This window comes from Amblyomma mixtum, chromosome 3, assembly GCF_055824585.1.
Source record: "Amblyomma mixtum isolate Tamu chromosome 3, ASM5582458v1, whole genome shotgun sequence".
NCBI classification, from domain to species: domain Eukaryota; kingdom Metazoa; phylum Arthropoda; class Arachnida; order Ixodida; family Ixodidae; genus Amblyomma; species Amblyomma mixtum.
Genome location: NC_143014.1, coordinates 237,491,144 through 237,563,232, shown reverse-complemented (window position 1 = coordinate 237,563,232; position 72,089 = coordinate 237,491,144). Strand labels below are relative to the sequence as shown.

At 46.8% G+C, this 72,089-nt stretch overlaps 1 protein-coding gene across 1 annotated transcript; it reads right to left on the bottom strand.

Annotated features, from left to right (window-relative positions):
• Positions 1–54,173: 54,173 nt before the first annotated feature.
• LOC149354099 (acetylcholinesterase-1-like) lies at positions 54,174–63,343 on the bottom strand. The gene is made up of 2 exons (XM_089577453.1): positions 61,899–63,343; positions 54,174–54,456 (listed from the first exon to the last, which is right to left on the bottom strand). Exons 1-2 carry the CDS (start codon positions 63,341–63,343, stop codon positions 54,174–54,176), a joined length of 1,728 nt encoding a protein of 575 aa, XP_089433579.1.
• Positions 63,344–72,089: the final 8,746 nt, after the last annotated feature.

Here is a 72,089-nt window from a genome sequence, read left to right as displayed (position 1 = left end):
TCGTTCTTCCAAGCAGGTGGGGGTAGCTATCGGCGTACATAATATAATGAATCTAATTAGAGTAGACTCCCCGCACCACTAAAGTATCGCTCGTGCTATCAGCGTACAGTCTGATGCAACTCAAGAACGAAACAGGAAATACAAATCAGAGGACACAGTATGTACACTGCCATTGGCATATTGGATGATGTCGCGGCCCATCGCCTTGCGCCTCCTAGACACCCACCTGCGATGTAACGGTAACAGACGCAAAGCGACTGACTGCGGCATCAAGGCATTACTTCATTCTTAAAACAGCTCGAACAAGACAACCCGCCCAAGCTGGCATGACATTGCCCTGATGGGATTGGCGGGTGAGCGTCCTTTCAGGGGCAGTTCCGTTCTCTAGTTGTAGCCACTTGTAGCGCAAGCTGGCCTGCTTCCTGAGGTCCGCGAGCGGCAATAGCGTCACCTGCGAAGGCGCATGCACCTGTAGCCGCTGATCCGGATAGGGACTAGATGTAGCCGCTGGTGGCGTGTACGATATTGTCTGGCCGCGCCAGAGCCTAGAAATGGCTGCTGACTGATGTTATGCATTTCTAAGGGTTTCCCACAGCAGCCCCTGTATTCTAAGAAGATTATATTCATCTTCTTCATCTTCCTATTGTACCAAATTCAGCTGGTTAACGCGGGTAACCAACTCGCCTTCTCAGACATTCGTGCATGTAGTGTATACATTTTTAAATAGATGGCTCCTCTTCGTTGTTATGCGGGGGATCTTGGACCTGGATTGCTGTCCAGGTCAGCATGCAGTACGGAAAGGAAAGCACTGCCGCGAAATGCCGACGGAAAAATGGGAGGAAATCAGGCGCGCAATTCTAGAGTGCACGTCAGCACTGAAAGCAACTATTGGGGTGCGACCAGTCCCCTACGACGCTGCACACGTAAATTGCCACCCGCCACCTCTATCTTCGACGCTACACGGCTACGGGCCGAGTGAGTGTCGCTGCCCTTGGACGCCTCGTGCCGAGACGTCTGCGAACGCGCTCCTGGCGATTAGCGTTGAAAGGCACAGCACGGCGAAAGACATTTGACTTACGAGCGAAATGCAAGGTACAGGCTCTGTATGTTCTTCCCGAATTCTGAGTTAAAAAGTGCGCACGAAACCCTAGAGTAAAACCCGAACTCCAAGCATCGCAACTATCATCATCAGCGCCCACAGCAGGACAAAGGCCTTTGCTATGGATTTACCTAAAAAAAAATCTAAAGCTCAACCTAAAAAAAATTGTAATCTCATCTGCTCTCTCTACTGTCTACCACCACAGGCTGTGTTTTTATTCCAGTGGAACCTATTCAGTTATTCTGACAGTTGATTATCTCTTTCTTGCCTAGCATGCTACCCACCACTGCGGCTCAATTTTTTCGGCCTCAAGCTGCTCCACCCAGGTATGCGGGACCAAATCTTCGCCGCAGAGGCTGCAGTGCGATTGACCCGAAATGCAAAAGCATTTTCGTACTATGCGCTATCGGTGCACGTCAGAAAAGTCCAGCTGTACAAAGTGAATCCGGAGCCCTATACCACAGCGTCCCTCGTAGCCCCACGTTCAGTTCTAGGGCGTCAGACGCAAACCTACCACCAGCCGTGGCGGTGGCTCTGTGGTTATGGTGTTCGGCTGCTGACCCTAAGGACGTGGTTTTGATCCCAGCCACGGTATTCGCTATTCGATGAAGGCGAAATCTGCGTGATATCAGTGCAGGTTGAAAAAAACCCAGGTGGCAGAAAGTATCCAGAGCCCTCTACTACGGCGTCCCTTATAGTCTGAGCCGCTTTTGAAGATGGAATCCCATAAAACCAAACCAACTCACCCAACAAGAAAGCCTACCCACCCCTCCAACGTCCATTTCTTCGGCAGTGACCGATAGGATATTATAAACCCGAGTTAGTTCTCTTATCAACACTGGTATCTTTCGGTTCCTTGTTGTTACCCCCGCCGTTTTTCTTTTCTTAGCTCACTGCACTGTACTCTCTTTTATTTTAAGCCTTTTCGTTATTCTTTAGGTGTGAGTCGGACTGACGAATACTGGTAGGATACCATTCTTTTGTACTTTTATTTTTGAGGGGTATTGGAGAATTTTTTTGCATAACATGAGAGCGCATGCCGCAACACCCCGGCTTAATCTCACTAGCTATTTCGAAGCCAGGCCATATTGTAAGCACGAATGTCACCAGCTAACGCTATACAAAACAGAAAGGAGTAAAAGGTGAGTAAGTTGTTCTCTAGCACTCTCCTTTATTAACTAAACACGGAAACGGCGAATGCCCCTCAAATGAGGCCCTCCAGTCAATAGAGTCGACCGGTGTCGTGGCGTCCTGGTTCATCCTTTTAATCCGTAGATAATTTCCTTGAACCTGCTAGCCCCAGAGTGGTTACGATAGCAGCTGCAAGGTGATTGAGCATGACGTCATGATATTCGGTTGACGCCATGGGCTGGAAGGCCTCCTTTGAGAGTCGTCAGTCGGCATGAGACAGCACTCCAGGACTCTTTCTAGATTCAATCGACACTCCGCCTTTCCTCTTTTGTTCTTGTATTCGGTTATTAGAGGGAGCGGGGATTAGAGGGAGCGGGGATTCGACCCCAATTCCTCCGGCAAACAAGGCGCGCCGTGTTTTGCGCCACGGGCGCATTCTTTTATTTCTCAGTGGATTTTTTTGCCAGAGGTTAATTGGCAAAGGCAATTAAGCGACTTAGAATGCTGTATGGAGCTTCCATTCAGGCAGAAGCAAAGGCACACTGAAGCGAAGTAAGCAAAGTCTGCAAAATTTAAGCAAAAGTTAAGCAAAAGTAAGCAAAATTTTGAAGTAAGCAAATTCTGTAGACCAATGCAGCTCGTTGTGTTTCTCGTGTATGTTGGCGTGGGCCTCGGCATCTTGGTCAAATATCGCGAGTTATCAACCGGGATATGAGTCACATTCATTGCTCTGCCGGCTTGGCTGGCAGCTTTCGCGTATATTTAATTTATTTAATTAAGCCATCATTGCTTAATTGCTATTTACATCACAAGTTCCGACGCAGGCTGCAAGAGCTTCTGAGTACGAAAAGAAGTGTAAGTGCCAGAGCCGGGCCTTAAAGTTCATATGTTACCCTCCACATCATAACCAGCACTGTGAAATATTCGCTATGTCTTTTTTGAATATCAACGGTTCGCTAAGCTGTATTTAAAGGTGCACTGAAGAGGAATCTGAACTTGACTTTTTGGCGCGGGAACTCGTTCTACACGTTCCGAGCTTTTTAGAAACTGCGATTTACTGCCCTGTGTGGCCGATTTCCCCAATTAAATCGAATTAACGTCCGGCTCCCGCCTTTTTTTTTTAATTCTGCCTCGTACGGTGGGCGGAGTCGACCAACGCGTGGAGCGCCTTTCACCCAGTCCCGTGGCGGCTTGCCGCTCTGCCGTCGGCGGAGTAATACGTAGTAGTCCGTAGTAGCAAATAGTCCGCGCGTATTTTTATTTCTTCGGGCTTATTTTGCGGCTATATTATCTGCGAATGAAACTATTCATTCATGGAAACCTAAAAAACAAAATAAAGCGAAAGCAAAGCCTCCACGGGACTGGGTGAAAGGCGCTCCACGCGTTGGTCGACTCCGCCCACCGTACAAGGGAGAATTAAAAAAAAAGGCGGGAGCCGGACGTTAATTCGATTTAATTGGGGAAATCGGCCACACAGGGCAATAAGTCACTGTTTCTAAGAATGCTAGGAACGTGTGGATTGAGTTCCCGCGGCAACAAGACATGTTCAGAATCCTCTTCAGTGCACCTTTAAGGCATTCTTGCACGGCCAACACCCTGTTCCACAATGAATAATTCACAGCGGGGAATGGAAACGCACGGCCACATTGTTTTTGTATGTTTGGGCACATGTGAAAGGTCATAATTCATCATAAACAGAAACCTGCATCAGCGCAAACCCGTCTTCATGAATATTTAGCCTTTGGTTGTAGTGCAGGTGGCAGGCAGAGACATCAGAAACTACCGTCGTTTTCTTAGCGATTTTGCTTAACGCGCTGTGTTTATTTTTCTATAATAATTTTCTTAGGCGCCTACGCAGTGCTCAGTGCGACGTGGCGCCGAAATGTATCGCGAAAGAACCGGCATCTTCATTTCTTGCCCGAGGATAAAGCAATGGAAACAGTGCTTCCTCTCCTCGATGCTAATACACGAGGCTGATAGCGCATGGGAATATAAGATTTAACTGCGCTATATCAGTGAACGGTAATCACCCGAAAACTGACGTCTTGCGCCAATCTGTCCTCATGTAACAGCCTCCTACGGTCTATATTTTGCAGGTGAGAATCACGATGTATGGCTTCTGAATTTTCACCACTGAATGGGCTCATTCTCGTCCTCAGTTTAACTATTTATGTTTCAATAAGGGTTAAAGAAGACCAACTCGTACAAGTGAAACTCTTATTAGCCGCGCCTAAGAGCACCCCCTCCTCCCCCCCCCCCCCCCCCTACACAAAACGTCCACAGCTAAGGCCGGTAAGTGCCACTCACTCAAGGCTGTAAAGAAGGCACTAGCGGCTTTACAATTTCTTTGTTTTTTTTCTGTTCCAATGAAGAAACTAAACAAATCTGTCCGATGATATCAACGCAACTTTTCGGCTAATAAATTTAGCACAACAGAAGGCGTCCACAAGGGAGACACACTAAACGCTACGGACTGTGGAACTCACACAACTCAAGAAGTAAAACTTGTAATGCTACATGCACCAAGTAGCTTAGCAACAGGTTTTACGTGAGCCAGCGCTGCTTTCGCAGGAAAACTGCATGCGTTCTATTGCTCTCTTTGATGTGCAAACTGTACAAACGAAGTGCAAAGGTCCATATACAAAAACTCGTTGTATTTCATCGCAACTTTCGAGGTTGTAATGACTGCTTGAACTGTAGTTATCTGTCCGACGCGGCATCTTTCGCAACCTGCCTGGTTGTGCGGTGAAATGACAAGGCCAGGCAGCGGATGGCCGCTTCAGCCGCATGCCGCAGTAAAGGGCACATGGTACGCGCGCCGCGGAGTCGCTTAGTCTCATGGGAGTGGCTGTGAGCGCTTTTAGGCCGTGTAGTTTTGCATCTACGAGCCCCGCCTCGAGCCGCTACCTTAGGAGGATTTTATTTTTGAAAACTGCAAAAATTCAACGCCTGTTACTTGCGGCGAGGCGCAAGTATTTAATTACAATACGGTATCTAACTTAGTTGATACCGTATCTTAGTTGAAATCTTAGTTGAAATCAAGAGGAAGAAATGGGCTTGGGCAGGGCATGTAATGCGAAGGCAAGATAATCGCTGGTCCTTAAGGGTAACGGAGTGGATTTCAAGAGAAAGCAAACGTAGCAGGGGACGGCAGAAAGTTAGGTGGACGGATGAGATTAAGACGTTGGCGGGGATACAGTGAGGGCAACTGACAAAGGACAGGGTTAATTGGAGAGACATGGAAGAGGCCTTTGCCCTGCAGTGGGTGTAGTCAGGCTGATGATGATGATGATGTTGGTGATCTAACTGCAATAATTTTAAAAAGCTGTGCGTAGGTGTTCGATAGCCGGCTTAACTGACTATGAGGTATCATCTGTGTGTAGGCGCTCACCTTTGCCCAAAATACTGTACGGAATAAAGTAGCTTCTACCTCGAAAAGTGCAATTTGAAACTTTAGTTTGAATGACTTAGGCGGAGTGATGGCCTCAAGGTACTTGACGTTGGACTTGTGTCCCGCCGGGGTGGGTTCATGGTTAGGCGCTCGGCTGCTGAGCCCGAGGACGCGGCTGCGATCCCGGCAACAGCGACCATGTTTAGATGGAGACGAAACGCAATGCGCCCATGTACTGCGCTTCTCAGTGCATGTTAAAAACCGCAGGTGGCCTACATTAATCCGGAGCCCACTTCTCCCGCTTGAATTTCCGCAGCGTAACCTGCGGTGGGACGTTAAACTTCATACAGGGGATATTCACCTGGCATCACGGGCGTCATTTTGTTGTCCAGCACGTAGTTTAAGCAGTGCAGGCCGAAGCAGGAGGCGATAATGTCATGAGACATGCCAAGGCCTTTCACAATGCTCCACAAAGACAAAAATGGCGGCCGCTGCGACGTCAGTGAATAGTTCCTATACCAACATGCCATTCGACTCGTATGAGGGAGCACTGCCCTATCGAAAAATACAAAGCTAAATATTGCTATCGCAACATATTTTTAAGCAACAGCCGTTCAGCGCCTGATCCCGGGTTTCGCGTCATCGTCGCAGTGGTACTAGAGGTAGTAGTCGGCATAACCGGTGGGTGCGTTGCCATTGCCATGGGAACTACTGGAAGAGTGGTTACCGTGGAACAAGGAGGAAATGAAGAGAATTGAGAAATGCGTCACCGGTGGGTGGTTAGCACCGAAACCATCCGAAGGGAGGTTGAAGTGGAGGGAGGAGGGTGGGGCGAGAGCGTATGAAGGCGCAACCCGGCGGTTGGCTGCCACGGGAGCCGCCTGCAGCGCAGTTATTTTGGAAGCAGGAGGGTATATATGGCGAGAGCGTAGGAAGGCGTAACAGGAAGGGGGCTAGCACGGAAACCATCCGAAAGGTGTGTACTGGGGAAGGAAAAGTGTCGCGAGAACGGAGCAATTCCCAGTAGGAGGATGGTTACTATGGATGGAGCAGGGTATGTAGGAAGGCGCAACCGGCGGGTGATTGCCACAGGAACCACCCGGAGGGTAGTTACTTTGGAAGGAGGAGGAGAGTTTCAGTGGAAAGGAGAGGGTATTGGGAGAGAGAAAGGAGGCGTAACTACCGGAAGGTGGTTGCCGTGGAAGGAGGTTGGTATGGCGAGAGCCTAGAAATGCGCAAACGGAAGGCTGTTGCTATGTTGTGAAGGTTGTTGCTACCGAAAAGACATCTGTTTCATGTGCATGCGACACGGCGATGATGTTTGTGTCTTGCCACCGTCATGTATGATCAGTAGTGTTGGTTGTCTTCCTTTACTTTTGTTGTTTTTCTGGATAGGAAAGCATTTAAAGAACGTTTTCTTCGAATAAAAATCAGTTGCAAGTCAGCGCTGGTGTTGTGTCTTTCTTCGTTCGACTCCTTTTCCAGCGCTGTTTTTACTATGAATCAATACCAACTCGCCCAAATCGCAGCCTTAATTAACTTTTAATATGACTATACCTGTTTTGTTGGTTCATCTTATATGTTTTGATCTAGTGCACGTAAGTTTTCATACCGCTCTTAAATAATAAACTATGTTAACCAACGCTCCTCAATGACACCTACGGATCTCCTTCTTCGATCCGGTGGAGCCATAACTCTGACCGGAGCTTTCACTGCAATACACAAAAGACGGCTGGCGGTTTAGCATTGCTAGGCACGAAATATTGTTCGAAAGCAGTATTTTGCCGGTGAACGCCACTGCCACGTATCTGAAAGCGCAATTGAGGTGTCCACTGACCTAGGGAATCAGTTATGCGTGTCAGCTTTTTCATCGTCAATGCTGATTCGCCCGTTGCACGCTCACGGCCTATGTTCCAGTGTTCTGTAGCAATGCTGTGAACGCCGACGCATATTGCTTTTGCCACAACGTTCCAAGAGAAAGCAAGCGTAGCAAAGGCGGCAGAAAGTTAGTTGGGGGAATGAGATTAAGTAGTTTCCGCGCATATGGTGGCCGCAACTGTAAATGGATAGGGTTAATTGGAGAGACATGGGAGGGGCCTTTGCCCTGCAGTGGGCGCAGTCAGGCTGATGATGATGATGTTCACGCCGATGCATGCAGTACACATCTCTCTGTCACAGCCGGCACATAGTTTGATAGCGGTATTAGTTGAATAAGAAGACGACGTGCAATGCACAGTGCGAGAGGTTGTTGCAGTTTAACACTAGGCGTGTTCGGCTGTCTACATGACAGGAAAAAAAAATGTGGCGCTAGTCTAGTACTTTCACGCAGTGGCTTGCGATGCTGATGTATTCGCGATGCCGGGGGTTCGAATCTAAGTCGCGGACATTTATTTGATTTATTTTTATTTATTTCTTTCACTTGGCGCAAAACCCAGAAACACCGCAAGCATACAAGCATCGCAAGCTCTTTCTCGGTGTTTACCCATCGCAATAGTGCTTTCGCATTGACAGTCGAGCTCGATGGTATGCAAGATAAGACAACACCGATGTCGCCGTACGTAGTACGTTAGGCGCGTCGTAGTTCGGGGACGCGGCGCTGGCGGTTGGCGTGGGAACCGCCGGCCGCTGGATGAATCTGCGCCTTTCCCACCTCATGCCGTCATCGCGACGCGCCCGGCTTCCGGCGACGCAGACGTTGGATGGCTCGTCTTGCCGACTGTCGCGCTGTAGTAGTGTGGCGGCTTTGTCCGGTGGCTGAATATGCGCCGTTCTCGCCGCCACACTACTATAGCGCGGCGGTCTGCAAGACGAGCCACCCAAGGTCTGCGTCGCCGGAAGCCGGGCGCGTCGTGATGCGGGAATGCGGCCATGGTGGTTGGCGTGCGAGGGGGACATGAGGGGACATGAGATGCAAGGAGAGAAGACACGAATGCTAGTTGCGGGTGCCATGCTGGCCTGCGCGCGCGCGCGGGTATTTTCAGTTGTCCGTGCTGTATTCGTGCCGCAATGAACTGTTTGATTACCAAGGTGTCCCACACCAAAATACGCTATCCTAAAGAAAACAGTGAGAAAATTTCTTTGACACGAAAGGCGGACAGGTCGGCTGGTGGACATGAGAGCCTGTAGCCTGCTACTAAACACTGGAGGGAAGCGGAAAGGAAAGGAAAAGAAAGGGAGATGTAGGCAGATGGAATACGTCATGATTATATAATAGAAAGAGTTGCAAGCGTGTCCTAGTTATATAACCACACTCAAAGTGGCTTGCACTTGTCCCTCGAGAAGATTTAAACGCTTGAAGACTGTGGAAGCAAAAGCTACTGATCTTGGCGAATAGCGATATGATGAAGGAGGTGGAGGACGGAGGGGCGTTGTGGAGGAAGGGAGGCAGGAGGGATTAAATGACTGCAGTGTACGGCTCCGGGTTAATTTCGACCATTGCGCTTCCTTACCCAACTGACATCGCACAGCAAACTGCATAACGTTACTGCATATGGCCTCAATCGAAATGTGACTGCCGGAGCTTGGATTTGATCCTGTGACCTCGTGAATCAGCCGCCCAGTTCGATAACCACTGAGCCGCTACGGTGCTTCTCAATATACCAGGTGTTTCAGGGAATGTGATCACTAATCTTTAAAAATAGGGTTTTGAGGTAAAGGGAAGATATTTGTTTCTTAGTAATAGCGATGTTGGCGACGTCAAATAGCCGGCGAATCATGTTAGCTACTAAAGTGATTAACTAAATCCTAATAGTCTACTTTTTAACTATTACCGACAAACACCTGATTGCAAATAGAAATTTGTAGCCGGTCATTAGTAACAGCCATATCACTTTTTAGAATTTCGAAAAGGCTATTATCCTCGGCGCTGTGGCTCGACAAAATTTGGCTATTTCGATGAGTTACGTGCACCGGAGGGTTGCTTTGCCTGCATGCTTTTCGAAAGCGGGTGCATTTTGTCACAATGTGGCCAAATTTGGTCGAGCCACAGCGGCAAGAGTTATAGCATTTTAGAAATTCTAACAACTGATATGGCTATTACTAACGGCCGGCTACAAATCTCTCATTGCAAACAGGTGCCTATCGGTAGCGGTTAAAAAGATAACTATTAGAATGTCGTTGCTCACTTTACTATTTAACGTCACTCGCCTGTTTTTCGACGTCCGCCAACACTGGTATTAATAAGCCCCAAAAATCTCCCCTTTACATTGAAATCCATATCTTTAAAAATTTGTGACCTCCTTCCCTGAAACACCTGGTATATCTTCAGCATATCGATAATTATGTTGTCTTCAGCATATCGCACGCTCTAGTGGTACGCGGTATAAGCGCACCTACGTGCATGAAATTCTAGAACAGTAACGAACATATGCTCTGACTACGCCAGCAAGACATTTGCTTTTTTGACGGGTCCGCGGTAGTTCTTTGCTGTATATTCACGAAAACGTCAAATAAGAACACAAACTATTCTTTGACATAATGACACGATAAATACAAAGAGAAGAAACGAAGGACCACTGTGGTAGTCTACCCTGCATAAACAAAACATTTCAACATGGGCCGCCGCAGATCAAGCGGAAGTGTTTTTGGAGTCTAGTCTTTCAAAAGGCAACCTCCCTCGAAGCAAAAATAGAAACATCATATGGCTGTCGAGTTAATCAAAAGCCTACAGAGGTTGTACCGGTCATTTCAGAGGCATTCTATGCAAAATAAAAAATGGCTGTTTCATTGCGTCATGGCTAAAACAACAACAGCGGTGCGTTAGTGCGATTGAGAAAACTAATTATTATTGGCCTTCATGATACGCAAACTGAGAAATATCAAGTACTTGGCTCTGTTTCTAAGAGACACTTTACAGCTGAATTTCCGTGTTTGATAGCGATACCTTATTGTTTTCTTGACATCGAAGAAGTACTATCGGCGAAAAAAGTCTCCAGCATGTATTTGTGGCAATCGAAGAAAAAAGTTATATTATTACGCGGTACGCCCCACTTGTGTAGGTGGTAGTGAGACTACCGTGCTCTAATATGGGGCGGTGAAACGAGGTGACCGTCGGCAGAAGTGGTACCTATGCGCCAAGATCGGTCGTTGTGCGTCCTGGACACGTTTGTTCTAAATATTGTTACGTGACGACATGACAGATGGTTATGGCATGGTTTAACGGCAGACGGCCTGGCACAAGCGCCCGCGCCACTGCCCACTTGTCGTCTTATAGTGGGTGACACGAGCCGGGGCCACCGAGCGATCGTACCCATCGCGCGAACTAGAAGAACGTCAGTGACGATGGGCGTGGCAGAAGGGATGAAAAGAGGAGCTACGAAGATGAAGAGCTTGCCGCCATGGTGCATGAGAAGACGATCGGATGAGCCCTGGCCCACGGAGCTTTCGCGCCACAGGTCACCTAGAGCCGACGGCCGAGGTTCAGGGACGCACCAAAGGGCATGGGCAGGGGGCTATGCGCTCACGTGTTTCGGACCGGTGGGGTCGTAGGGTCTCGTAATGGCATCATCACTTCGTCGTAGCCTGTGGTGGGGGCGAGGGACGGGGCTGGAGCGAATGGCGAGATCGGTTATGGTCAGGCGGGCTGGAGTAAGGCCGGGTCGTGCGGACCAGGAACACACTGTCGACGACCATGCCAGACGCAGGACGCAGAAGCTCCAGGACAGGATGGCGATTATACCCCGCACTTAACACCAAATGTTATGTGGTGGCAAGTCGATGAATACATGACAGATGGCTAAGGCATGATTTAATGGCGGACGGCGTGGCACGAGCGCTCCCGCCCGCGCCACTAACTATTATGTCGTATTCTAATCCGTGACAATTTTACAGAACCTATGGATCACCAGCCAATACTGCACCTGCGCAGCCCCGATTTGAACCATTTTGATAACTTTGCAGTACCCCCACCGACAGACGGACAGACAGACAGACAGACAGACAGACAGACAGACAGACAGACAGACAGACAGACAGACAGACAGAGACAGACAGACAGAGACAGACAGATAGAGACAGACAGAGACAGACAGACAGAGACAGACAGACAGAGACATACAGAGACAGACAGACAGAGACAGACAGACAGACAGACAGACAGACAGACAGACAGACAGACAGACAGACAGACAGACAGACAGACAGACAGACAGACAGACAGACAGACAGACAGACAGACAGACAGACAGAGACAGACAGACAGAGACAGACAGATAGAGACAGACAGAGACAGACAGACAGAGACAGACAGACAGAGACATACAGAGACAGACAGACAGAGACAGACAGACAGAGACAGACAGACAGACAGACAGACAGACAGACAGACAGAGACAGACAGACAGACAGACAGACAGACACAGACAGACAGACACAGACAGACAGACAGACAGAGACAGACAGACAGACACAGACAGACAGACAGACACAGACAGACAGACAGACAGACACAGACAGACAGACACAGACAGACAGACACAGACAGACAGACAGACAGACACAGACAGACAGAGACAGACAGACAGACAGACGGACGGACGGACGGACGGACGGACGGACGGACGGACGGACGGACGGACGGACGGACGGACAGACAGACATGGTTATCGGTAGTAGCTCGGGTAAATTTCGGAGGAGTGCCGCGCAAGCTGCAGCCGATAGGAGGACCCTAGGGTAAGTTCGGAGGAGCGACGCGTGACCTCTGCGAGAAGTTGCTCGGGGAGAGAAACATGGGTCGCACAATCCCTACGGGTGGCTCTGATAAGAACCTCCACTTGCCAGTGCAGTGGCACATCTCTTAACCGCTGCGCCACGTAGTGGTATAAGGACTCACCGCCATTTGTGAATGTTAAGAACAGAATGACCAATTCTGCATATATAGGTATTAACCCACGGGGCTACCGGAGCTCCGAGTGGTGTGCGGTTGTTTGGTGGCCAAGGCGAATTAAGTAACAGAAACCACAAACACACCAACAGAAACAGCAGTAGCGCAGAATGCTTTCGCATTCATAGCCCGTAAGCAGACTTTAGTTCTTTGACCAGTGCATACGTGACGAGCAATCCTGGGTAGGGGCAAGGTTGTTTTCTGCGCCAAGTTGCGTCGCCCGTGGGACAAGCAAATAATAAATTCCCGTGCGCATATTGCATGACAGCAGTGAGAGAGGGTACCTTGCCACCCAAGGCTCTGCTTGAAGCCTCAACATTCGGCTGAAGGCAACTTTGAACGGATCGTCATGAGGAGAGTTCGTGAACTTTACATAGTAAACATCTGACGGCAATTTCCTCGCTGGCGTCCCAGAACCCTCCTCGCAGCGCCGCCCCTCCTCCTCCTCCTATTGTTATCCCTTCTCCTCTTTTTTTCTTTCAGGGCTGTTGCGCTCTTCGGTCTATTCCTCCGGCGAGTCTGCCTCCGCACACCGCCGCCGCGAATCTGCGCGTCTTCTGTACCACGCGGTCTGTGTTCTTTAATATTTTTCATGTTTTATAGTTTAATTTCTTTATTATTTTGTTTCTTTTCATATTTGCACTTTTTTATTTGTTTTATTTCACTCACGAAACCCGTGCGTTCACTAGATGTGCCTTTTCTGTAATATTTTTCGTGTTTTATGATGTAATTTCTTATATTTTTGTTCCTTTTCATACTCGCAATTTTTCATTTGTTTTATTTCACTCACGAAACCCGCGCGTTCACTAGATCTGCCTTTATTCTTGCTGAAACCCTGTTCGTGGCGGAATGGCACCGACTACCCTTGAAGTGCCAAACGCCCTGGTTCGATTCCCAGTCTCAATAAAGTTTTTTTTTTCTTCGCCGGAACTCGAACACACTGGCTAGCATTCCCTGCTCACGACAGTATGAGGCATTAAAGGCTTTCGCCTTAATAAAGCGATTCTGCTCGTATTTTCTTTCACAGCTGTTCTGCTCCTGGCGAGCTTCTAGAGCGGCCGGCTCGCGATTTTCGCGTTGCCCTTCGAGCCATTTGTGTGGCCGGCACGTTCCTCGCGCAAAGAAGTCGACTGCGCATGTACTTAAAATGGCGTTAAAGGGCGATTCACACGACGGTTCGTTCGCCCGCGGCCCGCGCACTACCTGGTCTTCTTCCGTGATATTCTCTCGTATTACCGCTCCGTCCCTCACCATAGCGCAGGCTGCACATTGGCGACAACTACAAACCCGGACTGCTCAATACCCAATACTGCTGCATGCCCGATGCCCAGACCAATTCTCGTCATCGTGCAACTTTTGCGGCAAACCAGGCGCCCCTACGATTTACATCATTTGCAATAAACGTTTCCATCACCACCTACGTGTTCATGCGTCAGCACATTGAGAGGCGCGCTGACCAGGCCGCGGTCCAGAAGACGCGCAGATTCGCGGCGGCGGTGCGCGGACGCCGACTCGCCGGAGGAATACACCGAAGAGAGCAACAGCCGTGAAGGAAAAAAAGAGGAGAAGGGAGAAAAAGGGGAGGAGGAGGGGCGGCGCTGCGAGGAGGGTTCTGGGACGCCAGCGAGGAAATTGCCCATCTGACGACGCAGTGAAGAGTGAGGCAAAGTGTGAAATCTGGGAATAATCGCAGGTTACCTAAAGCTCAACCTAGCCGCCCGAAACTCTGTCTATTAATCAATTCCCGCCAATAAGGCGTTTTATTTATTTATTTGTTCAAAGCCTCTGGGAAGGGGGCATTAAATGAGGTGTGGACATGACAGGTACAGAATGGCGGTCTCGATAGGGTTCTTGAAATTGATGGGGTTGATATGATGTAGGGCGTCTTGCGGTAGATCATTCCAGTCCCGAGATGACAGAAGATGACCGAAGGTGTGCCGTAGTTATTGCAGTCAGGGCATAGACAGTCTTGCGGCGGATAATTCGGCTACAGAAGGCACTAAACTGAAACTCATTTTTGGGCTAGCTGGAATACATGTTACTATAAAAGCATACTGCGCAAACATTGCGGCCATTTTCTACATTTTCATAATCACCATAGCGGTCAAAAGCAAAGCAGACATTGCTGCCAGTGTGCTGATATCGGTCTGAGGAATGACGGCAATACAGTTGGCGATGACTTTCCATTTTTGCATGGAGCAAGGAAGCAAGAAATAATGTACATACCATGGCGGAATAACCCAGACACTCCGTATTGGGACCCGCAGACACTGCACTACGTAGTGTGTGGCCACTGGACAGTACATTTGCCTTGGACTTCCTGTGCACCTCATGCAATGTGCACCAGTTTTGTGCAGAAGAGATCAGACTTCCTCGCGCTGCAGCGCTTTAGAAAGCGTCTTTTTTTCATTTTATAAACTGAATAGGCGCAGCTTTCTCTACGGCTACGAACTCGCCCCTAGCTCTAACTAACAGCCAGCCTGTGCATGGTATAAGTATTGACACGCACCTCGAGGGAGTTGCTTGTTCCTAAAAAGATATTGTTTATAAACAACCCCAGTTCCAGAAATTTGGAACTATTCGTTGAAATACCCGGTGTAACCACTATATGCTCCACAATTCTCCGTCGCTATGTTGCGGGATGCAGGGCAACGGGTACTTAAAGAGCGAAAAAAAACTGGCGCGAATTAAATCTTTCAGTCAGTGATACTTTTCGAAACAACATAAGTAATTTTAAGATATTTTATAGAAAGATAAACCCTATCTTGAATCTTTTTTTTCTCCTACCAACGTATCAAGTAGTCGTGATTTTCGTAACATGATTACTTCTCAGAACGCGTGTCAGTTCGGATGCACTTGTATTTCACGCAGAAGTGGCACTTGGTCATTATGTTCTGCCAGGTCACACTTGTATGTTAGCTGCATCGGATACCGATCAGCTTACTCTCCGTTGCTTACGAAGTATTTACTAAGGTAATCGCTAATAGGGCTAAGACAACCTTACAATTTAATCAACCAAATGTTCAGGCAGGCTTTCGTAAAGGCATGTCCATAGACCCAAATAGGTGAAAGAGAAATGTGCAGAATATAACAGACCCACATATATAGCCTTCATAGATTACGAGAAAGCATTATACTCAGTAGAAACCTCAGCAGTCAAGCAGGCAGTTGGAAATCAGGATGTAGATGAGCCTTATGTAAATATACTGGAAGATATCTGTAATGGCTGCCCCGCCACCATAGTCCCCGATAAAGCCAGCAATAAAATTTCGATAAGAAATGGCGTCAGGTTGGGAGACACGATCTCGCCCATGATATTCACCGCCTGCTTACAAGGGGTATTCGGAAACTTAGATTTTGAACATTTGGGGATAACAATTAATGGAGAATACCTCAATAATCTGCGATTCGCTGATGACATTGCCTTGCTAAGTCACTCAGGGAATGAACTTCAAAGCATGATCAATGAATTTGACAGGCAGAGCAGAATGGTTGGTCTAAAGGTTAATATGCAGAAAACCAAAGTCATGTTCAACAGTCTCTCAAGGCAAGAACAGTTCACAATTGCTAGCGGTAAGTGGTAAGTGGTAAGGGAATACGTCTAATTAGGGAAGGTAGTGACCGCAGATCCGGACCGCGAGAGGGAAACAAGAAGAAGAATAAGAGTTAAAGGGGGTAGGCGGGAACGCATTTCGCCTGTTCTCGCAGATCTTGAATGGAAAATTTACCAATATTTCTCAAGAAAAAAGTATACCGTAGCTGTATCTTACCTGTATTCACCTAGGGGCAGAAACTTGGAGGCTAACGAAAAGGGTTTAACTTAAATTTAGAACAACGGAGAGAGCTGTCGATAGGAAAATAATATCAAGGGAAAGGAAAAGGGCAGAGTGGGTCTGATAACAAACGCGGGTTAATGACATCCTAGTCGAAATCAAGAATAAATGGGCTTCGGCAGGGCATATAATGCGAAGGTGAGAAACTGTGATGGTCGTTAAGGGCACCGGACTGGATACCAAGAGAAGCAAGCGTAGCAGGGAGCGGTAGAAAGTTAGGTGGGCGGCTGAGATAAAGGAGTTTGCGGAGATAAGATGACCGCAGCTGGCACAGGACAGGGTTAAATGGATAGGTACAGGAGAGGCCTTCGTCCTGCAGTGGACAGAGTCAGGCTGATGATGATGACGAGTTAGTTGTATTGCTTGTCTACTGTACGCATTTGCGGTATGCTACCGAACGAAATGAGAAATCAAATGAGGGGGAGTTCCGCAAATAGCAGGATTTGTGGCGCCATCTGCTGTCACACCTCTCCGAGAGGAGTTTCAACGTCGGATCTATAGATGGCTCTACTGATTTTCGACTTCCGAAATTATCGGTTTTCGAAATGGCGTATTGTCTTTTCGGAAGCATGTCTAAATGACTTGAAATTATTGTTGTTTTTTGGGGAAGTTTTCTGCATGACTGTCAGATGGAAGTTTTAAATTGATGCTTTAACTTAGTTGTATAAGGTAAAAATGCCAACGCACCGACCGAGCTGTGCTCAGCAAAGAATAACCAAAAGGGTGTGAGAGAGGATTGTACATTGCATGGCCGGGTCAGTTCACAAATACGTGAACATTTCTATCCCCTGCCCTGGATGACGCCGGAGAAGTTAGTCGATAATATGCACATACGAAGAAGGACAGCAGCAGGAGTAGTTAGACTGCTTGCAGCCCGGTACATCTACGAGTGCAGAGGTTGAAGAGTCAGAACGAGAACTTAAGGGCATGCAGGGCAGTATCACTATGAGCATTAAAGTTCAATTAACACCACAATTTTGTGATGTACAAATCGGCAAGCACGCTGACGTGTGACCAGTTGATCACTTGTAATCAGACACAAATACAAGTGCAGGAACACATCATACAGACGCTATTTATCAGCAGTAGAAAGCCACTATATTTGCCCCCACAGGGGTGGAACCAGCGCAGCTGTTCGATGCTTCTCAATGCCGCTTGCTAGGCAACAGCCAAGTGGAGCTGGCAAGATAACAACCACACCGGGGAGAACCCTGAGATGCCATATGAAGACATTCAATCTCGCGCATTACCGAACCACATGGGGATGACGGATGTACTCTTGCATCGGCACGGGGCCAGTAGTGGTTCCAGATGACGTTAGTCAGCCTGATGAGGAGAGTGAGTGAACGGATACGCAACAAGGACAGCGCATTCCCCTGTGTTACGAAAGGAAGGCACAGTAAAATGTTCAGCAGAAATTTAATGAAGTCTTAGTTCCACAAAACATTCGAAAATGGCAACCAAGTTTCGAGAGCTTCCATGGAGCACTCAGTCGACAAATACGATTTACTTTTTCTGCTGCAAACTCTTCGGAGAAGCAAAAGCTTCAGCTACCTGCTTTTCGCCGGGTTCAACTCGCAGTCGAAGTTGGACTCTAGGGGAGAGAAACACTACTCGTTAGAGTCACACATGTCCTGTTACGAGCGACGGAGAATAATGGACGTCAACCTCAAGCATCACCTAACAATGGACGCGGCCTTGCAAAGAGCGGAGGAAAACGCTGGAGGGACACAACTGCCCCGTCTTCTGGACGTAGTCTTATGTTTGACGAAGATGAAACTTCCTTTCCATGAGCAAAGACAAGACATGGAGTCGTAGGAGAGGTAATTTTCTTGAAACTGCTGCAATGTCTGTCGGATTAGAAAGCGACTTTGAAGCAACATTTCGGTTAACACTGCCATCCCACCCGTCTGAAGCTTGGCCTCCTACCTGTCGTCGCAAGCGCAGTATGAGTCTATAACTCTTGGGTATACACGCGACGAGTGAAATTGTGAAAAAAAATCGAGTAGGCTCACTATTTTCACATTTTCCTCGACAGCACTCTAGACGTTTCGCACGTGAACCAAATGTGCCAAGTAATGAAACAAGTGTGCATAAATGACAGCGAAGTCAAAGTAAAAGATGGTTTGGGGAATGGGGTTTAACGTCCCAAAGCGACTCAGACTATGAGAGACACCGTAGTGAAGGGCTCCGGATAATTTCGACCACCTGGGGATTTCTTAACGTGCACTGACATCGCACAGTGCACGGGCCTCTAGAATTTTGCCTCCATCGAAATTCAACCGCCGCGGCCGGGAGTCATCCTTAGTATTTCTTCCCACAGACGGAAAAACTGCTGCTGAGATTACATAACTTGTTCTCAAACAACTCGAAGATTACAGATTGGACGCAAGTTTCTGCCGCAACCAGGAGTACAACAACGCAACAGTAATGGCCGGAGCTCATGGTGGCGTACACGTCAGGATTGTGGAAGAATATTTTCCGATCTGCTATCAGGTTAGGTGCCTTTGTGACCGCTAGAAACTCGGCATCGTGCAAAATTCGGCTTATAATTAGCAAGGATATCATAATTAAATGCTTAATTAGGAATTATAGAGCGCACAGTGCTATTCCGGAATCGAAGCAAGAAAGTCATATTATAAAATAGGGCACCAGTGACGTTGATCTCTCCACCCTCCGCTTTGTGGGTGCAGGATAACGGTAGAGCAAGCACTCGCTCTCACTGCCTTCAACGCGGCTTTCTCTTTTTTTTACAGCATGGTGACGTCAGGAATCGACGCTAAGCATGCTCTGTTTCATTATCAGCCTTGTGGCTGCCCCGCAGGTCAGATATTCATGTTTTTCAATAGGAGAAAATAAAGACATTATGAACCACAATAGAAAAAATAGTTAATGGTCATTGCATTGGCACCCACGCAGCAGGCGAGCAGGAGGGATTTTCTTATGAAGCAGAGAAATGAGCGTCACTGACGCGCTATGTAATATTAGTTTCGGGTCACAGCTGCCCACACAGTCAAAATACTGCATGCCGTAGTACCTACGAAAGTTTTTGTAAAGATGTTGTTGGAATACAACATATTACTGTCGGGCTTCTATTCTGCAATTTTAATAGAGCCTAAAAATATTAATGAAAGCTTGATAAACGTTTTTTAATTATGAGTGATATTTTACTCAATGACACGTTTATAGTGGCTGAAATGTTTTTTATTCTGGCGGCTGGTGTGCAACACCCTTGCTTTGGAAGTTTGATGCCGAAAAAAAAAAAACACCCCTTATACGCGCTACAATCGCGATCTCGGGAAACGAAAAGAGGGGGTCAAGCGCGTAGCAAGGGCCGCTGCGCTGATGCTCAAACTTCCTGCCTCGATTTTAAAGATACTCGCTTTAAATTCGGTAGCTTCTTGGGAACGCCCTTTTTACACTTTTTGCAAGAAGACGTTCACTCTAAACGACTTCTTGACTACACTCCTCGGGCCGGGGGGGGGGGGGGGGGGGGGGGGACAACAAACTTAGAAGCTCTGGTCGCCAGACTTCTTAGCTACACCACTGGTGCGAACACTGAAGAGCATAAAAAGAAACTTAAAATTAAAAAATGTGCTGCTATTTATTTTATTTGTGATTCTAGTCCAGTGCTCAGAAACGGTAATAAATGCTTGGGAAATGCTAAAATCTAAATATTTCGCATCAAGGCACATTGCTGAGAGGGCATCGATTCTAGCGAGGAATTCGAAACCACAGGGAAAAGGGCATTGCCACACGCCATCATCTTGCGCATCTACGTCAAAGTGAGCGTATAAAGCCGAATTCCTTGCCGTAAAGAATTGAAAATACATTATAGAGCCAGCATCTTCAAAGTTACTGTCTGTCGTCCTCAGAGAGGGCAAGTAACTGCTTTTGATGATTAAATTTGCTTTTTCTGCTCATGCCTAGAATATAATGCAAACTGAATCCGAGCAGTGACTCACTGCTCACACCACCTTTGCCGCTTTACACTTTTTTTGCAGCTCGTTCCCTGGGTTGGGCGTCGGTTTCAAGGGATATTGAAACAGGGGAGTGGTTACCCCCTTCCGGAAGATTATGGGTGGTTGCCGTTAAATGAGGCGCGTATGCTGCCCGCCATTCGCCATGCATGGCGTGCATGGCCAGCCACTCGACCAACGACGACGAGAAAGAAGAGTGCACGCTCTTTCCTCTCATGCCGGTATAAAGAAATAGCCTCAGGCAGTTCCTTCTGCAAAATGAGCGAAGCAACGATCTCGCTTCTCTCGTTGCATGACGGGGTTGATTTCATGAGGAGTGAGATGTTGATGCCTGAACGCGAAAGCAATCCATTTCTATCGGAACAGGGAATTTATATGGAAGGTTTTATTTCCCGTACCTGTTTCGTAAATACCCTCCAAATTATGGTTCACATGAAAGTAAAGTCACAATCCTATACAGCGCTAAAGAAATCTTCGTACCTAACAACATTCATACGCAGTCATTTGCGATATCTTTTCAGTGACTAATACACAGCCTCCACTTCAACGAAAGAAAAAATGAGTTACAGAACTTGAGAAAGTTATGTGAGTCATATTTAGTTAAATTTTCAACGAGTCACACTTGTCTGTAGTGTCGTTCTCGCAGCATCGCACGATTAATATCAGCGGCATTGACTGTAGACCGCATTTGCCTCTTAGTGAGTTAGGCAAAGTCACTTCATTCTGCAGGAAAACTCTTCAGACTGCACACGGAAGCAGTCAGCCTTCCTGTGCGGCGAAAATTCTTGTCAGGTGTCAGCTTGCTTTAAGGAAATAGCTCAGGGCAGTGCCGGCATCCTCCAGCCAGAGCAGTCTTGCACTCATGGTCTGCGGACATATCTACCGCTCAATCCCCTTAACCCCCAACTCAAGGACACTGGCGAATCAGACCGTGTCGTCATTCATAAAGCAGACCGAAACTCCGTCCTCATGTAAATGTTTTTGTTATGTATGCATTGTAAGAAAGACACATGCTTGAACGCCGCTAGCTATTATTGGGACGTGAAAAGCGCTATTGGCGCTGTCAGGGAGAAGGAAGCCGACCAGAGAATGGCGTCAGACTCACGTTTACGATAAACGGAAGTGCAGCGCTGCGTCAGCTACCTTTAGTAGCGAGTGATAACAGGTGCGGAGAACACGCTGTAACTGATGTCGCATGACCTGGACCGAGTATGTCAACAAGTGCGCATGCTAAGTGCGTCAGCGCTGTTTGGCTCGTGATCGGTTCGTCACTCGATCGCTTGCTACTATGCCAGAAGATGAGTTGCCTGAGGCTTTACTGGCAGGCAGAACTTCGCGAAAGTGTTCGCGAAAGCAAGCGCACGCGACGATTACGTTGCGACAGGAGTTGGGGCCCGTGAAGTGAAGCGAAAGTTTCGACGGGGATAGGATCCTGACAGGCGAGTTCGCGATTCCAAGATGGGACAACGGCGCTAGGGTCAGGAAGTGCGCGCCCGCGTAGACGCAGCCACCAAACCCAGGACACAGGCGAACCGCGATGGCCTACACGGGCGTCTGAGCTTCCATTCAGCGCTGACCTGTTTGGCTTAGCGTGTTTGTTCAGCGACACTCAGCCTCAACTATGCAGCCAAGAGCGGCCTCGTTCATTAGTTGAGTCATAGTCAGCCGGGGTTAAGCGACCATTACGGTTGGATATTGCAGCATCTTTGATAATCTCCTGGTAGTCTCGTTCTACCGCGCTCGCCATTTATCCCGTCAATCCCACAATATGTCACTGACGCAGCTACGTACCTTTTCAGATTTATCCCCCTGAACGCAGCCGTATTGCCCGCGGGCTGTGGCAGCAGCGTCCCGATTGGCGGATTTCATAGTGTGCATTCGCGGCACAGTCGAGGATGCACGTGTGCTCAACCAAGTTGTAAACATTGAAGGGGTCTATGTTTGCAAATGAGAAAACTTCGTCGCGGTGGCTCAGTGGCTGAGCCGCTCGTCCACCGAGCCGGAGTATCCGGGTTCGAACCCGACCGCAGCGGCCGCGTTTCGATGGAGGCAGAACGCAAAAGGCGCCCGTGTGCTGTGCGATGTCAGTGCACGTTAAAGATCCCCTGGTGGTCGAAATTATTCCGGAGGCCTCCACTACGGCACCTCTTTCTCGTCTTCTTTCACTCCCACCTTCCTCCATTCCATTATGGCACGGCTCAGGTGTCCACCGCGATATGTGCAACGAATACTGCGCCATTTTCTTTCCTCAAAAAACCAGCCAATCAACCAAAACCAATCGAAAAGATATCAAAGCCTTCATTACACGAAAACAAAACAATAATTTATTAAAGCTGCCCCCTTTTTGATTGGAGTTTGGTTAGCCAAAAACTTGTCTGGCTAAACTTTGTTATTTGTATGCTTCTTTTTACTTAATGGTAGTAAGTAACAGCATTTTCTGAAACCGTCGGCCCGAAATACCCGCGTGATGCGGCCGTGCATTAAGCGAAGAAAATGAAGAAAGCCTCTCTACGTGTGCACGCGACCACGTTGTCGTGTTGTATTTTATGCACGTGCCTTTTATCAATGGATAAGATATGGTGAAGCATAGGCGCGTCGACTCGAGGACCCTCCAGGTATCGTTAAGAGAGTAAAGTTTCAGTAGCGCATGTTGAGAACTATTGTTGTGTTGCCTCTCCAAAAGAAAGGAATGCGTCAGCTAATGCCGTTCACGCTGCCGGAGCTGATGGCCCCATTGACCCGCATGTGACAGAGCGCGTGACCAGTATCGTACTTGTAAAGTAAACAACAAATGTTCTGTAATAAAACTTAAAAGGACACCGACCAAAAGAAAACAAAAACAACGTATTGGTAAAACGCAACAGTGGAAATCTATCATTCAGTGTTTATAGGAAGCCCATCCACACCGGAAGATACCTTAACCTCAAAACTGTTCACCCCACCACCCAAAAGAAATCTCTTGTCACATCCTTGTTCAAACAAGCAGAACGCATATGCAGTTTTCGTGAAGACCGGCCAGTGGACATTGATACTGTACGGCAAAACTCGCGCGCAACGATTACCTGGCTACTTTTGTGACATGCGTAGAGAAACAGCTATCTTGCCTAACACGTGAAGCTCCCGTGTCGTCCCCTTCAAAATGTACCGTTATTCCGTACACACCCGCCTTGGCGGGTGTGTACGCGTCTTGGCGCGCACTCTGAGCACATTCAAAGCTCACGTTGCCCATGTCCCGACAAGAAAACTACGACATGCGCTGGTTAACTCAAAGACGTTCTTCCCATGGAAAAGTACCGTGGCGTTGTTTACAGCGTCCCGTGTTCCGAATGTGCCAGCGTCTACATCGTCGAGACTGCTGATTGTAAAAGGCGCCTAAAATAACATTGTAACGGTGTTGGGAACCAAAAAGTGAACTCAAATGCTCTCGCCGAACACTCCGTATCAACCGGCCACGACATCGACTGGGGTAGCGCACACGTGCTTTGTTTGTTCCGTCGCCTTCACCTCGAATCATTCAAACGACTGACCCATCGCAACACTGGAAATCTAACCCCAGTATACGCACGCTCCTTGCGTCCTCTTTTCAAGCGTATTTAATACCGATGCACTACCTAATTCATCCCATTGTGAACAAGGCTCCCGTCCGGCAGCCGAAACGTCGTTTTTTGGTTTGCTTGTTTTTTTCTTTTGGTCGGCGTCCTTTGAAGTTTTATTATGATTGTCTCCGACCAGACGAGACTTCGTGCAACTATCGACTTCAAATACTTTGTAAGCTCCTTAGCATGGAGGCGAATGACTTCCATTTCTTCTTGCAACCGTCGCAATTTGAAATAGAGGCGACGGAAACTGTTTCTACCACAACGGTGAGCCTGCTGTCTCCACGTCCCTTCTGCAAGCGAGCGTGCAGAAGCGCAACATATATAACGAGTGTTTCAGCGAACACTTTGAAAAATTTAAAAAAAAAGGCTTTTTGAGGTAAAAATATGGCTTTTGTGGCATAGTATTACAGTGCTAGCGAACACCGCAAAACCGGTGAATCGTCTTAAGTGGTGAGCTGGTTCACCAATTTTTAATAACTAATTTTTTTAACTAGCAGAGTTAGGCGCCTAGTTGCAATTTGAGATTTTTAGCCAGTCGTTGGAAATGGCCGTATCAGTTTTTAGAATTTTGAAAATACGATTACCTTTGGCGATGTGGCTCAACAAAATTTGGCTTTTTCGGCTAGTTACGTGCACCAAGCCGCCGCGGTGGCTCAGTGGTTATGGTGCTCGGCTGCTGACCCGAAAGACGCGGGTTCGATCCCGGCCGCGGCGGTCGAATTTCTTTGGAGGAGAAATTCTAGAGGCCCGTGTACTGTGCGATGTCAGTGCACGTTAAAGAACCCCAGGTGGTCGAAATTTCCGGAGCCCTCCACTACGGCGTCTCTCATAGCCTTAGTCGCTTTGGGATGTTAAACCCCATAAACCAACCAACCAGTTACGTGCACCAGAGGAGTTGCTTTGCCTGCATCGTTTCGAAAGCGCATGTATTTTCGCACGATGCAACCAAATTTTGTCGAGCCACTGCACCGATGGTAATGGCGTTTTCAATAATTTAAAAACTGCTACGGGTATTACTAATGACTGTCTACAAATCTCTAGTTTCAACTAGGCACCTTACTTTACCAGTTAAAAAGTTAATTATTTAAAATTAGTTAACCAGTTTACTACTTAAGACGATTCACCAGTTTTATGGTGTCCGGCAACACTGGTAATGCTATGCCGCAAGAGCCATATTTTTACCCCAAAAAGCCTATTTTTCAAAATTTTTGAAGTGCTCGCGGAAACACCCGGTATGCCGTCCATCTGCCAAATAATGCACGCATGAAAATAGACGACTGGCCGGGCGGGCCAACGGCATTGGCACCTCTCTCCCTAATCCTTCCGTTTTCTCACTGCGTTACCGGCTGAGCAAGCGCCGCCGGTCCAATGTTTGACTCACAGCAGCCTCAATACCTGCGCCACACTTTTTTTTTCAGTATCAAGTAAAATTCACTTACATCATAAGCTAAAAATGTATTTTCGAGACCGATACTCCGATGCTTCAGTTTCTGGCAAGCGATACCTAATAGCGATGCAGAAAATGCATTGAAAAATAGTAACCCCGGTACGTGGCAACCCGGTAGGAAGGTTACCACGTGCGATCGTGGCCAGGGGGTGATGACGTTTCAAGGTCACGTGACCGCAATCGATTACTCATCATTTCAACTGCCACCTGCCACGTTGGGAAGTTTGGTCACCATCCTGTGGGCAGGTTCTGATGACGTCACGAGGTTACTGGCCTCTCTCGACCAATCAGGGAATATCGTCACAGAGATGCCGGAAGTTTTTTGTAAGACGACGAACCAAAATGCCATCACATTAATAAAGGAAAAATTAGAGCCGATTAGCGTAGTTAATCAAATGGGTGGTAGGTGCACTAGCACTGCTTGACCCTCCTGTAATTTTATTCTGACGCCATGCCAGATGTGAAGTTGTTAAGATATAAAATGACATTCCTGCCATTACATATTTACGCAAGCCCCGTTTGGGAGCCATACACTGAGCAGAATATTTTCGAATTTGAACGCGTGCAGAACACAGCTCTTAGACTCATTTATAATGCTTATTCTAGAATGAAGCTAGTGTCAGAACTTAGGGAAAAGGCTGGACTGACTACTGTTAAGAATAAAATGGAACACAATGGGATTGTTTTCTTCTGCATATTTTGCGTAGCTATTACAAAGCAAACTTCGGAAGGTACATTATAGCAGACAGTTCCACCCAGTCAAGGACAAAACACTCTAAACATATCAAACCACTGACTTACAGGACAGATTCTTTTCATTATTCTTTTCTCGTGAGGACAATAGGGGACTGGAACAAACTTCCCAGTGAAGTTATAAATTCTGAAGCCAAGGGCTTTGAAGCTGCACAACGGGAATATTCTACGAGTGCATAAAAATGTTTTGTCTGCCAGTCTTGTTTCAAGTCATTATCTAAGTGATCTGTGTACAATGCTCCTCTATTTCTTTTATTTAACTTTTGTCCATCGGACAAGCTCGTAATTACAATTGTTTGTGATTTGCTATTTCGGCCACGCGCCTTTCTTTTTTTTCACATTGCACCACTGCGACTGACGATTTGAGCAGTTTTCAAATATTCTTTTGGGAGTCTGCATTTGTTTATCAGAATTTTTTGTCATACCGCGTGCTGTCAGTTATGTGCAAGGCTTGCTAATGTTCAAAAAGTTCGTACTTGTCTGTTTTTATTGTATTTCACATGCAACAGTTCAGTACTGACGAAATATGTACACTTGCAAAACTGCAACTCCTGCCTTGGCCTGTGCCGGAGGTATAAATAAATAAATAAATAAATAAATAAATAAATAAATAAATAAATAAATAAATAAATAAGCGACGCTAAGTCCACCGGCGTTCTGAGGCCGCTACGCGTTCTCATCGGCTAAGACGGGCGACGCGCCGTCGCCACCGTCTCCTTCGCGCTTCAAGCTAACGGAGAGAGAGAGAGAGAGCAGGCGGCGGCTTGCACGATGCAAATAAGAGCCTTATTCCTGCAGTCTACTCTTATTCGCGGTGTAAACCACTCTAGGTTTTGAGAAAAGGAAAGGCGCAAGTTCACTTTGTCGGCGGATGCCTCAAGCGCGCCACGATCGCCTACTAAAGCACTGAGTTGCTTCGGACTGCTATTGGCAAAATCTGTGATTGCGGCTAGAAGTGTTACGCACTAAAACTAAAGCTAAAAGTGCTGATTATGAAGCAGAGGGTGAGAAAGGACCGACGAAGTGAGGGTGAGGGGAGGGCTCGGGAATTTCACAAAACGAGGATGAGGGTAAGGGAGAGCCAACGATTTATGGGTGGGGGTGAGGGAGGAAAAACGAAAATGATGGCGTTAGCCCACCCATGGTGCTAAGTGATGCCCTATCCACATCGCCCACGCGCAGCGGCTCCGGGTCGGGAAGAAGCGGCTTGAGCTTTCTGGTAACCTTTATCCTCGCCTGACCAATGGCCACGTATGCCTCGGCGGGAGGTTGAGAGAGCAGTTGTGCTGTTGGTACTAACTGTACGTACACGCCTTCCTTGGTGTGAAGTAACAATCAGACGCGGTGCGTCCTATACATGGAAGACGTTTAGCGCCGTCGGTTAGCCCACGCCGTAGTTCTAGCCTCTAAGAAGTGCTGCCGCATGACTCCCGAGTCAACGCCACTCGCCCAGCCGCGGACCTGCTAGGCCGCGCCCGCCAGTCTTAGGGACGGCCCCACCGTGATGCTCTGGTCGTCGGACTGTTGCAGTGTCCACTGAAAAAATTGCGTTTTCTTTTGTTTGTCTCTGTCGTCTATTAATGCGTTTTAGTTGCAAAATCTCCCTTGTATTGACGCCTCTGTTACGTGTTGTGTTGCATGCGTTGCATCATTATGGAGAACACTTTGTACGTGTTGTTACGAGCGATTTGAATTTCCCTGTGTCGTCTCTTTGCTGCATAAAGCTTGTTTCGTTTGTGAGCCTTTCGCTCCACCTTAGTCTGTGGCTTGCGACCGGGGAAAGCTGGACACCAAACGACCACCTGTCCTTGTCACTTGGTGGCTGGTTTCTGGCTGAGCTTGCCCCGCTGAGTCGAGGACATCTCCTGAGAGACCGGAACAGTTAACCTCACACGCTCTAAGAGTGTCTGAGAGCGCACGCGGTAGTGCGCATTGCTTACACTTATACAGAGCACCATGTCGTTGCAGTGCAACACATTGAGGGAAAGAATGCGAAGCATGATTTAATCCTGCATATACTGGGCATATCAGGGAACGCTTCTAGCCCTCCCTGAAAATAAGTAAGTGTAAATAGAATTACAAAAGACTAAAACTGCAACTAGTCCATACAAGAGTGCTACAAATAGAAAGAAAGTATTTTCAGGAACGAGCTGCCAGCGTCGGCGGACATTAGTTATTATCAAAGTCATCATAATTATGTCCTTACTACCTACTATTCACTTAGTAACTTTAAATTCTACATGTATGGAAGTTCGTGACAACGATGAGTTTGAAACCACGGGCAGGACATTAATACTTAAGCTTTTGAAATGAAGAAGAACTCATTATTTAACGGCCTGCAACGCGAAATGGCGTGATTCTTGCCGAAAAAAAAAGAAACTGTACGAGGCACGCAAGAAGTTCAGTTCATTTTCTTCATTTTTTAATCTCTTCTTTCACTTCCTTCTTCTCCCTCGTACTTATCTCTGTTACGTTTCCTTCCTGTTTTATATGCTTACATCTGAGACAAGCGGGTGTTAAACCCCGTCAGGTGTGCCAGATTATGTCACCTCTTCTTCCTTCTCTGTTTGCTCCGTATTTCGGAAAAGCATCAGCAGCAGCACAGTAATAACAATTTTAATAACTAAAAAGCGGACATGAACCCTGACGTTTTAACAAATAAGTGCAGGCTCGGCGTTTCTCTTGGTCAATAAGCGGTAAAATCTCCGCACTGCTTGCTACGTAAATGGGGTAGCTTTTGAAGGAATGATTACAAGAGGTAAAAAGAAATCCATCTCAAGGAATGTTTTGAATAACAGGAAGCGCCAGTATCAAGTCAAATATTTTGCGTCCAAAACTGTCCCGGGTACCCGACAAAACCGGTTTTAATCCGATGGCATAGCTCGAGCGAGCTGACGTCACCAGAGCGGATAATTCCTAATTGCTGGAGGTAAGCGACGGCACCAGAGAGGAAGAGATGTCACTTTCGGTGAAGGCTTCAAGAGCTTCTAATGATATCGCACTGCAAACATATAAAACTTTTTAGGTGCTCCTGTGATTTTTTTTTCCAGTTTGCAAAGCTTCCTTCATTCACAAATCATTTGGCGTCTTCTTGAAAAGCTGCAAATTAAGCTACTATTTTGTACTATAAGATACTGAAACATACATTGATTGCCCACCCGACCGATGGGAATGAGGGACTGTCTTCTCTGCATATCCCTTAATAAGGTGAGGGCGGGAGGAGTATTTAGATCACGTTGTAAGAGCTCCATCAGGCAGGTTTTTCGGAGCTTATAAGGGGTGTTTCATCTAAAATGTTCTGCAATTTTTAAGAATCGGGTTTTCGAGTTATAAGAGCGCTTTTTTTTTGGCAAAGCATTGTCAGCGGTGCAGCACAACAGAGTAAAGATAAGACGAGCTAACTAATGGGTTAGTTGACTAATACTGAATAGTTAAAGGGCAACTACAGCAGTTTTTTGAGAATTCCGCGATATTCAAGGATTCAAATCTATGTAGGCTGTAGGTAAAGCATGCCAAGTGTTTTTGCACTAGCATTTAAAATAATGACGTAATCGACGATTGAATTTTTTGCTTCTCCTCAATGCAACAGAGGAGTGCAGGAAAACTCAGCGTGACGTCACGGAAGGTATGATTTCAAATTAGCGCTGTCGTCAGCCACACCCTGCCCTGACGCGTCAGACGCTGCCAAACAACTCTCGGCAGGGTTCGCCTTCTGTGGCGTTGGTTTTGTCTCCTTCAGAGCAGGCGTTTGTGCGTTGGAAATGTACCGATACCTTCGATGACGTCATCATGCGCACCCCACGGCGTTGTGCGCTGCGGAGAAGCTTGAAGGACGTCCGGATTTTATTCAGCGATTACCTCACTATTTCAAGTGCTAGCCCAAAAAGACTTCGCATGCTTTACCTGCAAGTTTCACACATTCGACCCTCTTAAGCTCGTTGATTTCTAAAACCTATGCAGTTTCCCTTTAACTATTTAACTACTACTGTTAGTGTCCTCAGTTACTGAGAGGTGTGTAGTCCACCCTAAGTAATATGCAGTTGAGTTTTTAGGATTTCTAAAATTTATTCACACTGGGCGCTGTCACCCAACAAGTTTTGCTCATTTCGACGAGTTACATGTACTGGAGGAGTTGCTTTGCCTGGAAGCTATTCAAGAGCGCATGTATTTTGCCGCGATGGAGGGTAACTGCGTTTTTGAAATTCTGAAAAGTGATATGGTATTACTTGCGATGGGCTACACGCCTCTAAGTAAGCAACGAGACTAATAGCAATAGGTTGAAAGTTAGGTACTCGTTATTTGTTAACCAGCTTATTGGTTAGCACGTCTTAGTTGCATTCTGATGCACGACACCGCTGGCAATGTTACGCCGAAAAAAGCGGTCTTCTGACACAAAAAATCCATTTTTTTAAACTTTAGGTTATCTTAGGTGAAATACACGGTATGTAGTGCATCGCTGTCCTCGTTCGTCGTCAGAGTGGTAGCAGCATGATTGTGGTCGCAAAAAAAACAAAGACTTGTTACGTTTCAGATGAGGCGCTTCCATTTTTTTTTACCTCTATTTTTCATACGCTATGCACAGTTTGTTGTAGTAGTAGGCTTGTCAACCACGCTTATCTGAATGTATTAGTGTGCTTGAGTTGACAGCACCAAACTTCGAAAGATGTTCCGCTGATCTATTATCAAAATTCATACTAACGGCAAAACATTTCTGCAGTCAAGTCGACAGCACTTTTAGGTACCCAGCCATGCCCACTGCGTTCCTGAAGGACGTAGAAATTCATTGCGGAGATATTTTCGTCAACGTGAGTTTAAACTTGCGGCCATACTGCTATCAGTGCCTCCTCAGCGTTTCTGGGCTCTGAAAAGGAAAGGATAACGAATTTTTGTGGGCGAACGCGATCGTCGGCTAGCCTCCGCATGCTTGGAAATCGGTGCTCTTCGATTTTAACCGATTCCGTATTTTTTTAAACGCAGTGTTTTATTGGTGGTTTTCGGTTAAAACCGGAAAGTACGTACATGGGCTATTCACGGCCAGTGCCATATTCGACAGCAGTCGATGAGAATGTGTAATATCAGTTCCTTTGAGCTGTGCACTCCATGTGATCTGGGTTTGAGCCGCATGGGCTTACGTGCTCTCTGCCCGCTCGTCGCTCCCAGTCGGTCGCTGCGTCAGGAATCCGTGACACTCACCCGCACCGCTATGTGACGCATGCTCGTAGGCGTTGCTAGCGCTCTTGCAGGACGCACAGTTACGCTTTCGCCCGTGTGCGGCCGCAAAATTCTGTTCGCTGCAGCGGCGACGAGAAAGGGATTTTGTAAATTTTAAAAATTGGTATGGATAGTGCTTACGGTGGGCTATAAGCCTCTCAATAAATGAGGAGCCTAATCAACAGTAATAGTTAAAATGTCAACTATTCAATGTTAGTTAACCAGCATGCTAGTCAGCACGTCTTAGCTGTATTCTGATGCACTACACCACTGACAATGCTATACCGAAAGCAGCGTTCTACTGACTCAAAAAGCATATTTTTAAAACTTGCTGACAGGCTTGGGTGAAGCACCCAATATGTGGGGGCCTAAAATGCGCTATTGAGAGCTGCAGATATCTATGTCTCGCATATTATCTTCCTGAAACCGCGCCGTGGTGAGGTCTGATGACGCCACAGGTGGCGACGCCAGGAAAGGTGACGTTTTGTTCGTTCTGTGGAAGAAACATTTATGGCAAGCGCACGACTGGTGTTTCTGAAGCTCCGCTGTCAGTTTAGGATCAAAGCTGCCTGACTATCACTGCAAGCGGCGCCTTGTTCTAGGGGCTTCGGGGCTGTCTTTCCATCACCGCTGAGACGGACACGGTAATCTAGAAGCGATAGAGAAACCGTGCAGAACTGAATGTTTCTTGTAATGCGATAATGAAAGGAAGGCCATAAAGGCGAAAACTGACCGGAGGCGGCGGCGTCTGTGTGAAGCCTCGATATGCCAACCATGGCGTTCTCCCCTCTACACCTGTCACGCATGGCAGGCGGAGAGAGGAGAATACCCCTCTCTTCTTGTAGGAGAGAAGAGGAAGAGACTGGACTATGAATGACTAAGCAAAAATGAAAATGACTAAGAATGACAACTAAAAATCACTAAAAAATGTGATTACGAACAGAAATGGAATAAGAATAGAGTCAGAATTTGAATAATTTCAGGGCTGGAATAGAGCAGCGAGTGAACGAAATATGCTATCACATATCCTCCGCATCAATCCAATTGATGGCCCCAAATATTTGTCTGATGGGTGGTGATATTAATGTACAGGCGGTATTAGCCTTACAGTGGCCTGTCGGCAATTGCCCCGCCTGACCCAAATGCTCAAATTACCGAAAGGGTCTCTGCAGTGGCGATTCGTATTGGACGCTTGGCTCGGTCAACAAAGATAGGCCACAATAAGTAGAGAGCACAAAAGAAAATGAACAATACACGCGGAAGTGAGGCAGAGGGTAGCGATACAGGAACTGTGGAATATGAAGTAGATATTTCAAAGTTCGCAGCTCATACATGCACTCTATACCCCTTCCCTTCCTCTTTTATTTTTCGTTTCTTTTTGCGCACTCCATACACAGTGCATGTGCTTGGGTCTCCGAGAAAGGCGTCTAATACCAAGTGCCGCCAAACGCATCATTTGGGCAGCTTTAGTGTGCCGTACTGAGGACTCTGACCCAGGGTAGAGTAAACGGGGGTAAATAGTGGAAGGGGTACTGCTCTGAAAAAAATTAGCAGACCATTAGGCTTCCAGATAATGCGATTTTTGAGAGCCGCTGCAGTGGCACTTAAAGCGTACGCGAAAGCAATTGGAACGCGCAGTGCCGAACGGAGGCGGCTATGAGTTTCGGCCACGGTGTAAGATGTACGGGTGTCCCAGCTAAATGTAACCAACCTTTTAAAAAAGACGAAGTGTCCTAATCCAGTGAAACCAACTAAAGGTTGTTCAGAGTCGCATGGCCTAGTCTCGAGTATTTTTTTCATTCTTCAAAGTTAATTAATTAGTTAAGCTGAATTATCTAACTTTTTAATTATTGACTTCAGGAAAAAAGTTACCATGAAAATGTATTAGATCGCCTCGAAAAACCGCTAGTAGTGCTGTTTCCATCACGGTGCGATTCACGTAGCTTCATTTATCGGCCTTAAAAGAAAATTATCACGTGACCACCTGCTCGCTCGCATCTCTGCCCCATTGTGCAGCCAAAGTCTGATCGGGGAGACGACTTCAGGAAAACAGGATTTTATTCTCTAAGGTGCATCTTGGGACGTTGAAATGGCACGGTTGTCACGTCGAAGCTTTTTTTTTTTTTTTAATGTCCGAGTTACGGTTAAAGGCCGGTAAAAAAACTACTTTACGTAAATAGTACGTTGCTGCAAATGTTTCAGTCAGCTGTTTTTCAAAGCGATCTACAACTTTTCCATAGACACTTTGTTCATCAAGTCAATAATTAAGAAGTTAGCTAATTAAGCTTAACTAATTACTTAACCTGGAAAACGAAAAAATACTGCAGACTAGGTCACGCGACTCTAAAGAACCCTCAGTTGGTTTCAGACGGCCAGGGCATCCCGTCTTTTTTACAAGCTTGGTTACATTTAGCTGGGACACCTGGTCTAGGTGAGGACACTCTGCGGGCGGCGCACTGGCCGCAAGCGGCCAGATAAAGTACCAGCCGCGTCAACCGAACCGGGCCCCTGATCGCAGCGCCAGTGTCGATGAAGCGGGCAAACTTCACCGGAAGAAAGAAAACATAAATGAACTATGTCGTTGCGATAGAAACCATGCAGATATCGCACGGTTCGTTTACGTCGCAAAAGCCGTTCGCATGGCATGAAATGTTCCTTGCGCTGTCACCAGCATTATCCTTGTGGCAGCTGAGTGCGGTCCTCGGCGGTGCGGTTTTACGCCAGTGCTTCCCCAGCGGCCCGGTGGTAGTCGGTAAACTTCAGGTAATGGGCCGCAAGTCCTTTGTTGAAAATTGCAGCAGTGGCTTTCAGTGCATCAGCATATTTCAGTGCAATCATGATGTTTTATTTTGAATGTTTTGCTTAAACTCACTGAAACCGCTAACCGAGCGACAATGAGCAAACGTTTTCGTAGACTGTACAATGTAACTGTTCTGTTCGCATACATTGTTAGCAATAGCTCCTGATTACGAAAAAGTATTTCTTGGTTGTCGTTCCCAAGTATCGGCCAGTAAGATGTGAGCGATTTTATTCGCTTTGTAATTATAAGAAAAAATACCTAAATGCAGTGCGACGAGTTAGAGGCGTGGGTTGGAAAGGCAATACCAGCAAAATTCAGTAACGGAAAAGTGACGCGCAATAAGTGTGGCACGAATGAAATGCATAGCAAAAAAGTAAATAAAAATCTTTACATTCATCTCGTTTCTGTGCAAACTGTGGCACAGTCAAAGACTGAGAGTACCCTTGCATCAGTGGCAGAAGCGAAGACCAGAATTATTTGTTATTGGCGTGTTAGGTTTGCTTTATGGGGTTTAATGTCCCAAAGCGACTCATGCTATGAGAGATGCCTTAGCGAAGGGCTCTGGAAATTTCGACCACCTGGGATTCTTTAATGTGCATTGACATCGCACAGTACACGGGTCTCTAGAACTTCGCCTCCATCGAAACTCGACCGCCGTCGGCCGGTATCGAACTCGCGTCTTTCGGGTCAGCAGTCGAGCACCATAACGACTGAGCCACCGCGGCGGCCGTTATTGGCGTGTTAAAACTAGGGGTGTGCGAATATCAAATTTTTTGAATACGAATCGAATACGAATACTTGATTCGGAATATCAAATCGAATATCGAATAATCAAGGACAGACGCATTTAACCACTACAAAACATTTATTTGAGCACCTAAGAACCTCACAGTTCAACTATCGATGATTAAATGAACACAAAAGGTGTGTGTGGCTGCACATAAAGAATCGAAGTCTGGAACATTATTCTTAGAAGAGTGGAAATATCAGAGAAGATGGCTGGTACACAGCATTGATTAAGGCTAGCTTGCCATCAGCACAAAAGAGCGTAGCTGAGATGAACATAAAAGGTTGTCGTGAAGGAAAGCCAGCTGCTCCATATGGTCAGGCAGAAGTAGTTCCCTTCTAGCTGAAACGACTCCTCCAGCCAAGGAAAATGCCCTCTCACTTGGCACTGACCTGGCACGTATTGCGAGGTACAGTCTTTGTCAAAAGTTTGGAGCCCAGGGGGTTTACTTCTTAGCCTTGCAGTGGGACTCCTGAAGCATTCTGGGAAGTCCTGCCCATTGAAGAAAGTAGAACCAGAAATCTTCTTACTCAGAGGAAGTTTGGAGCGCTGGAGATGCATCACGAACCATACAGTGAGGCTCAGAAGCAAACCCCCTGGGCTCTAAACTTTTGACAAAGCCTGTACTTCGTGCACAGCTCTGACTATAGCAGCTTCGCAGGTATAGCCACAAAAAGCTCACCTGCGCATTCAGCTACGGCATTCCCTTGGAGGAAGGAAAAATTTTCCTTCCTCGAAGGAAAACTTTTCCTTCATCCATGCTCATTGCTCTAGGCGCCACCATGCTGTTATGTCTCTGTCGATAGGGCTTGCGGACAGAAATGAACGCCGGTGCTCACAATGAATATTTGGCTAGATACGAATATTCGCGTCGGGTCGAATATTCGAAAGAACACGAATACTTGGATTTCGAATCGAATACGAATGCTGAAAATATAATATTCGAAATATATTCGAAAATTTCGAATATTCGCACACCCCTAGTTAATACTGTTAAAGTTAATCATTCCTTACGCCTTAAAGCGCAGCGAGGAGAAGTTTAATGTTGCGCTTGATGTTGCAGTGTGGTGGAGTGAGCAGCATGTCACCCGACAGCTGAGCCGTGGTTATTTTACAGTAGGCGCTCTGGACACATTGTTGTTGAACTTTTAGTTGGCGTAAATTAAGGCAAGGGGCTGCTAAAAACATACCGTAAAACTTGTGCATGCTTGAGTGCGCTATCGGGAGAAAGTCGAACAAAACACACCCAAATGAGGGGACAAATGAAGAGCAAGCAAACGACTGAACGGTATAATAAGTGCATGGAAGTACCAACTAGCGGCGCGCACGAAAGCATAACAAATGCTACAATGATTTAAGGAACGAACTAACTAGGCAAGGAACGAGCAGGGCGCGCAGCAGGCGACCGAATGAGCGGGCCAACTAACGCACGAACCAACGAGCCAACGGTCAAGAGCACAAAAAACACGAGCGATGGTTACATGCTCGGTTATCAGGGCGCCGGCTCTTATTCGTGTAGCAGGTTCAAAAAACCCGCCAGAACTCATCGCCTTCTTCGTCTTCAACTAGATCAGCGCGAAGCCGCTGCTTCATAAAACTGCCGTTGGCAACGAAGCAGTGCTTAAAAAAAACGGCAAAAGTGTTTTCTTCTTTTCATCGGCAACAGGTTTAGGGAAAATGGCGTTCGCGAAGCGCGCATTCCCCATAGAAAAGCATTGCCTCTCACTACGGCCCGGGCCGCCGAGCGAACAGTCATCTCGTGGCATTTCTGGACACTAGAAGACTTTATCCATGGCCGCCGTGATCTGTTCCAGCGGCGCGCCATTGCAAAAGCGGGCTTCGATCGCGGAGGCCACGCTTTATCTGAGAGCGGCGCGGGCCGCTGTTTCGGCTTGGGCAGCGCGACAAGCGAACCGCCGCCGCGAACCGCCGCGCCAAGTAGCGGCGCGCGCTACTCTGGCGCCATCTCTTGTCCCCGTCACGGAGCTGATCTTTGAGCTGTAGCTGTCTTTCATCCACCGCTGCGCTCTGCGTTCGCTCGGTTACGCCGAGGGATGGCGGCGACGTCGCTCAACGAACGGGCGTTTAACGGTGCACTGAGAGGATAATAAGTTTGTCTCTTCATCGCGACAAATCTACCTACACGCTCCAAGCAATGTTAGCCACTTCTAACCATTATCGTATGTGGCCGATTTCCCTATTAAATCGGATTAAACGACACGGCTCCCGTCTCTTTTTTTTTTTTTTGAAAATCACAGCGAAGAGTAGAAGGCGTCGATGAACGTTGTTGCTTTGGCGAAAAACTTGCTCGAATACCTTTCAGCCAATCGCGTGGCGTCTTGCCACTCGGTAGTAGTTTTATCAAGCTTTTACTTAGGTCGTGTCCAATAGAGTAATGAAAATTACTTACGGTGTCTTTACGGATTACAGTATTTTCATTGGACATCGTAGAGAGAGATGTGAAGCTGTGTCTCGCGAAAGCAAGCAGTACAGGCGTATTTTTACTTCTGTAGGCTTAATTTCCGCCTACGCTAACAAAATAAAAGCAAAAACGAATTTTTCTGAACGCTTTTTCGTGCACCGTTAAGAGCTGCGCTCTAAAATGGTCGAGAACGGACAGAAAGATGCTTGGCGCTGAGTCTATTCTGAGGAGTATGAAAAGAAAGCCATGGTTAGTAATATAGCTTCCTTCAGTTGGGCAGATGCAGATGAGCAAAAACTAAACATTTCGCCACAACTGCCTGCCCGGTTGGATTTTGTAACATATTGTAAACTGCTAGAGAGAAATGTCGGTTGAAGATGTCTCGCAGTTCACAAATACAAGTAGAATGGGAACTTTGGTGTGATGTGACGACCCCTCCGCGTTTTTCAGGTACCGCCATTTTGTATTACAAGATATGCAGCGTCGCAAGAAATAGGTCTTACCTCTTCTTGGAACGCACGATACCATGCTGTTAACCACCGACCACCGCCAAGGTGTCCATTAACTATAGCCGATGCTAACTGCCACCGCCACGGACGGACTGAAATCATTGGAAAAGTTATCCAGTGGCTCTGGGACGAACCGACGCGAAACACAACCTGACGTTTAGCTGAAAGTTTCAGAAGAGCACCTGTACAGTCCTCTGCATTCAGTGGCGAATTGGTGCTAAATCAGACAATTCCTTCGTGAGTGGGTAAGAGCAGAGGTGCGTTGAGCTCTACTGCCGCACAGGCTAGGCCAAGCAGAGTGTGGCTCAAAAACGCTTGAAGTCTTTTGCTGTTTCCGGACAATTTAGTAAAGGTTAATGCCAGCACGAGAAGAACGGCGGCGAGAGCACTAACAAGTTTCGAGGAATATAGAGCTCAGTGCTTGGACTACAGCCCTGGGGAATTATCCAAGAACAGCAAGACAAGTCTGATTACTTCAAGAAATTCTGGCGGCCTATCCTCGATATCGAGCGAAAGTGCAAAATAGCTGTTCAACAATGTGCAACTCGTGACAGAACGTGATTTGACGATTCAGACGTAGAAAGACGAAATGCAGATTCTCAATTTTCAGCGCTGAAGAGACGAGAAGGCTAAAGGAAACTGGACATTCAGAGATGACGATCTCAACGTTGTGCGAAGTAGTGGTCTCCAAGATTAAATCGAAAAAAAGCACGTGCCTTAAGAGAACGAAGGTGCAAAGCGTAAGGAAATTGCCTTTATCCATTAAATCCGCTTAGTCTTTTAACGAGGGCCTCGGTTCTGGCAGCCTTGATGCCTTAGGAAGCATAAGAGGGTTCTCACAAAGCTTCCACCCTCGCCGTTCGATGACGTTCTACGTCACATCAGCGGTAACTCAGGACGTGCCACGTCCGCCGCTTAAGAACGTGGGTGGCGCTGGTGAACACTCCCAAGGTTAGGTTATATGTAAAACATAAATACCACCGAAAGCAAAAGGTTTGACAGCCGTCGCCGGAGCTCAGCGGTAGAGCACCGGACGCGTAATTCGGAGGTCGTGGGTTCGGATCCCACCGGCGGCATGTGGTTGTTTTTTCTTCTGCTTTTCTAATCAATTAGCTTTAAGCGATAACATATTAGTAATATTCTAAATCGAACAAGAGCACAAAATAAATAAATTAATTAAAAAAATTCCTCGAGGTTTCTGTGGTTGTTGGCTTCTCTCATATTTATAACGAGCCCCTCATCCCCCCTCTCTTGTTTGCTTAATTGCTTAGCGAGGGCCTCGGTTCTGGCAGCCTTGACGCCATAGGAAGCATAAGAGGGTTCTCGCACAGCTTCCACCCTCGCCGTTCGATGACGTTCTACGTCACATCAGCGGTAACTCAGGACATGCTACGTCTGCCGCTTACAGAGCGTGGGTGGCGCTGGTGAACACTCTAAAGGTTAGGTTATTTGTAAACATAAATACCCCCGAAAGCAGAAGAATTGACAGCCGTCGCCGTAGCTCAGCGGTAGAGCACCGAACGCGTAATTCGGAGGTCGTGGGTTCGGATCCCACCGGCGGCATGTGGTTGTTTTTTCTTCAGCTTTTCTAATCAATTACCTTTAAGCGATAACATATTAGTAATATTCTAAATCGAACAACAGCACAAAATAAATAAATGAATTAAAAAAAATCCCTCGAGTCCCTTGGTTTCTGTGGCTTCTCCCATATTTATAACGAGCCCTTCATCCCCCCTCTCTTGTTTGCTTAATTGCTTAGCGAGGGCCTCGGTTCTGGCAGCCTTGACGCCATAGGAAGCATAAGAGGGTTCTCACACAGCTTCCACCCTCGCCGTTTGATGACGTTCTACGTCACATCAACGGTAACTCATGACGTGCTACGTCCGCCACTTACAGAGCGTGGGTGGCGCTGGTGAACACTCTAAAGGTTAGGTTATTTGTAAACATAAATACCCCCGAAAGCAGAAGAATTGACAGCCGTCGCCGAACTCAGCGGTAGAGCACCGAACGCGTAATTCGGAGGTCGTGGGTTCGGATCCCACCGGCGGCATGTGGTTGTTTTTTCTTCTGATTTTCTAATCAGTTAGCTTTCAGCGATAACACATTAGTAATATTCTAAATCGAACAACAGCACAAAATAAATCAATTAATTTTTAAAAAATCCCTCGAGTCCCTTGGTTTCTGTGGCTGTTGGCTTCTCTCATACTATTCACTTAGTAACTTTAAATCCTACATATATGGCAGTTCGTGACAACGATGAGTTTGAAACCACGGGCAGGACATTAATACTTAATATTTTGAAATGAAGAAAAACTCATTCTTTAAAGGCCTGCAACGCGAAATCGCGTGTTTTTTGCCGGAAAAAAAAACGAAGCAGTGTACGAGGCACGCAAGAAGTTAAGTTCATTTTGTTCATTTTTATCTCTTCTTTCACTCCCTTCGTCTCCCTCGTTCTTTATCTATGTTACCTTTCCTTCCTGTTTTATATTGTCACGTTGAATTGACGGCAGTCGGCGGTCAGGAAGACACCAGAAAGACTTGCAAACGAAGCTCTTTATTTCGGCTGACTTGCGCCCGCAAAAGAACTGAATCACTCGGCGGCGGCGTAAGCAACAAACGTGCTCGTCGGTCGTCGAACTACGAATGCGCGCTGCTCGCGGCATCGTTCAATTTAAAGCTGGCAAGGAAACTTCGAGATAACAGTTCGAGATCATCTAGAGCAATCTGGAAACACGTAGATGCAGCTCGGCATGGCTGTGATTAATCGAGATTAGTCCAGTCGCTTCTGGCGTCACGACCACAAATGATAACACCCCTTTCCTGCGGCCTTGCGCGAACGAACGGACACTACAATGACACGTGGCAATATGCTTACATCTGAGACAAGCGGGTGTTAAACCCCGTCAAATGTGCCAAATTATGTCACCTCTTGTTCCTTCGCTATTTTATCCGTATTTCGGAAAAGAATCAGCAGCAGCACAGTAATAACAATATTAATAACTAAAAAGCGGACATGAACCCTAACGCTTTAACAAAGAAGTGCAGGCTCGGCGTTTCTCTTGGTCCGATTCACACGACGGACCGTTCGCCCGCGGCCCGCGCACTACGTGTGCATACGTCAGCACTTTGAGGGGCGCGCTGTCGGCCGCCATCCATCCATGCATCTAGCGCGCCTCTCAAAGTGCTGACGTATGCACACGTACTGCGCGGGCCGCGGACGAACGGTCCGTCGTGTGAATCGGCCTTAAGCGGCCAAATCTCCGGTCTGCTTGCTACGTAAATGGGACAGCTTTTAAAGGAATGATTACGAGAGGTAAAAAGAAATCCATCTCAAAGAATCTTTTGTATAACAGGAAGCGCCAGTCTCAAGTCAAATATTTTGGGCCAAAAACTGTCCCGAGTGGCCGACAAAACCGGTTTTAATGCGATGGCATAGCTCGAGCAAACTGACGTCACCAGAGCGGATAATTCCCAATTGCTGGAGGTAAGCGACGGCACCAGAGAGGAAGAGATGTTACTTTCGGTAAAGGCTTCAAGAGCCTCTAATGATATCGCACTACAAACGTATAAGATTTTTTAGGTGCTCCTGTGATTTTTTTTTCCAGTTTGCAAACTTCCTTCGTTCACAAATGATTTGGCGTTCTCTTGAAAAGTTGCAAATTAAGCTACTATTTTGTACCATAAGATACTGAAACGTACATTATGATTGCCACCCGACCGATGGGAATGAGGAACTGTCTTCTCTGGATATCAGTTAATAAGGTGAGGGCGGTGGGGGGGGGGGGGGGGGGAGTATTTAGATGATGTGGTAACAGTTCCATCAGGCAGGTTTTTCGGAGCTTATAAAGGGTGTTTCACACAAAATGTTCTGCGATTTTTATGAATCGGGTTTTCGAATTACAAGAGCGCTTCTTTCGGCAAAGCATTGTCAGCGGTGTAGCACAACAGAGTAAAGTTAAGACAAGCTAACTGATGGGTTGGTTGACTAATACTGAATAGTTAAAGGGCAACTGCAACACTTTGTTGAGAATTACGAGATATTCAAGGATTCCAATCTATGTAGGCTGTAGGTAAAGCATGCCAAGTTTTTTTGCACTAGCGTTTAAAATAGTGACGTAATCGACGATTGAATTTTGCGCTTCTCCTCAATGCACCAGAGGAGTGCAGGAAAAACTCAGCGTGACGTCACGGAACGTATGATTTCAAATTACCGCTGTCGTCAGCCACACACTGCCCTGACGCATTAGACGCTGCCAAACAACTCTCGGCAGGGTTCGCCTTCTGTGGCGTTGTTTTTTTTTCCTTCAGAGCAGACGTTTGTGCGTTGGAAATTTGCCGATACCTTCGATGACGTCATTATGCGCCCCCCACTTGGCATTATTTCGCTGCGGAGAAGCTTGAAGGACGTCCGGATTTTAATCAGCGATTACCTCACTCTTACAAGTGCTAGCCCAAAAAGACTTCGCATGCTTTACCTGCAAGTTTCACACATTCGACCCTCTTAAGCTCGTTGATTTCTAAAACCTATGCAGTTTCCCTTTAACTCTTTAACTACAACTGTATTTACACTGGGCGCTGTCACCCAACAAATTTTGCTTATTTCGACGAGTTACATGAACTGGAGGAGTTGTTTTGTCTCGAAGCTTTTCAAGAGCGCATGCATTTTGCCGCGATGTAGGAAAAATTTGCTAGGCCACAGCGCCGAGGGCAATTGCGTTTTTGAAATTCTGAAAGGTGATATGATATTACTTGCGAAGGGGTACACGCCTCTCAATAAGCAACGAGACTAATAGTAATAGTTTGAAGGTTAGGTACTTGTTATTTGTTAACCAGCTTATTGGTTAGCACGTCTTAGTTGCATTCTGATGCACGACACCGCTGGCAGTGTTATGCAGAAAAAAGCGGTCTTCTGACTCAAAAAAATCTATTTGTTTTTAAATTTGAGGTTATAGGTGGAATACCCGGTATGTAGTCCATCGCTGTACTCGTTCTTCGTCAGGGTGGTAGCAGCATGATTGTATTTGCATAAGAACCAATGACTTGTTCCGTTTCAGATGAGGCGCTTACCTTATGTCTAGGCCGTAGATTTTCGCTGTTTATTTCTGAGAAAAATGGGCGGATCTTTTTCAGCGGTTCGTTTCTTTTTGGAAAACTGGTGTTTTTCGGCTAGTTGTACTGCGCAGTGGTTATCGTGTAAATAATTATCAAAGTTTTCCAGCGGAGTGATAGAAGCCAAGAGTGCAAATTTTTTTTTACCTCTATGTTACATACACTATGCACAGCTTCTTGCAGTAGTAGGCTTGGCAACCACGTTTATTTGAATGTATTAGTATGCTTGAGTTGACAGCACCAAACTTCTAAAGATGTTCTGTTGATATATTAGCAAAATTCATACTAAGGACAAAATATTTTTTGCAGTCAATTCGACTGCACGTTTCGGTGCCCAGCCATGCCCACTGCGCTCTCGAAGGACGTAGCCATTCATGGTGGAGATATTTTGGTCGACGTGAGTTTAAAATGGCAACCATACTATTAAGAGTGCTTCCTCAGTGTTTCTGTGCTCTGAAAAGGAAAGGATAACGAATTTTTGTTGGTGAACGCGATCGTCGACTGGTCTCCGCATGCTTAGAAATAGTGGCTTTCAGTGCATCAGCATATTTCAGTGCAATCATGGTGTTTTATTTTGAATGTTTTGCTTAACCTCACTGAAACCGCTACCTATACCGAGCGACAATGAGCAAACGTTTTCGTAAACTGTACAATGTAACTGTTCTGATCGCATGCATTGTTAGCAATAGCTCCTGATTACGAAAAAGTATTTCGGGGTTGTCGTTCCCAGGTATCGACCAGTAAGATGTGAGCGATTTTATTGGCTTTGTAATTATAAGAAAAAATCCTTAAATGCAGTGCGACGAGTTAGAGGCGTGGGTTGGAAAGGCAATACCAGCAAAATTCAGTAACGGAAAAGTGACGCGCAATAAAGTGTGGCACGAATGAAATGCATAGCAAAAAGTAAATAAAAATCTTTACCTTCATTTCGTTTCTGTGCAAACTGTGACAGAGTCAGAGATTGAGAGTACCCTTGCATCAGTGGCAGAAGCGAAGACCAGAATTATTTGTTATTGGCGTGTTAGGTTTGCTTTATGCGGTTTAATGTCCCAAAGCGACTCAGGCTATGAGAGACGCCTTAGCGAAGGGCTCCGGATATTTTGACCACCTGGGGTTCTTTAACGTGCACTGACATCGCACAGTACACGGGCCTCTAGAACTTCGCCTCCATCGAAACTCGACCGCCGCGGCCGGGATCGAACCCGCGTCCTTCGGGCCAGCAGTCGAGCACCATAACGATTGCACCACCGCGGCGGCCGTTATTGGCGTGTTAATACTGTTAAAGTTAATCATTCCTTACGCCTTAAAGCGCAGCGAGGAGAAGTTTAATGTTGCGCTTGATGTTGCAGTGTGGTGGAGTGAGCAGCATGTCACCCGACAGCTGAGCCGTGGTTATTTTACAGTAGGCGCTCTGGACACATTGTTGTTGAACTTTTAGTTGGCGTAAATTAAGGCAAGGGGGCTGCTAAAAACATACCGTAAAACATGTGCATGCTTGAGTGCGCTATCGGGAGAAAGTCGAACAAAACACACCCAAATGAGGGGACAAATGAAGAGCAAGCAAACGACTGAACGGTATAATAAGTGCATGGAAGTGCGAACGAGCGGCGCGCACGAAAGCTATAACAAATGCTACAATGATTTAAGGGACGAACTAACTAGGGAAGGAACGAGCAGGGCGCGCAGCAGGCGACCGAATGAACGGGCCAAGTAACGCACGAACCAACGAGCCAAAGGTCAAGAGCATAAAAAAGACGAGCGATGGCTACATGCTCGGTTATCAGGGCGCCGGCTCTTATTCGTGTAGCAGGTTCAAAAAACCCGCCAGAACTCATCGCCTTCTTCCCCTTCAACTAAACCAGCGCGAAGCCGCTGCTTCATAAAACTGCAGTTGGCAACGAAGCAGTGCTTAAACAAAGCGGCAAAAGTGTTTTCTTCTTTTCATCGGCAACAGGTTTAGGGAAAATAGCGTTCACGAAGCGCGCATACAGTGCCTAGAATATACTGTATATTCTAGGCACAATAGCGCGCATAGCGCGCATTCCCCATACAAAAGCATTGTCTTTCACTGCGGCCCCAGGCGCGTGTTCGCCAAATGCAGCCGGTACAGCCAGCGATGGCAGCGCCGCCCACCGGCAGGTAGCAGCCACATTAAGGCTGGTTATAAATATTCATTCAGAATGACGGCTTGACATCGCCGCTATGGCGGAGTGGATTAGAGCCACGTGTTGCGTATGGAAGGTCGGCCGTTCGACTCCGCTCTCTCTACTGTAATTTTATTGTTTTTTAATTTCATTTTTTTTTTCATTTCTTCCCTTTTAGGTCGCAAATCGTGATGCTTAGTGACATATAACGCCGTTTAAGAGGATTTATTAACCCTTTTAGGTAAGCCGTTGTGGCAATCTTCAGTCACCGTGATCAATTCACCGTGGTTTCAAGCCTTGTGGCTGTACAGGCTGCAGTTGGCGAATACGCGGCCCGGGCCGCCGAGTGAACAGCCATCTCGTGGCATTTCTGGACACTAGAAGACTTTATCCATGGCCGCCGCGATCTGTTCCGGTGGTGCGCCGTTGCAAAAGCGCACTTCGATCGCGGAGGCCACGCTTTATCTGAGAGCGGCGCTGGCCGCTGTGCACTCACCTATACAGGGTGTCCCAGCTAAAAGTAACCAAGCTTTTAAAAAAGACGAAGTGTCCTAGCCCCGTGAGACCAACTGAGGGTTGTTGCCAGTCGCGTGTCCTAGTCTGCGGTATTTTTTTAATTGTGCAAACGTAACTAATTAGCAGAGACTGATTAGCTAACTTTTTAATTATTGCCTTTAGGAAGAAATCGTCAATGCAGGAATTGTAGATCCCATAGAAAAATAACCGGTTGCGGTGCTTCCAACCAAGTACCACTTATACAGCTTCTTTTATTTGCCTTAAAAGAAAGCCCGCGAAATACAAAACGAACCACGTGATAAGGAAGCAGTTTCAGCGCTCCCAAACGACCGCTCAAGCAACGATATCTGCTTAGGTTTGCAACGCTGCCCCGAACAGTGTTCGGCGTTTTGAGGTGGCGGCGAGATATGCGTCATGAAAAGTAAGTGGGCGCTGGTTCTCAAGGAAGTGAAGCGCTGCTCGCGTGGAGCGCTTTTTCACGCTAAACCTCGCCTCGAGTGATAGGCATGTGGCCGTGCCGCCGAACTTGCACCGTCACGCGCTGAAGGAGCGGTCGCCCTAGCGCCCATGCGAGAGTTGCTGGCGTATATCTCGCAACCATCGCAAAACGCCGAACCCCGTTCGGGACGGCGTTGCAAAGATAAGCGAATGTCGTTGTTTGATCGGTCGTGTGGGAGCGCTGAAATTGCTTCCCTATCACGTGGTTCTTTTTGTATTTCGTGGGCTTTCTTTTAAGGCAAATAAAAGAAGCTGTATAAGTGGTACTTGGTTGGAAACACCGCAACCGGTTATTTTTCTATGGGATCTACAATTCCTGCATTGACGATTTCTTCCTAAAGGCAATAATTAAAAAGTTAGCTAATCAGTCTCTGCTAATTAATTACGTTTGCACAATAAAAAAAATACCGCAGACTAGGACACGCGACTGGCAACAACCCTTAGTTGGTCTCACGGGGCTAGGACACTTCGTCTTTTTTAAAAGCTTGGTTACTTTTAGCTGGGACACCCTGTTTATCTTCCACCGTGGTTTCGGCTTGGGCAGCGCGCCAAGCGAACCGCCGCCGCTAACCTTGGCGATCCTCGCTTATGGAGAACGGATAGCGGCGCGCGCTACTCTGGCGCCATCTCGTGTCGCCGTCACAGAGCTGATCTTCGAGCTGTGACTGTAGCTGTCTTTCATCCACCGCTGCGCTCTGCGTTCGCTCGGTTACGCCGAGGGATGGCGGCGACGTCGCTCAACGAAGTAACGGGCGTTTAACGGTGCACTGAGAGGATAATAAGTTTGTCTCTTCATCGCGACAAATCTACCTACACGCTCCAAGCAATGTTAGCCACTTCTAACCATTATCGTATGTGGCCGATTTCCCTATTAAATCGGATTAAACGACACGGCTCCCGCCTCTTTTTTTTTGAAATGACAGCGAAGAGTAGAAGGCGTCGATGAACGTTGTTGCTTTGGCGAAAAACGTGCTCGTAATACCTTTCAGCCAATCGCGTGGCGTCTTGCCACTCTGTAGCGGTTTTTTTTTTATGAAGCTTTTGCTTAGGTCGTGTCCAATAGAGCAATAAAAATTACTTACGGTGTCTTTACGGATTACAGTATTTTCATTGGACATCGTAGAGAGAGATGTGAAGCTGTGTCTCGCGAAAGCAAGCAGTACAGGCGTATTTTTACTTCTCTAGGCTTAATTTCCGCCTACGGTGCCTGCAACTGAAACTGTTTCTTCAAACCCAAGGAACAAAATAAAAGCAAAAACGAATTTTTCTAAACAATTTTTCGTGCACCGTTAAGAGCTGCGCTCTAAAATGGTCGAGAACGGACGGAAAGATGCTTGGCGCTGAGTCTGTTCTGAGGAGTATGAAAACAAAGCCAAGGCTAGCAATATGGCTTCCTTCAGTTGGGCAGATGCAGATGAGCAAAAACTAAACATTTCGCCACAACTGCCTGCCCGGTTGGATCTTGTAACCTATTTCAAACTGCTAGAGAGAAATGTCGGTTGAAGATGTCTCGCAGTTTACAAAGGAAAGTAGAATGGGAACTTTGGTGTGATGTTTACGAGCCCTCCGCGTTTTGCAGGCACCGCCATGACCAGTTTGTAAATTTTGTATTACAAAATATGCAGTGTCGCAAGAAAAAGGTCTTACTTCTTCTTGCAACGCACGATACGATACGATACGCTGTTAACCACCCACCACCGCCAAGGTGCCCATTAACTATAGCCGATGTTAACTGCCACCGCCACGGACGGACTGAAATCATTGGAAAAGTTATCCAGTGGCTCTGGGACGAACCGGCGAGAAACACAACCTGACGTTTAGCTTAAAGTTTCAGAAGAGCACCTGTACAGTCCTCTGCATTCTGTGGCGAATTGGTGCTAAATCAGAAAATTCCTTCGTGAGCGGGTAAGAGCAGAGGTGCGTTGAGCTCTACTGCCGCACAGGCTAGGCCAAGCAGAGTGTGGCTCAAAAACGCTTGAAGTCTTTTGCTGTTTCCGGAAAATTTAGTAAAGGCCAATGCCAGCACGACAAGAACGGCGGCGAGAGCACTAACAAGTTTCGAGGAATATAGAGCTCAGTGCTTGGACTACAGCCCTGGGGAAGTATCCAAGAACATCAAGACAAGTCTGATTACTTCAAGAAATTATGGCGGCCTATCCTCGATATCGAGCGAAAGTGCAAAATAGCTGTTCAACAATGTGCAACTAGTGACAGAACGTGATTTGACGATTCAGACGTAAAAAGACGAAATGCAGATTCTCAATTTTCAGCGCTGAAGAGACGAGAAGGCTAAAGGAAGCTGCACATTCAGAGATGACGATCTCAACGTTGTGCGAAATAGTGGTTTCCAAGATTAAATCGAACAAAAAGCACGTGCCTTAAGAGAACGAAGGTGCAAAGCGTAAGGAAATTGCCTTTATCCATTAAATCCGCTTAGCCTTCCACCTTTTAAAAAAGTTGGCCGGAAGTACGACAGTGAAGTGTTTTCTTCGCGCAGAGAACTAAGCAATACCTGGAGATTTCTTCTAACATTTACAATTTTGTTTCTAAACCTGTGAGGGTCATGTCGATGGAATCTGTGCGGATGGATTGTACAGCAAGGCGGACATTATCTACGTCATAGAGCTCAATAATCATTCCATTAATTAGCATGAATTAACTACAAACATTTATTTTTTTTTTATTTTAAGAGGCAAGATAATAATGCGATATTAAAGGTCGGTAACATTTAAAGTGAGGGTAGTTTTTAAATTTTCTTATTCGGCAATGTGGTTCCAAATACTGAATATCAAAAAACGCATTTCAAAGCACATTGAGTTGGCTTTCCCGCTTTGCGCATATATTAAAGGTGTCGCTCGCATTCCTAATGCAGCAAATACAGACGCCGTTTGTGTATTTTATGACGGATAAGCAATTAACGGATTTCGCCGACGACATGACGCGCAGCGATACCATTTTACAAATGTGCAAAGCGGGAAAGCCAACTCAACGAGCTTTCAGATGCGTATTTTCGATGCTGAGTATTTCTTAAGCGTATGACGTGACAGTGGTTCCTGTTGCCCTCGTAGACACAGACACTGTTTCCTTTTTCTCAGTCATAATAATTACACGAAAGGCTACACGGCGTACAAGTAAAGCTCCACTTTAACCGAACCGTACGAACGTGCCTGAGTGGCCTGGCGGTACCGCGTCTGACTCGCAACCCACAGCTCGGTGGATACAACAATAGGTCGGCTGCGTAGCAGCTTTAGAGGCGACATTCGTGTCGTGAGTCGTCGTCTGCTGCCATCTTATATGAGAGTGAGGGTACCACATATACGTGGTGAATTCGTTTAGCCTTTAGAGATTTTTTATTTAAAAAAAAAAAACTGTGAGAGATACGTCCTGGCGGTTCGTTGACCTGGCTGGTACAGCAAGGCAGACTATATGTACCCCCTTTGGCAAAAGTAACCGAGCAACCAATTTTTGCTTCTCAACCGTATAACGGAGCCTTTACGGCACCCCTAAAAAACCGAAAGGGGCCAGAACGTGAGGAATAGATTTCGCCTTACTTTGCACACATTTAGTGCTTAAGGGCTGCCATTGGTGCTTCGCTACGAGGCTAAGAAACAAACCATAGTTGCCCGGTCAGTTATGGCAAAGACTGTACGCACCTGAAAGTAATCAAGATATAAACGATTAATTAACAAAAATTAACGAACAACCTTTTTATCTTTGATTCGTGAGCAAGGTTATATTGCGAAATTGATGGAAGTAAACATCGAAGACGAGCTGTGTTGTTAAATTTTCTTTATCGGCCGTGTTTCGAAGCAGAGAACGTAAAATATTCTAATTTGAAAGCTTGTTGAGTTGGTTTTCCCGCGTTGCATATTTTTAAAATGGCGTCTCTCGCACTGAGGCATCAAATACAGGTGCAGTTGGTGTATTTTATGATGTAGAAGAAGTTAACTTCATTTCGGCGAGGATACCACAGGCAGTGACGCCATTTTATTATTAAGTAATGCGTAAAAGCTACCTCACCAAGCTTTCAAATGCAGATATTTGACGCTCGATATTTCGAACCATATTGTGGATTAAGTAAATTGAAAAACAGGGCCCGCCTTTGACGTTGGCAGCCATCAATTTCGCAGTGTTACCTTGTCCCCTAAAATAAAGAATAAAAACGTTTACTAGTTAAATTATGTTGATTAATCATCTAATTTGATTTATTGGGGTCTAACCACCCCAAGCGACTCAGGCTATGAGGGAATTATAGCTCCATACGAGGCACATAATGTCCACATTGCTTTACGATATACATCAACAAACCACACCGCCGTATCCAACACAGCTTTTAAAATAAAAATCTCTGAACGTTAAAAAAAATCACCCGGTATATGCTCAGCCGTGCATCGAAGGCGAGAGCCGAATATAGGAACAAGAGCGGGAGATCGTTGTGGCAGGATGGTTGGTTGGGTCAAAGACGTTCTCGGCCGAATTCCGATTTCCTGCGGGGAATAAATATCATGTTCGTAGTACAGGTCGCTGTTTGAACTACCACCTGAAAGTGCACGATAATTCCTTGGACATTTATTTCTACATTGTCTACAGCCGGATCACAACAGTGGGGTTTGCTGGCCGCCACGATGAAGGAGAGGGCTGAACGATTCCTAGTCCGCGAAGCTTAGGAGCCGACGGCCGAGGCCCCAGGACGCGCCGAACGGCATGGGCAGGGGAACGGGGTCGTCACGTGTGAGCAGCGCCCCGCGCCACTGCCACCTTCGTCTTCTTGGTCACAATATCATCAATGTTATTGCTTTTCGCCAGTTGCGTTTCAACAAACAATACGGCACTGCCTGACAGTCTGCACCTTCACGTTGTAGATATCAAGTGTTTTTTTTTGTCGTTTCAAATTTGAATTCTCCGCCTCTCTTGATGCCATAGACAGGCAAACCGTAAGTAATCCTTGTAGGCCTAGTGAAGGTATTGTGTGAGAAAAAAAATTCCGTTGAGTTATGAATGTGACCAAGTTCTTTGCTTACCTGTGTTGCCACGTACCACGGAAGAGAAGTAGCTAGAATGCCACGTAAATGTAGCCAAAAAGTAGCTGAAACAACCAGAATAGAACTAAAAGTTCATTTTTTTCAACGGCTTTTTTAATCTGTTTTGTGCATATACAGCACTTAGAGTGAGCCTGCTACACTTTAACCAGTTTGAAATGATGCAAGTGCTATCCTATACAACAGAAGCACAAAATTTTTATGTTTTTTTATGGTAACTGCGCGCAGGCCATTATGAACGACATAACAGGATAAAATGGCCCTCATTTTGATTCAGGTAATTTTATACAGCACTACTTTTCGCCAAGAGTCAAGGTACGCGCACTCACAGAAGACGACGAACTGAGAATGAATCACTGATCTGTGAGCATGGAGTTCGTCACTATGTGTGAGCATACCTTAAAAAAATGAACACTTGAACTCTGCTGCAAACAGTGCTTAATTAACACGTTCCAAGTACATTGCAGGCTCATCTTCTCTAGGTTAGCCCTGCACATTCTTGTCAGGAGAAACGCAACAACCGAATTTTTCTATGCCGACGCCGAGGGCTCCTTCGACAAGATTGTTCCATTTTTGGTGGCCGTTCTTTCGCGCTATCCCTCTCTTGGAACATTTAATCCTTTCTGACCCTCTTTTAACCTTGTTTTCCTCTCTCCTGTGCCAAACGCTAGTCGTCAGTGTCCCAAAAATTGACGCATATTTAGGCAGACCCGAAACGCGAACAGAAACTCGCCCATTAACGCCGTAGAAAGCACGAGAACATTGGAGAAAAATTCCCCGATGACAGCCGGAGAGGGGATACAGCCTTGTACATGTTACGCGATGCACCCTCGTATTCTCCTGAAAGCGGCTGCTTCCGGGCTGGAGAAGAAACGCCTCCTGTTTTCTGGACAATTCCTCGCCGCGTGACCAATGGCGAAGCGCGCGAAATTGAGCAAGGCGATTAATAGAAGGAGGCCGCGGCAGAGTGGGGAAGCCAGCGCAGCAAGATAGTCGGAGAGCATGGGAAAAGAAAATCGTGGCTGTGTTTTCAGTGGAGATGCACGGTGAGCGAACGAGCAAATAGCATTAAGCGAAGAAAGCTGGGCTAGTCGGTTGCTAGTACATTTGTGACGCATTCCAGCGGCTTAAAAAGGACACGGACGGAGGTAGAGGAGACAGGACGAACGTTCGTCCTGTCTCCTTTACCTCCATCCGTGTCTTTTCTAGACGCTGGAATGTCTAGCAAATAACAAAACTAGAGAGAGAGGAAAAACAGAAAAGTGTAGAAAATGCACACCACACAACCATAAGAGAGGAGGAAGTGAATGTCTCTCCCTCCCTCTTTTCAACTGCTTCAATCCTTCTCCCGAGGCATGGATTCTTGGTTTGGTTCCTAACTTCCTGTAACACTAATAGATGGCGTTTAATTGTTAAGATTAACTATCATCAGAAGGAAGTATTTGTCCTCATAAAATCTGCTCAACATTCGCCCTAGTTACTGAATCATAAAATCGTAAATCGTAATGCGTAAAAGCTAGAATTACCAGACAGATAAACTCGGAGCTAGATTTTGTAAAAGAGCTAAAGTAACTACTCGTAACTGAAGAAAAATTTTGTAGCTCATTGCTTGCAAAAGTAGCCAAATCTAGCTCCCAAATTTCTGCATTGGCACCCTTGCTTGGGACTCTTCTACGATTAATGCTTGTTGCTTTGAGGTGTCTCAAAAGAATACGTATTTCGACGAAAATGCATCCCCAGACTACGCAGTGACAGAATGCTTTCAGTTTCGGGAATTAAAAAAATTGGCAGTGGCTTCGCTCGGCTATGCCAGGACATACGTAGCGGAAGCTAAGGCATAGCTTGGCTAGCCTTGGTTCATCTCCGACATGTCATCAGGCATGCGACACAGCTGGCGAAGCGAGCGGAGGCGAGAGCAACAACGAGCCAAGCGGTGTGACATCATACCAAACGGCGGCGGCGGCTCCGCGGCGAGGCGCGCGGTGTGACGTCATGCCTTATGGCGCGGCGAGCGCGCGGCGCCCGCAAGCTGCGTCGGTTGCTGGGCAACGGCTGAAGGTCGGTCTCAGTGCCTCCTCAGAGCACCGCCACAGCGAAATCGCAAGTTCGTGGCCAATGTAGCTTTCCTTAGAAAACTTTGAGCTGTTGCCGAGTTAAATGAGGCTCATCGACCAGCGCAGCATCACCACCGCAGTCACTCCACCCTGGGCTGCATGTGCATCCCCGCCCAGCGCACTGCCAGTGTGGTCCGCATCGCCCAAGAGACACCACTCGGTCTATGCCAAGATAGTGCTCAAAATATAGCTGCCGATTTTTAAAGATGACAGTTTCTAGCTTTAGCTGCAAGCTTGGCCATTCTCTCACGATCGATTAGATTACTGCCTAGTAGAGAACACAGGAATCGTCACGGTAACGCAGCGGTATAGTTGATGAAAATTGCATAGCCTTTATGATCGTCAGACAAATTTTTTGTCTATATTTTCTGTATCCGCCGGCCACGACGTCGCCTTTCACAGTAAAAGAAAGATTTGGAAAGCGGGTTATTTAGCTTCCACAACCACGAAGTTTTACGATAACAGTTGTTCAACTTTTGTGTCACTCATGTGCTGTTTTTTACCATTAGTTCCACATTTATAACGCACTATTCTTTAGAGATCCTCAGACAATACGAGAGAAAGTTCCACCACAGCTCTTGGGATGCGTGTACGTACGTTGCAGTGTACGAACAAATACCTGGTGCCTGACGACGCGGACGCGTATACGCAAGCTTTTTTATGCCTCTTATCAATACGTCGCCTTGACAGCTTCGTGTGAATTTGCGTTACTCCAGCCCTGCGATTAATTCCAGGGTTCGGACAACAAAAAATAATATATTTATTTTTGGTCATGCTGAATTTCCCCCGTTTGCCGCAATGCTCTTTAAGTGCGCCGTGATATAAGGAGGCGAAAGGCAGCTTATTTCCTCAAAGGCTTCTTCGCACTGCTTCTACGAATATTTCTGCGTGTGCAACATGAGAGCAGCTCATCAGTGGTTGTGGCTGACATTGATGTATCCGCCAGAGATCGAATGCGAAATCGCTGGTATCGAGGAAAGCATTTCCAGCAACAATTGAATGGCTCTGGACATGAGAGTCGGACTCTCGCGTTTGAACTTTCCGGAAATTTGCTGTTGAAAGAAGTTCGCGATGGTGCACTCTCTGCTGGGGGCACCGAGCACGTAACCGGCGTGCGTCTGTTCGACAGTGGGGTAGTCGGTAGCTTCCGAGAAGAGCGGCCAGGGGCTCCCGTCATTAAGCCTTGGTACCGACCTGCGCCAAAAAGTAAGCGTCTGCAAGTAACTTTCTGCCCTCGTAAGGAGCATTATACCGCTTGTTGCAACGATAAATACGCACCGTCAAATGCTTCTCTCGGTTAAACAGCGCGCTTATGGGCGCTGAAATTTCAGAGAAATGGCAAGCGGCAGTTTTGCTGTTTCAATACCAAGTTTGGATGATGTACTTGCTTGGTTTGATCAGAAATAATTAGAAATCCCTGTCGTCTGCAGCATCGGCAACTAAAAACAAGCAGCTTTCGCATAACGATACTGGTGGCGCCATCTGGTGCTTCTCCGAGGAACGATGCTCTTCGCGCGATAGCGTTAAAGGACCCTTACCCAGAAAATCCGACATCGGCGTTTTCGTCGTTTTCAGCGAAAAATCACAAGCATGACTCTGACAGGTGGGGCCCAGAAAGCAACCTAGGAGGCAGCTATGTCACCTAGGTCAAGTGACCTTGCGGCGTCATCACAACCTGCCCACCAGATTTTGAGCAAACTTCCCACCGTGGCAGGTGGCACTTAGTGATTGGTCGCTCGGAAATAGCAACCTGGGGCGCATAACACCCACTGCTGGGGGCACCTTGCATCGCAAGGCAATGGCGCATCGCTTAACCTCTGAACCACTTTGCCAGGAAGGGTATGAGGACTTCCAGAGATCTATGAATAATAGAGAATGACCTCCTGCATTCATAGCAATTAACTCATTACGCTATCGCGTCGTAACTTTAAGGCGGAGCTTAAGTATACCCTCGAATTTTTACCACTGAAGCTGCGATGAGCAGTGGGTGGGGGCGGATGAGGCACTCATCCTCCGCTTCACTCATAGCAGCTTGAATTGTTCCTCGGACCGACAGGCACCAGATGATGCAGCCGGTATTACATACGAAACTTGCTTGTTTTGGGTCGTCGATACTGCAAACTACTTGGATTTCTAAATCTGATCTAATGAGGCAAGTACATCATCCAAACGTGACATTGAAACAGAAAGAATGCTGTACGCCATCTCTGCGTCAAATTTCAGTGCGAATAAGTGAGCTATTTAACCGAAATAAGCATTTTTACGGTGTGCATTTCGGGTTCCAACTCTCAGTAGCATGAATATTGCACATATGGGCGATTAGCATTCACTTGTCAAGCTTGATATTCTAGATACCTGTAAAACAAGTCCTTCGTCCACAAGCCCACGGGCACAGCCCAGACGAATAGGCCGCAGAAGTATCACGCTTACACTCGCGAACGAAAGTATCGTTACATGAAACAGTACCGGGTGAAATCATGTAGGGAACTCCTTGGAGATGAAAGAGCTGGAATTGCACAGCAAGACATGTAAGTTGTGCATGTGAGTAGTCTACTTCTGCACAAACACCCTGCCTTAAGTCTTGCAAGCAGGCTCCGCCTCGTCATTTAATGCGCTCATGCGTGTGAAACTTGGACAAGCACGGACTAAACGTAAACAGTTTGCCTGCGTTCGGCGGACATCACACTACGCATTGAAGACAAGCTTTTTGATATTGTCACGGACTACAAGACGGCAAAGTGGGCAGTGGTGCGGCACGGAGCGCTAGGCCCACCGCCATTAAATCATTCCATCGCCATATGTCATAGAGTCCTGTCTTCACAGGGCTTGCCGTGACGTAACATTTGGTGGGGGTGTGGTGTAATCATCGCCATGCTAGTCCTGGAGCTTCGGCGTGCTGCGTCTCCCATGGTCGTCGGCCTTGTGTTCGTGGTCAGCACCGCCCGGCTGAGCCCCCAGCCCACCTGACCAGAACCGACCTCGCCATTCACCCCAGCCCTGTCCTTCGGACCGACCACAAGACACGACGAAGAGATCCTTCCGACCAAAACCTACGTGACCCGACTGATCCTAGACACGTGCGCACACAGCCCCCCCCCCCCCCCCCCCCCCTGCCCATGCCGTTTGGTGCGCCCACTGACCTCGGCCTTCGGCTCAGGGTGACCTATGTGCAGAAAGCTTTGTGGACCAGAGCTCGTCCGATCATCTCCTCTTTTTCATCGTGACGGCAAGCCCTACCCCATTTCTTTGTCAATCGCTCCTGTCGCGCCCATCGTCCCGTCTTTCGTTTCACCGTCACTGTTCGAGTTCGCACGATCGGGATGATCGCTCGGTGGCCCCGGGTAGTGTCACGGAGTAGAAGACCACAAAGTGGGCAGTGGCGCGGCACGGAGCGCTCGCGCTAAGCCCAGCGCTATTAAATCATTCCATCGCCATATGTCATGTAGTCCTGTCTTGATCGGGCTTGCCGACACGTAACAATATGCTCTGATCGTGTGGGTGGCTACAGGGAATAAAGTAGAAACTACCTTCGTCCGCTCCGTTAATGGGACATCAACAGCTTAAAAAGCTTTCTCATTTTGTCCGTTGTGTTCATCCATCTGAAACCTCTGCGGTGTAATTAATACTAGTTCATCTCGGCTAAAGTTTTCTTTTAAACGCATAGAAGTAAAAGGGTGCACCACGCGAAACATTCACGGGCAAGTGACATCGTCAGACTTAGTGCAATCAAAATACCATTCTCACTCTCATTCTCTTTGTATTCCGTTCTTTCTGACTTTGCAAGAAAGCTAAAAGTTGAAACCACACATTGAAAAAAAAAAAACTAACTTATGACTTCTGAAACTTCCAGGCCCACAAGAATTTGTATGCTGCACATTCTTCTATACCGCTGCGTTAGCTCAGTCCTCACAAATGGACGACCGCTTCTTAAACAGCAAACATCGCAATGCTTCTTAGGTTCGGATACAAGAATAAAGTTTACTTTTTTCTCTTAGCTTTTGTCTCAGTATCACTTATTTGTCTGCTTTTCTGTCGGCCCGCATTACGAGAAAAACGGTTTGTCTGCATGGCAGCCCATACCATACATACGCGATCGTAGCTCGTTTAGCGTCAGTGCTTTTTATTCCGCGCCATTGGACGGTTGTGGTACAGAATCATCTGTTTAATTATTGTACACACTGGCTATGTTGCTGCTTACACCATCAATTAAAAAAAATAATAATAAACTGAGGTAATGCCAGTAATTGGCCTTTTCTGCTCCCTTTTTCAATCCAAACTTGATCACGTGTTTGCTTCTTACAAATCGTACTGCACACAAGATGCACGCAGCTTGCCAATGTATTATGTACAATGAAAGCGCCCAGATCTTTCTTTCCGCCGCAAGAAAATAGGTTTGGTTTTAGTTTTCATCTTACGAATCAGCAGTTCACAACTTTTATTGGAGCATTACCGCAAGGTACCGAAAAAAACCCTTCCTGAGCAGTCTTTTACGAAGATAGACAATTGCATGCTCACGTACAAAGGCCACGGCTAACACGGTTCCGGCATATTGCTCCTTATCGTGCGCCAAGCAAATGGCACATTTGTGGCTACAGAAGTAGCCACTAGGCTATGAACCGGCGCCTTCGACCACTTCTGCCACTCCTATTAGAAGATTGCAATCTCATCCATTTCGTCCGGTAGTAATCATCATCATAATCAGCCTGGCTACGCCCACTGCAGGGCAAAGGCCTTTGCCCTGTCGTTCCAATTAACCTGGTCACTTGCCAGTTGCGGCCACCGTATCCCCGCAAACATCTTAATCTCATCCGCCCACCTAACTTTCTGCCGCCTCCTGCTACGCTTGCCCTCTTTGGATCCAGTCTGCTACCCTTAAGGACCAGCGGTGTTTCTTACCTTCGCGTTACATGCCCTGCCCGAGCCCATTTCTTTCTCTTCATTTCGACTAAGATGCCACTAACCTGCGTTTGTTCCCTCACCCACTCCACCCGCTTCCGATCTCTTAACGTTACACTTATCATTTTTCTTTCCATAGCTCTCTCTGTTGGCCTTAACTTAAGCTGAACCCTCTTTGTTAGCCTCCACGTTTCAGCCCCATAGGTGAGTAGCGGTAAGATATAGCTGTTGTATACTTTCCTCTTGAGGGATATTGCTAAACTGCCATTCATGATCTGAGAGAACCTGCTATGTGCGCTCCATCCCATTCTTATTCTTCTAGTTATTTCCCCCTCATGATTGGGATCAGCGCTGACTACCTCCCCTAAGTAGATATATTCTCTTACTACTTCCAGCACCTCGCTACCAACTGCGAACTTGTGTTCCCTTGCTAGACTGTTGAACATTAATTTGGTTTTCTGCATGTTAATTTTTAGCCCCACCGTTCTGCTCTGCCTGTCTTGCTCATTGATCATGCTGTGCAGTTCATGTCCTGAGTGACTTAGCAAGGCAATATCATCACCGAATTGCAGATTACCTAGGTATTCTGCGTTAACTCTTATCCCCAACTGTTCCCATTTCAGGCCCCGGAATACCTCCTGTAAACAGGAGGTGAAAAGCATTGGCGAGATCGTGTGATCGTGTGATAGTTCCTTTCTTTAAGGCTGTCTTTAGAAACTGGGCTTACACCACATGGTTCTACTATCTGAAATAGGTGCCAAACTTAATAATGCTGATCTGTGCTATCTGCCACTGTTTCCTTCAGAGGCTACTCGCATATGCACAACCAGCGGCTTAAATTCACTTTTTTAGCGAAGCCAGATCAGCCGGTGGGAATCGAGGGCCAGCTATTTTACTGAGTCTTTCGTCATACTCAGCGAACTTCTTTTAGAGGAGAGTGGTATTCCTTGAAATATTGGGTTTGTGAAGAAAGATGGCCAGACGAAAACTTAGCTGTTGGTGCAACAGCAGGGCACGGGAACAAGAAATTCGCTTCCAGCTGCCGTCCTTCTTCAACGAGAGACGGCAGAGAGTGCGAAAAACTTAAGGGGATCATACACCGTTTCACATCGGCAGTTTCAGGAGATGTTGCGCCATGTACCGTTTTCGACAATCATAGTTGGGTGATGTTACACGACTGCGAAAGCTGTGACAGGAGTTGTCAAAGGCAGTTGAGTTCCCATTAGGCCAGACGTAGTTTAACACGACAACTGAGATGATGAGGACCGCCGCCATGACCCGCTGCTGTCTCTTCTCCAATAAGAACAACTGATAGATGTGCCAGAGAACCGAACACGTTATGAGGTGTGCCGTAGTGGAGAGCTGCAAAATAATTCTCCCCGCCATGAGCTTTGCACTGTTCAACAAAATCTCAGTTTTTGAACGATTTTGTATTCCATCCTTAACGAAATTTGTTCCAGTGTTTCGGTTTAAACCAGGGAGCTCGTGTTCAGGACCAGGAAATCGTAGCCAGTATGGATTAGCAAAACAAAACCTTACCTTCCTGCGTATACTTCTTGCTGTGTACGTTTTGCTGGGTGTCATTGCTGGTTAACGCGACGAATATCTTCGACACGGCAATTTACATCCAGGTTGCGGTGCGCATGCAGAAGATGAAGTAGGATTAAGGCATTTCTGTCTTCTTTCATCAAGAGTGTCAAATGTGTCTAAGTGGGATACAAGTCAAGACCGAAGCGGCAAATGACCCTGAAAGCAGGCCCTCTAGCCAGTGGCGTGTTTCTTCCCCTTCAGTTTGTTTCACATGCAAGCCACTGAGCGAACTGAGTGGTTGAGCGGAGCTGCGCGGCGAAACGTCGCCCGCAGCAGCGATCGCCCGAAACAGGTTTTAGAGTCGCGAAGGCAGAAATCGCGAGCGTTTTCACTTGCATTGGAAACATGCTTTAGACCTCCTCGCGTGACATCACAAGAGTGGAAGGTCAAATGGGATTAACCGCGATGCCATGAAAATTGGTCGACGTCATTGGCTGGAGGGCCTCCTTTGAGGGACATTTGCCAGCCGCTATGCACCTGCGGGACGGAGATAGCTCAGTATGGTGCGTCGATCGAGATACACGGCTGTCAGAAGCGCAAGCGGGAGAACACAACCGCCGAGCAGCGAACTTCCGCAGAAACCGTTCGCGCGCGAGCACGCTTATATTGCATTGAACGAAGTGAACGATAAGCGGACGGCCCTGCACAAAGACGACGTAAAAACATACATGAATCACGACAAAAAAAAAAAAATTAACGCTTTGTTTTTCTGTGTACGGCGAGGGATGACGCAACAAAAGAGCGCGGACCAAGCTAGCAGAGGACGAGTTGTAGGTCTTTCAGTGCTACGTCCGTCATTAAACCGTCCACGAAAATATTCGACCAGTGAAAAGCGCTGGCCCTCTACCGTCCCAGGCACGCCAGGGACGTGAACGGGAGTGGAGGAAGGGATTGTCCGTCATGAGAGAGTGAACGGGCTTCGACATGAATTTTTACCGCTTCTTGAGGCGCACATGACTCGAATAGTTTGCAAAGACACGGCGAAACCTGGTCAGGAGCCTTCGAAAACAGGTATTTCATTTTACATTTTCACCCTGCGCTCTGCATGTACAGTTCACTGTCGTTATTTGTATTTTTCTGAACTTACTCTTTTTAGCTTTCCTACCACTAGTTTTGTGATAAGCCTGCGACCTACAAAGTGCGGTAAAGGAAAAATAGTCTACGCACGCATGGCCGAAGGCATCAGATTTTGGGTCAGAGTCGAACAGAATGAAGGGGTAGGAATGTACGGTTGACGTTCCTAAGCTGCAGCACGTAAGCTATGAGAGATACCTGGAGGTCATCAGGTTAATTTCAAACACACGGGGTTCTGTAACGTGCACCGACATCGTACAGTACACGGTGTTTTTACATTTCTCCTTCGCCTATAGGCGGCCGCCGCGGCCAGCATTCTATCCCGTCATTTTGGGTTGAGCAGCCAAATGCCATAGCCGCTATGCCACCGTGGAGGATGATCGAATGAAGTGGTTCTTGGAATTACTCAGCGCTAATGTTTTGCTACACCAACAAACACTACAAACATGACTGAACGCTACTCAGTTGATGGCAGGATGTAAATTCCGCTCAGCTTCAGTACTACGGTGTGCGCTTATATTCAACTGTCTCCAACAAAAAGCTTTTATTTTTTTCTTAACAGCCTGCGCTGTTTTGCGCCGCTTCCAAGACCTGTTTGAAAACGTTCATTTCTGTTCCTCTAATTCAAGCTCTGTTTCGAGATAGCGAAAAAACACTTCTATAATTCGATTCCATTTGCGAGCAAAAATGACGGTTCTGTGGGGTTTTTGTTTCGGCGGCGATTCGGTTCGGATCGGCACCTATATTCAGCTATGGGACGGCGCTTGCCAGGTTGGAAGGCGCGGGTTCATTCAGCACTCCCAGGCAAGCTTCGCAAGCCCCCAACATAGTTGAGCTTCCCGCATACTAGCTTTTCCATTTCGATGCGTCCCGGGCGTGGAAGGGGCTGAAACGTGTTTCTGAGAATCGTTACCCAAAAATACAGCGGAAGTATGTGCCTTTCCCTAAACATAACACGCTCCACGTGGCTGACATGTAAAGTGCCTTGTGTTCATAGTGCTGCGCACTGCAACGTTTAGACGAGGCTTGAAACCGAAACCAACCACATGAGTTGTAAGATTTAAGAGAATGCTTACCCGTTCTTAGCGAAATTAGCCAGAGCCATCATCAAGCGGTAGGAGTCCTCCTTGTCTTGCTCACTGGACAGGCTGTCGTACAAGAACGGAAGTCCAAACAGCGTCGTCACGTCGTCCCCGTGCGTCGCCGTCTCCGCGCCAAACACACTGTAGGACGGCCTGGGCGTGTACTGCATGTAGTACACGTTCTTTCCCAGTTCAGCCAGGCTCTTCCCAAAGGCTAATGCCGGACAGCGGAAGAGCACGTCGCCGATTACATCAATCCAGCCACTGTAGCCTGGATCCTCGAGGTCATACTGCCTTCCAACGAAAGCCATCATTTCTTCTATTAGGGTTTCATCCACATCTGCAAACAGGTGGGAGAACGTTTCCTTGAGCAACTTGCTGGTTATTTTCTTCCCCGATCCTAAGAAGTTTGGCAGGAGCAACTGAAAGAAGGCTGTACCCTCCTTCGCCACGTTGGTGATAATGACGTCCCTAGCTCGGGACGGAAGGAATCGTTTAAAAAGGTCTGGCAGGCTACCCGGCAGCAGCGGACCATGAGAGGAAGGCACGAACCATATAGGAGTGCCCTCGATGGCCCCTAAGATTGCCGATGTGTTCACTTTCCTGAGGCAGCGCAAGCTTTCCGCCACGGAGTCCGCCCGGCAGCCGGACTTTTCAGCGATGTCCCTAAAACCCTGTCTTGCGGAATCGCCGCGGTTTTGGGGAAGCGGCGTATGTGCGGCAGCGCTCATGAGGTAGGCTCTGCGGAACGGGCCGTACTGCGACACCAACGGGTTGCCCATGTGCATCGAGATGGAGATGGCGCCGGCACTCTGGCCGGCGGCCGTGATGCGGTCTCCGTCACCGCCGAAGTGGTGAACGTTGGCGCGGAGCCAACGCGCCGCCAAGAGCTGGTCCTGCAGCCCCATGTTGCCGGGCACGTCCTCCGTGCCCGAGTTGAGGTAGCCGAAGACGGAGACTCGGTAGTTGGGCGCCGCCACCACCACGTCTCCGAGGCCCGCTACGAAGCGGCCGTCGTAGAAGTCGTAGCTGTTGCCGCCGCTCACAAAGGAACCGCCGTAGAGCCAGAAGATGACGGCGTGGCCACGCGCCCGGCGTACACAAGACCCGGGCACCCAGACGTTTATGTGAAGACAATCCTCGGTAGTGTTGGACCCATCAATAACGTAGTTTTTAGGCATGACGGTGTCCAGCTGGGCGCACGGTGGCCTCTTGTATGTGGCGTTAAATACGTCGCTCCAGGGCTCGACGCACTTGGGTTCGGCAAATCGGTTTTCTCCCGTGGGCGGCGCAGCAAAGGGGATGCCATAAAATGCGACAGTACTGTACGTCTGGCCTTTTATACTAAACTGAACGAGAGTTCCCTTAACTAAACCGGTGCTCGTTCGTACAGTGAGACAGCCCGCTGACGCGTCTTCTTCCTCGCCATTTGATCTCATTCTTAGAATCACGAATAGCACGAGGGCAACGAACAGGATAGCGACCAGAGAGTCGGTGAGTACATGCACCCTGAAATGAGGAAAGCAAATGCACTGAGCGACAGCAAAAGAATGAGCTCGAGTAGGCAGCTCAAATGGTATCAAAAACACAAACGAGAAAACTACGCGTGCATAGTTCGGCTGACGAAGTATGCAGGAGGGTAAAATACCGCGCTGGCTTAGTGGTTATAGCGCTCGGCTGCCGACCCGTAAAACGCGAGTTCGATCCCGACCGCGGCGTTCAAATTTCGATGGAGGCGAAATTCTAGAGGCCGGTGTACTGTGCGATGTAAGTGCACGTTAAAGAACCCCAGGTGGTCGAAATTCCCGGAGCCCTTTACTACGGCGTCCCTCATAGCCCGAGTCGCTTTGGGACGTTGAACCCCATAAACCGATAAACCAAACCAAACGCTTTGGTTCAGTGGTCGGTTATCATCGACAGCTCAAATGTATGTTCAATAGCGTATGGTCAATATGATGGGTAGAGTAAATCATCAGGTAATATATCTAGTAACAAGTGTGCATTGGTTCATACAGCTAAATTAGAGTGTTTGCATTGAATTGCGCTGTATGTTCACCATTGCATAATAGTTTTATTTCCAATCTTTTTTGCATACATTTTAGCCTTTAGAAGCTCCAGGTCTCACTGCTTATTAGTTTGCGATAATTTCTCTGATTTTCATCTCTCTTTTCACCAACAACTTCGAGCATTTTCTCTCTCATACTCCGGTGCAAAGCGGAGCTTCCGATTTATTTCAGTAAATATTTAAATAAAAACTAACAAAGCCCGCATACTACACACTGACAATAGGTGAATAGGCGAAAATTATAAAATTCCTTACAAAAATGACTTTGGGCTTCAATTGACGCCTAGTTGAGCTCTTGTTGAATCAACTGGAAACCAGCTGGAAGTAGGCTCAATGTATATTGAGCCTACTCAGCATCTTCTAAACAATATTTTTGTTGAACGTAGTCAACACATTAGTTGTTGAGTAATTTGAGTTGAATTTATGTTGAATCGAGCCTCATGGCAGCCGTTTCTAAGCCTAACTGAATGAAAGTCCGACATGCATCGTGTAAACAGAACCTAAGAACGCATGCAGCCCTGTTAAGACTTTCGCAAGGAGCTCAAAGTCATTTTCTTGCATAGAAAAAGTTCTAGTGGTGCAATATTCTCTTTCAGGCACACCTACTTTGCAGGATTCGTATGTGCGCTCATAAAAAAGGGGGCTTAATTAGTGCTTTATTACTGTTGTTTCTGAAAGAATCGAGGTTTACAGCGAACAGAACGCTGCATGCGAACTTGATTACTTCTACTGCACATGAAATAAATAAATATTAATAGTAATTGAGATAACTTTTCTGGCCGGCAGGCCACTACCTGCACAGATCCGGACACCCGTGTGTAGGACTATATAACGGTGAAGCTCAGATTTCCCTTAAGCTATGAACTCGTAGTCAGTTTATGCTATAGCCTCGTGTGCAATACTGTTCCATGCTCTTTATCTGATGGATATATAAGGCGAGAGTATATGTATTTATGTATATATTTGTATATACACACACGTGTGTTTGTGCGTATGTGTGGAGCACTACACGACTGTGGATGTCAGCGTCACATTAACGAGAAATTGCAGCAATAAATTTGATTACACCGCCGAAAATTGCATCGGTAGTCGGTCCATCTGGCGCAATACGAATGTATTCCCAGGTTGTTTTTTTTACCACAGCCAAGATTCAGAATGATGTGTTGATTCCCCCTTGTAATTTCAGCATGAATTCAACATGAAAGCAATGGAGAAATATTATTGAGAATGCTCTACTCTAGCAAGGTGGTCACTTTCTGTTGATTTTCAACTCGGCATCAAAAATTAACTCACACTAGGCCATACCGGTCCCAACAAAGGTTCAACATGGCATGTTGAGTCTGCTCATGAGAACTTCAACACTGTCTCAAGAAGCATTTTTGTAAGGAATATACGCCAGCGGCACTGCTCACTATAAGCAGACTCTGCAGCAGTTATGACGGATATGCTGACCTGAGTAATTAGAAAAAGACCACCACACGCTACGGCTATAGGCGCAGCATCATCCGGCAAGTCTTGCTGTCCACTTATAATAAAGCGCCTAGCGTTTGTATCCCTTTCACATTGTTGTATAACTACCAGCAAACAAGTTCATTATTCTTGCATGTACTCGTATGTTATTTAATCAATGTTTCCCACATGTCATGATATCAAATGAACCGCCATGAGGAAAGCAGTTATGTATAGGACTACCATGTTCCATTTTAAAGAGCATAAAGTTTAGGTTCAGGCGCTCCGGGAGCAAATAATCATCAGGAGGAAGCAGCAAAGCCATCGCTTTATAGGTACGTGCAAGCACTGCACAGGAACACGCTGACAGGTTCATTTCACTGCGCGAATATAGTGTACAAGGGTACGACAGTGTGTGCAGAAGCGCAATACCTCGCTGAGGAGGAGGCGTAAGCGCGCATGGAGTGCGCCGAGTGCAGTAATGCGATAAAAATGAGGAAAGGCCCGCAAGGATTTTTCACATGCAGGCGTGAATCAATCAACCAATCAATCAATCAATCAATCAATCAATCAATCAATCAATCAATCAATCAGTCAGTCAGTCAGTCAATCAATCAATCAATCAATCAATCAATCAATCAGTCAATCAATCAATCAGCCAGTCACTCGATCAGTCAGTCAGTCAATTAATATTTATTTCTCCATAAAAAGGCGGAGAACAGTAAAATAAACAAGCTGCGGTGAGCTTGATTCATTTGTGGGCTCTACGTAAAAAAGCCATGGTTTCAGAGGCGCGAACTTACACAAAGTGCAAAGCAAAAAAAAAGAATAAATGCAGAGAACCATAAAAAAGAAACATGAGTGAGCATAGCATGTTGGTGGAAATCAAGAATAATGGCACAACTATAATACATTCATATATTAATCATAAAAATTAAAATGGATTGGGAGGGAGACCTAACAAAGTTAATGCAATCATTGCAATACATGGACAAATCTTTGGTAGATACCTACGACGGTGGCTTCCGCAAAACCCGCATTAACCAGCTGACACGCAGTCATGGCAGAAAGGAGACATCGTTATTCATACAAGATACTGAAGAAATTATGTATCAAACAAAGAAAGTTCGTTACACACTGCGCGAATGCAATAACTCTCTATTTCAAAAGGAGGCATAACCAGGGGCGCTGTTCACAAGAATAATCAAAAGTGAGGGGAGAAAGTGACACAGCATCTGCACATCATAGTTATCTTGTAGGTATGTATAGAAAATATCTTCATCCGATGCAGCACAGAGGTTATCAGTTACATAGGTACTTGGTCGCAAGTAAAGGAGGACGATCGCAAATTGTGTCTACTGGCTTGGGTGTTGAGTGTTTTGTTTGGTTCTATGGGATTTAACGTCCCATAGTGACTCAGGCTATGAGGAGCGCCGTAATGGAAGGCTCCAAATAATTTCGACCCCATAGAGTTCTTTAAAGTCCCTGACATCGCACAACATACGGGCCTCTAGCATTTCACCTACATCGAAATGTGACATCCGCGGCCGAGATCGAACCCGCGTCTTTCGAGTAAACAGCCGAGCACCATAACCACTAAGCCCCGCGGCTGCTCCTTGACTGTGCAAAACGTGTAAGCGGGCGGATAGGATGCTCCAGAAAGCTGCAGCAGCGCGAAGTGGTTCTTGATGTCAGTACAGAGAAATTACGTCCGTATCTCTCAGAAAGAGCTCATGCGAGAGTGGCGAACGACCAAGATCATCAGACCCGAAAACGAGCGCTTTCTGTTTGTTAGTAATTTCTGTGTGTTCTACCCAGTGTATTTTCTGTGAGCGCTGCTTTTCAGAGAGTTCGCCGACAAGTTCTGGCGCAACCACTGGACGAACCGTGCCAGCAGACACCGTATTGAATAATAAGTATGAAGCAGATAATGAGGTGCCCGCGTCTCGCCTAGCAACTGGATATCTGAAAACACGTCCCCCAGAATAGTTCAGTCATCGCTCACTGCCTTCCACGCCCACTTCTTTGTGCAAGGCAGATGACCAGTTTAGCCATGACAGTTGTATGACAATGCTACGCCGAAAGAGAGCGCTCTTCTAACTCAAAAGGCCTATTTTTTTAAATGTCTGAAGTCTTCGGTGAAACACCCTGTACTTGGCTTTCACGTAAGCCACTTAGTCGCTCATGATTCAACCGGTATATAGTTGTGACAGTATGTGGTTTGTTTGTGCCGCCCAGCACGCACGCAGACGAGAAAAAAAAAACTTCTAAAAAGCTGCGAACCGTCACATTGCTGATATGAGAAACACTTTGGTAAAAGTGCAGATCGCCTTACGACCATTGTCTTTCTGAAATCTTTACCAAACGCGCAACATGTCGGGATAAAACTGAATGAGCATTTGGAGCAAAAAAACAGAGCCCAACGGAACATTTCGTACTTCGTAGAGCCACACAGAATAGCGGGACGTTGCGGTGTGGTCGTGATGACATTGCGGGAAAAATAATACCGGTGGGTTCAACTGCTGCTGGAGATTGGGGACATCGGTTTAAGCTATGTTTTGCTATACACGCTGATCGCACTAGTATTTTATTTGATGCCTTGGTCGCAGATAACAGTGACGCGTCTTCTGAACCTCAAATCATCTGTCCAGCTAGTAATAGAAAGAATTCGCTGGCATCGTGCTATTCTGGCTGTTCTAGGAGCATCTCAGTCATAACAGAGCTGGCCGCTTCCAGTTCGCCGCGTTATCATTCCTTGGAACACACCTGCGAGTGCAGTGCAACTTGCAGCCTACGACTAATAGTCACTCTACCTAGGCTGCTCCAAACATCGGACACACGTAAGGAATGTCTGAAGGCTGGCTCTATGTAACCGCTAATCTCTTTAAATTATAATTGGCTAAAAAACGACTTGTGTCAAAAAGTTCACAAGACGGTTACCACCTGCCACACGATTTTCGGTGACAGCTTTGGTTGCTACTCGTGCAGACCTTGCAGGAAGAATACGCGTTAGATGTAGCTGGAAACTGTATTGAAAAATGAACAGCGCCCATAGACGAGGGAAGAAAGGAGAACTCAATACAAACGCTATGTTCTTGTGGTAGGGCACACGTGAAGACACAACAGTAGCACTGATGTTGTGCCCTACCCTTCTTGCCCTTTTTTTTAACGACCCCCCTCCCCCCCTCACGCACGTACGCTCATATGAAGTTTCCATGTATAGTATACTGGGTTGTAGGAAACTGCGGAGAAACAAGCCCTAAGTGAGACATATTTCCAAGACAGCGTGTCCTCTGTTTTATGCAGTGATACACGACCCCTTATCGTACAACGCGGTGTGGCCACTTGGGGTGTCGGCTCCCTGAAGATCGTTTTCATGTCGTCCAACACTCGCTGCCAGCTTTTCTTAGTTTTTTCCTCCATATCAGCGCACACGAAGCAGAGTGCGCGATCAAATGACAGCACTTCAGTCACTAAACGCGTTCTTTGGAGTTTTACGAAGAACAGAGCCTCACCATGTGCCTCCTTTCTTCACTTTCGGACGGATTGGAGAAGTGGACCTTCCGTGCTCATCTGCAGGCACAGGAGTCATTACTGCACTTCTTCTTCCCTAGCGTAGTCTTGAGCCCTAGTGAGATTAATGATGATGATAATGTCCTCAGCGAGAGTACTGAGCAGAAACACTCTTCTTTTTCTACTAGAGGTTCAATGCGTATTTTGGCTGGGAAAAGAAAAAAAAAACAGAGCAAGAGAGAGAAACTGTAATGAAAAGCCGATATTTTAGCCGCCGTGTAAAAAATCACTCCCAAGCCACTCTACGTTACATGAAGAAGGAAATTAGGGAGAAAGACGGATGTTGAGAGGGGTAGAAAGTGAGAAAGTAAAAGGCAACAAATGTAAATAATAATAGCTTTTGAAAACAGGCATTGAATTTGGGTGAGGTGCCTTAACGAGCAGTGTTAGAAGCTATTAAATGGTGAAGCGCAATGTTCTACAAAGGGGCTGACAAAGTTCGCTGCATGAAGAGTCCATAGTGGTGAGATGCAAGGAGATATCGGGGTTTATCGACGAGACCAACGTCGTTTAAATAGGAAAATAAAAAGTCAGGCAGAATAAGGGACCTAAAGCACAGTCCACTGTCCAGTTTTAACACTTTATTTATGTTTTTTTTGCACATTTTACATTTTCTCTCAAATGGTCCATCGCAAAGCGCTTAAGTTAGCGGTGTGGGAAGGTGCACTTATGTTACAGACCTGTAACTAGAATTCTAAGCCTGCTATAAAAAGTGCATGTTCCAGATTTTTTCTTTCTTTTCAGTTGATCGATTTACTAGCTGATATCAAATAAAAAATTCTAGAAAACACAGTTCTTTTTTTGTAGGCTTATAATTCTCGTTTCAGGCCTATAACAAAGGTGTGCCTTTGAATATTTGTTTGAGAAGAAAAGGTTCAACCCTTAAAAGATGCATCTCAAGAGGAAAAGGTTCAAGCCTTTATCACTGATATAATTAAATTATATGTTAACCCACTCCTCATGTAATGCCTCTAGTGGGCCTTTGAGGTACTAATAAATAATAAGATGAAGATAAAAATACAAACCAAATGCAAAGCTTTTGTTGAGAATTTCGAGGCTCTTTTGTCACAACTGCTATGTACAGCATTTGCGCCAACTTCCATCAAAGTAACTTTGATCATATCGTTGCTGCATAATAATTTAGTATCACAAATTCTGAAGTCTCACCCAACGTTAATTAATAAGTAAGCGGTAGCTCTTGAACTCATTTAAGTTTGTGTAGGGAGTCTGCACGCTTGATTTCTTAGTTCGTAGGCTCAGCGGCGACCAGGCAAGCCTCGGAGCGCTTCCGCAGAGCGACGAATGATCCCTTTCGAGGGCTCAGGGCAAGAACTCTATCCCGTGGTAAACAAAAGCCCATGGACTCGATTTAAGCTAAGCCTGCTCAGATTTATTGCTCCTCCGCGTACAGCTTATTTCATAATTTTGCCTCAAGGTTGCAGCTTATTCGTTTTTGTGCATCGTTTAAAAATTAATCGAGCATATCGCTAATTTGGCTGGTTGCCTACTTCACACGCAGTTAATTTTCAACGGCAACATTCGGAGCTACGCGGAAATCTTTCGCTGGCAAATTCCTTCTATCGTGCTGCAATATAGTGAACGGCTCGAAGAAAAGAATCACGCGGAGCTCTGAGTCTAAAAGTTGGCATTTAACCCGACGGTCACAGCTCAAGGTCTCCAGAGTGGCCATGACCACATCACCCTTATGAGCCTGGTACTGGTTCGAATGCACACGTTTGCGGTGCAGGTTCTTAAAAAAGTTGTAAGACGGCGGTTTCTGTCCCACAGGTGGCTTACTGCAACGTAGCATGAGGCATGAGTTGTCGCCATGCACTAGGGAGTAATGGGAGCCGGTTTACGGCAGTTGTCAGATACGAAATTATGCCTTATGTCCCCGCAGAAATTCGCATTGATGCATCCGAGATCCTGTTGCACACTGCGGTATGACAGCGCAATTCGAATAGTCGTGGAGAAGTGCAATGGCGGTGGCCCTTCGTTTCAGTTCGTAAACTTTTTACCTCGCTAGTGAAGCGGTACCTATGCTTTCCTACGATTCAACATTATGTACAGCGCGAAAAACTAAGACAGGGGAAGAAACACGCAAACAAACAAGCGCTGACTATCAACTGAAAATTTTATTAGGAAACTCGTGGTTATAAAGGCTTCAACCTTGCACGCGCAGGCGCACAAAGCCTGAAACAACAAAACAACAAAAACAGCAAAACCGAAACAGCAAACCAAACCACACGTGTGCATTAGCCTCATTGCACTGCCGCAGTACTATCAATATATTCCAGTTCTACCTGGTGTAACGCCACCGAAGGTTTAGCAACGCATGGAATGCGCGATGTGGCGATCAGATACGCCTCTACTATTTCCCGGCACTTCTGATCCCTGTGCCTGAAGACAACGTCAGCACTCCCCAAGTCCGGAGTACACACGCTGTCATTTTTCTTACTGCAGTCACGGCAGTGCAGAGCGAGATTAGAAGAAGCGGCAGACGCCCCCAGCGACCTCTCGTGTTCTCTCAGGCGAACGTTGAGGCACCTTCCAGTCTGCCCATAATAAATTTTCCCACATGATACGGGTATTCTGTACACAACGCCCATGTTGCACGGCACGTATCTGTTGGCGTGTCTGACAGCGCATGCTCCTGCAATGGGCCTCGACTCTTCCATCCTTCTCCTGACCGCGGCACAAATCTTGCCAACCTTATTTTCAGCAGTAAAAACCACTTGAATGCCAAACCTGCCTGCGACTTTCTTCAGACGATGGGAGACCCCATGCAGATATGGAATGGGAACAACCTTTCTGTGGTCGGAACTTTCCTGGGCTTTTTGGCAACCCCCTTTGATCTTCACCAAGAGCCTCTCCGCCAGACGCGCGAGGCTCTGTACCGGAAAGCCAGCCTCTTTGAGCCTAGAAACCTGTGCGTAGAAGCTTTCCTCTACCAAGTGTGGGCAGGACTTCTTCAACGATGACCCAAGGCATGACATTGCTATGCCATCTTTAACAAGCCTCGAATGACCAGACTCGTGGCTGAGAAGGGGTTTCTGCGATCGTGGTGCATATTTCCAACACACGTGATCTTCTGTAAA

What these genes read in the sequence shown, in the direction of transcription:
- LOC149354099 (XM_089577453.1), bottom strand. Translation starts at nt 63,343, where the DNA reads ATGAGATCAAATGGCGAGGAAGAAGACGCGTCAGCGGGCTGTCTCACT. An exon ending in GCTAATTTCGCTAAGAACGG is followed by an intron (nt 54,457 to 61,898) that starts GTAAGCATTCTC and finishes TTTTTGGCGCAG; the next exon opens with GTCGGTACCAAGGCTTAATG.